This window comes from Malus domestica, chromosome 01, assembly GCF_042453785.1.
Source record: "Malus domestica chromosome 01, GDT2T_hap1".
Taxonomy (NCBI): Eukaryota; Viridiplantae; Streptophyta; class Magnoliopsida; order Rosales; family Rosaceae; genus Malus; species Malus domestica.
In genome coordinates, this window is record NC_091661.1 from 18,183,159 (window position 1) to 18,240,752 (window position 57,594).

At 37.6% G+C, this 57,594-nt stretch overlaps 3 protein-coding genes and 1 long non-coding RNA gene across 5 annotated transcripts; 3 read left to right on the forward strand and 1 right to left on the reverse strand.

Annotated features, from left to right (window-relative positions):
* The first annotated feature begins 10,254 nt into the window (after positions 1–10,254).
* On the forward strand, positions 10,255–10,635 carry LOC139198302 (uncharacterized). Its single transcript, XM_070826810.1, has one exon. The coding sequence runs from the start codon at positions 10,255–10,257 to the stop codon at positions 10,633–10,635; it is 381 nt and encodes a 126-aa protein (XP_070682911.1).
* An 11,036-nt stretch (positions 10,636–21,671) lies between these two features.
* On the forward strand, positions 21,672–36,559 carry LOC139194004 (uncharacterized). The gene is made up of 3 exons (XR_011578662.1): positions 21,672–22,123; positions 35,488–35,554; positions 36,367–36,559. It is a non-coding gene; the product is annotated as an uncharacterized lncRNA (long non-coding RNA).
* Positions 36,560–48,507: 11,948 nt separating this feature from the next.
* On the forward strand, positions 48,508–52,162 carry LOC103411640 (BTB/POZ domain-containing protein POB1-like). The gene is made up of 6 exons (XM_008350304.4): positions 48,508–49,141; positions 49,886–50,011; positions 50,388–50,509; positions 50,605–50,668; positions 50,790–51,069; positions 51,179–52,162. The coding sequence occupies exons 1-6, from the start codon at positions 48,877–48,879 to the stop codon at positions 51,990–51,992; spliced, it is 1,671 nt and encodes a 556-aa protein (XP_008348526.2). The 5' UTR covers positions 48,508–48,876; the 3' UTR covers positions 51,993–52,162.
* Positions 52,163–52,540: 378 nt separating this feature from the next.
* On the reverse strand, positions 52,541–55,366 carry LOC103411489 (protein CURVATURE THYLAKOID 1A, chloroplastic). 2 transcript variants are annotated; one of them, XM_008350148.4, is made up of 5 exons: positions 54,861–55,366; positions 53,487–53,584; positions 53,227–53,334; positions 53,004–53,075; positions 52,541–52,739 (listed from the first exon to the last, which is right to left on the reverse strand). In XM_008350148.4, exons 1-5 carry the CDS (start codon positions 55,000–55,002, stop codon positions 52,674–52,676), a joined length of 486 nt encoding a protein of 161 aa, XP_008348370.1. In that variant the 5' UTR covers positions 55,003–55,366; the 3' UTR covers positions 52,541–52,673. The 2 variants fall into 2 exon arrangements, with proteins under 2 accessions (XP_008348370.1, XP_008348440.1); XM_008350218.4 differs by having other exon boundaries at positions 52,541–52,889; positions 54,861–55,218.
* Positions 55,367–57,594: the final 2,228 nt, after the last annotated feature.

Genomic DNA, 57,594 nt, shown 5'->3' on the forward strand with positions numbered 1-57,594 from the left:
TCATTAACAACATATGTGTGGATACCATGGCCTTGAGATCATTGATGCCTGTGCGTTAGAAGATGACATTTTATGCTGTTGAGCAATCAACCACCAGGAAGTTAGTGGTAATGGTAGCTGTGTAAAGGCCTGTACCAATGGTGAAAGGTAAGTGTATGCTCCCCAAAGGTTGCACGATATCATCGGAGAAGTTTATCAGAGGGGAAATCGAGCGATTGAGCAAATGTTCATCTACATTAAATGCCCTGAAAGCTTCGACAAACATGATATTGACCGAAGCCCCCGTGTCTACCAGGATTCGTTGTACTTCAAAGATGGCTATGTGAGCTTCCACGATCAGTGGGTTGTTGTGAGGGCAGATGATACCTCTTTCTTCCTCAGGGTAGAAACATATTGGATCCCAGTTAGGCTTTTGATGCTTGCCTCCCCTGATGTCTTCCACGTGAAACACTTGGTGGCCAGACCTTAAAGCCCGTTCACTATTTTTCACGACCCTGTTGGAAGATTTAAATATGGGTGTGCCACCACTTATGGAATATATCACATTCACCTAGGTTGCTTAGGAATGAGCTATTCCGCCTCTTCTAGCCACCCAACACTCCGCGTTCTCCTTTCTATAAAACTCTTTTCAAATTAAGCCCACTTCTCTACAAATATCAAATAACCAAGCATCGTTAATTGCTGGAAGAGAAACAAAACTTCAAATCTTGCTTAAAAGAAACAACCAAGAACTAAAAACCCAATAAACCCAAAAAGTTCACAGACATAATCAACCAATCAGATACCAAAGAACCCAAGTGGTACAAATAATAAAATATGAAATTCAAAACTCTAAGCACCTGATGAAGCGAAATATAGAAACAAACTTTCAGACGTATACATACATATATAGTTAGTATATTATTGTAATGCATAGATGCTGACCTGGTAGAGAAGAACCTATAGAGAAGATGACTTTGTGTTGGTATGGAAATTGGAGTCGATTATTGGGTGCTCTGCCTCCAGAGCTTTCAATAGCACATTAGGAATAAAAAAAACAACAATTTCATAGATAAATTCAATTAAATTTCTCTGAGGCATTCAAAGAGTAGACTTAAATTTCCCAATTTTGCATCAGGTTTCCTCCATTTCCTACCATCTTTATATCTTGATTCTGACCCAAGTGATGGAATTTGTTAATTTTGAAGAGATGGAGGATGCACCCCCCCCCAAACCACAAAAAAAAAAAAAAACGAAAGCTAAGAAAATATCTTGCAGTGGGTTGAGAAAAGGGTGATGTAGGGATGATTTGCTTGGGATCAATACACATCCATACCTTGAATACCTAATGGTGAGGTCTCGAGGGATAAGTCAATGGCGAAGGCCGACGTACGGCGATTCAGAAAAACTTGCGGAGAAACGGCCTGGAGACTCTCAGTTGCGAGTGTTGAACCGGAAGTAAATGAGGAAAGAAAAGAAAGAGAAGGAAATGAGGAGAGGAGAAAAAGGGGAAGGGAGAAGGCACCGGAGCAAGGAAGAGATGGAGGAGTTTTATTTTGGAAAATTTTCATTACTGTTGGTTAAAATCGACATAATTTTTTTTTAAATATAAACCGACATAAAATTTTCATTACTGTCGGTTATATCCGATAGAAACAAAATGGTGGCAAAATTCCCTCCCAAAATTTTAAATTCCCTCCAAAATTTTGTTACGATTTTAAAAAATAAAATAATAATTGTTGGGTTTAATAAATAAATAAATAATATGTATTTAAATAGAATACATTTTTAAAAATTAAATAAATAATTGTTTGGTTTAATAGATAATAACCCATGTAAAATATGCAATAAATAAACAAAAGATAATTGTACAATGAAAATGTCATCACACAAACCAAATATTGTCTAATCAATACTTGAAAAACATAAATAAAAATTTAGCACAAATTACTTTTCCCACTTCAATGATTTAACCGTCAAACTTGTTTGTAGATACTATAAGATTGCATATGTAAAAAATCGTAAAAAAAATACATTCAGAGATTAGGTAACAGAACAAAAGTTTTCGACGGTTATAAACGAAAAATCACAATTTAATAGTTATTTTAGCTCCAATTTTGATGATTTTTTTACAACTACACTCCTCGACCTTATAAGAATGCAATGAACGAATTCGATCTTCAATTTAAAATATTTACACTTGTGGATACCACAAATTTTTATTTTATACTTAATGGAAGTATAATTTTAACTCTAAGTGTTTGTTTAATCTACCATTTTGACATGATATGTATTTTACGAAACTTTTTTCAACTATCCAACCGTCAAAATTATTTGTACACACTCTGAGATTGCATACGTAAAAAATCCTAAAAGACAAACATTTAGAGATTAGGTAACGGAACAAAAGTTTTCGACGGTTATAAACGAAAAATCACAATTTAACGGTTATTTTAGCTTCGATTTTAATGATTTTTTACAGCTACACTCATCGACCCTATAAGAATGCAATGAATAAATTTGATCTTCAATTTAAAATATTTACACTAGTGGACACCATAAAATCTTATTTTATACTTAATGGAAGTATAACATTAACTCTTAAGTATTTATTTAATCTACCGTTTTGACGCGATACACATTCTACGAAACTTTTTTCAATGATCTAACCGTCAAACTTGTTTGTACACACTCCAAGATCACATATGTAAAAAATCACAAAAACAAACATTCAGAGATTAAGTAACAAAACAAAAATTTTCGACGGTTATGCCATCAAACTTGTTTGCAGTTACACTCCTCGATCCTATAAGAATGCAATGAATGAATTCGATCTTCAATTTAAAATATTTACATTAGTGGATAATTCTTATTTTATACTTAATGGAAGTATAACATGAACTCTTAAGTGTTTGTTAAATCTATCAATTTGATAGGATATGCATTCTACGAAACTTGTTTCAACAATCCAACTGTCAAATATGTTTGTATATACTCCGAGATAGCATGTGTAAAAAATCATAAAAAAAAAAAACATTCAGAGATTATTTTGGCGACCATCCAAAATTTTGCTTTGTTCGTGTCGGTTATATCCAACCGGGCCATGAGTAAAAAAAAAAAAAATTAAAACATGTGTTTATTTATTTTATTTTAATCAATATAACATTTTAAAATAATAAAATTAGACATGATAGAGTACAACAAATGTTCATGTGTGTTTATGTGCCAGACAATGTGCTTTGTGACGCATTAAAAAAAATTGTTTGAATTTATTTGTATCTTGTTGCTTGCCTGTGAGGGAGCATAATACTTATTACAAAAATGATAACGCTTCAGATTGTAGTCTGTTGTTATTATTCTCTCAGGAAATTTATGGCTCGTGGGAATTGGGTTCATTAGACTTTAGGGTCATGAGTGAAAAAAAAAATATTTAAAATATGTGTTTATTTATTTATTTATTTTTAATCAATATAACATTTTAAAATATTAAAATTTTCATTTCTGTGGGTTATAACTGCCAGAATACTAAAATAATAACCGCCAGAAAGTAAAACAATAAAATAGTCAATTTCTGCCTGTTATAACCGCCACCATTAACTTAAAAACCACCATAATCTGTAAAAAATATTAAAAAAAAAATAAAAAATAGCCGTTACAACCAACATGATTTTTTTGATATCCTCCACTAAATATCCGCAAGGACTTTATGTTGGATATAACCGACATGATATCTAATATCCGCCACTAATTAAATGATGTGTCAGATATAATTTATCCAACAAGATTTTTATAATATCCGCCACCATCATCTGCCAGCTAGAGTTTTTCACGTTCTTATGGATTGATGCAAAGTTATAAAGTAATGGATCATAAAATGTGAGGGATTTGTAGATGACACATTCTAAGCATGGATTAGCGAATGCCTCTTATATATGCATGTGTATTGCTCATGTATGATTATTCTAATCTCTTATATGTTACATTTTGTAGCCATTCCATAATATCTTGATATCAATCTCTTGAAACTTGGAAAACCATCATCCAAACATAGTTAAGAGAACGGTTGGGTACAACAAATTCTACTTTTTTGTTTAGAGTAAAATTGTCATTTCATGTTGAGATAATACAGCAGCTTAGTGGTTGGACGGATCTTCATGAATTTCATATCGTTTGTTTGAAAAAAGAGAGAAAAATGATTCAATTAAATTTCCATTGCTAGTGAATAAAATTTGGTGAAAAATAATTTGTCTCGATAGGATTTTCTTCATCGATATTGCTTTTTTTGGCGGATTAATTGTCTTGTTGCGCCTCAAGTTCAAACTTTCTCTCTATTCTCGAAGTATTTCAGAGGCTTGTATTAAAAAAATGGTGATCATATTCCTTATAGTAAGTTTATGAATTAGATTGTTATTGGAAAAAGAAATTAAAAGAAAATAAAAAGACCATGCGTATTTGTCAATAACCTCACCGTTCTCAATCTTCTGTTTTTTTATACAAATCATATCAAGAGAGGGGAGAGTGGAATGCTTATAATCAACTATCTTACATGTCTCTTGCTTCTAAATGTCTATATTTCTTATTTTTGTACCAAAATTCACTAGTTAACAAAAGAAATTATATGAAAGTACAAAAAAAAATTTCTAAAAAAAAGGGACAATTGGTGGTAAGTCACAGTTATCTACCTCTTCTAAGCTCATAGAGGCTACGAGGAATTTCACCCTGCCCATGCCCAGGGTCAAGCAGACTCACCAACTCGAAGTATCGAACATGGAACCTCCCACATTTTTTTTGGGGAGCCTAGTCTAGTGCACTTACCATTGGGCCACTTGTTGTGGTTTTGAATGCACTAATTTAGCAAAGTCTCATTACATTTTTGCTTTTGGCGTCAGTTTGTATTGGAACGACTCTACAACTTTGTGTTACAAACGTTTAATAATTACCGAGACATTTTGTGATAAAACTCCACACCTGACGAATTGTTAGGCAGTAATTATCAAATTGAGGACATTATCAGTATTATTAAAAGTGAACATTTGACCCCTCTCTCTGATAATTCAATAAAAGCAACATTTTACAAACGTTTAATAATTACTAGCATTTGCCTACACACTTTGTGTGTATGAATACATTTTTTTAGAAAGTGATAAGGAGAGAGGGAGAGAGAGAAAACTTGGGGGGAGTGGGAGGTTTTTGTTTTTTATTTTTTTGATTTTGTTTTATTTTTGATTTTTGATTTTTTAATATTGGAGGTATTTTAACATCACTTGTAGGTGAGGCTTTAATAAAAAACAGTAAAATTTGGACCTATGAAATTATATTATTTCCCATCATTTTTTTGTGTGATAGACTAATTTATATTTTCACATTTTTTTAGTTGACAAAGAGGATTTCATTAATTAGTAGAAATAAGGTGCGTTGGATCATAGCTGTAAAGATCTGTAATCTCTTCATAATTCAAACGTTACATCCACTCCTAGTCTCCTAATTCCATCCTATAGTCAAATTTAACATCTTCATAGATTCTATTGGAATCTGTACTTGTCTGATTTTTGTATCAAAATTCGCTCTCCTTTTCTTCATAGTATCGCACTCAATTGTACTAAATCATATTTTTTTTTAAATTTCTGGACCCCTATACGTGGAAACAGGCACGGCCCAAAAATTATCCTAATTAAGGTGACACCAATGTTCCACTTAATTAAATATTCAACATACCAATTACCACCAGATGATAATCCACGCCACACGAGCAAACTTTTTTCCTTTTCTTTGATGATGCACACAATTGACAATTGGGACACTTCGAACCAACGTTCTTCTATGGGACCTACGAATTGTAGACCCCTTGATTTAAAGATACACACGCACTTAGCTAATATATGATTATATATATATCATCATCACCAATAATAACCCGTTCAAAAAGTTAAGCAAAAAAGATGCTCTCAATCAAGAGTAAGTGATTCTCTCTTTACTATTGCAACGTTTCACCAATTCTTGGACAAGAAAATCCCATTACCAGATTCTTTCATTAAATATTAAATCTCGGAAGATCAGTGGCCTTAATTAACTTCACCCAAAGCCAATGTCCTGGTCTATATAAACACCCCTTGAGGCTTCCCATTCTCATAGCCAAATATCATCACTTCCTACATATGTTTCCTAAGAAGAGTAGTGATATATATTTATATGCATATGTGTAGTAGCTAGCTAGGGCATTAGGGTTTTGGGTTTTGGGTGGGGCCCAAATGGAGCTCCCTCCACTTCAACTCTGAAAGGAGGTGATGGTAGACCACGACTGCTAGTTCATGAATGCCCCTGGATGCGCACGATAATGTTGAGTGTACGCATACTAAGGGTTTGCATGAGATAGGAGACGAGACTACCTTGAACTTTTTGGTATTGGAGTGAAGGGAGCTCCTAATGGTCTTCCTAAAGTTTTTCGTTCTTTCTTATTTCTAAGTTTGTGCGTGCTTGCGTCTTTTATTCTCCCTCCTTTGTCTAAGCATGTAGGTGTGATGGTTAGACTTCAAATATTTTTAGCACTAGACTTGCACTTGCAGTAAGAGCTAGTCTGCCTCTTCTGTTCCTCTCCTCCTCAGACTCATGAAAAATCACGATGGTGGTCCAACCTAATTTCTCTCTATTTATATATCTGGTGAAATCGATGCCCCATTTTGTATTTGCATGACAATGTGCTTAATTATGTTTTTTTTTTATTTTTTATTTTTTATTTTAATTAACATTATTGCTTAGTTGCTTGGTCAATTAGATTACAGAAAGTTGCGATTTAAGGCATTGAGACTTGAATACTCTCGTGACCCTGCAGGTGTGATTTTGGAATTGTTATACATGGCCTGCCATTTTTCATGCTAAATGGGGACTCTGTCGTGGGAACATCCGCTTCTTTCTTGCTTGAGGGCAACTCCACAGGTGTGGATAGCCCGATGGATGGGCAAGGATTTAATACAATTGCCCCCCCCCCCCCCCCCCCGGGCGCGGCTCTAGCCTACGTGGATGATTGGACTGAAGGGGGCCCCGAGAGCCTGAGGTCTGTGTGATGCTTGGCTGACATATTTTAAAATTAATAAAAATTTAAAAATTTAAAAAAATTGATTTAATTTTTCTATAAATATGTTATCATTATCTTCCAACTTACACCACAATTTTATATTTTCTCAAATACTTGGGTTGTAATTTCTTATTTATTGACACGTGATACAACGAGACCGATTAAAAATCCTATCCGAAATTACAAATAATTTTTTTTTATAAAATAAAAATTGCTAATATTTTATTGTCTATTTTCATGGCTATTCAATTTAAAGGTGGAGATGCAAAAGACAATTACTGTTCATTAAAGGTAGTTACTGTTCATTTGAGGAGATTGAATAGGAAATTGCCCTAGGGGGCCTTCCTCATGCTAGAGTTGCTCTGATAGCGGGACCTTCCAATCACCAACATCAACAAAGTACTCCCCGAATCGTGCTGGATAGTCACCGCCATCACACGACTCTCAAACCTAGCCGTGGTGAATCCCGGAGGACAAAGTGAAGGCATTTGATTCTTGCCCCATACTTAAGCTAGGATGTGCCTGATATATAGACGGTTATTATTGGACAAATAGAAAAACTAGATAAAATCATCCTTAAATATAATAAGGCATATATATATATGTGTGTATATATATGTATGTATGTATTTATGTATATATATATATGTATGTATGTATGTATGTATGTATGTGTATATATAATATGGTCCCATTTTATGTACAATTTGAATGTACAAGTTTTCCTTCGAGTGACACTGAATTATTCCCTACTATTCAAATTCTTCATTTGTAATTATACATCGATCTACTAGTTCTCCAATTATTCGGGAAAATTGAAAAGCAAGCTGCATGCAGTTTACAAAGTACAGTAGTGGACTGCAAGTTTTCCTTTAAATGAAAAATAACGTGATGATCAAGATGCCAAATACACAGTTATGGATCTGCTGTCTCCAACTACGTGTCTCTTTTGTGTCTCCTTTATATTTTTTTGACATGTGTTCTCTAACTTAACCAAAACTTAACATTGTTAAATTTTATTATTTTGTGTTGAAAAAAAAAATTAGACCAGTTATATTATCTCTTCCCCCATCTTCTTACCGACGACCAAGGCACCCACCCTTCCGCCATCTTCTCATAGACTCCGGCGTCCCTCCATCTCCTCCTCTTCCTTCGTCTCCCTTTGCTCCTCCATCCTTCTCTATTTTAGCCCAAACAATTGCTCTCTCCAACTAAAATCAATGACACCGACTCCAATTTGAAGGCCTACATACCCGATTATATGAAACTCAAAGTTTATCCTTATCGTTAAAACTCAAAGTTTTCAAATAATTTTCATTAGTTTTCCTAAAAATCAAAACACTTTTTTCTTTTCTTTTCTTTTCGGTATAGCCGATCAAGATATTATATTGTTGAGGAAGAAAAAGCAATCCAGTATAATGAGAACCAAACTGGAAGCGAGAAACAGTAAAAGGTACCGAAGGATCATGCAATACCGAACTACACACAAAGCCATAGTCGTTGAATTATTAATGGCGGTTTCTTCTTCAGTCGACCGCGGTTGGGAATGACGGCAAGTTTTCTTTTTTATTTTTGGCTTAAAGGCATGGGTTGTCACGTCACACTTTAACGGATTCCTAATGAAAAGGTTAACAAAAGTATGAAAGTGTCACAAAATTCAAACTTTAGATTAAAGTGGGATGGAAAAAAATTTAAGTATGAAAGTTAAAATTTCACGATACTTAAGGGTAGTAAAGTGAGAATTATCCAAAAAAACTTTTTAACTTCAAGCATGCTTAAAGAAAAATACCTAGATATAGAAAACATAGAGCTTATAGATTGAAGGTGGATGAATTGAAGGAACGATGTGTGAGATTTTTTTTCTTCTTATTTATGTAATCTAGGTGTTGACAACAAGTTTAGTTTTGATCAAAGTTTAATTTTCAAATAGTATTAACTATAGTTCTTAATTATATTTGGTAGACATATACTTTTCTGAAAATATAAAGCTACCGTAACATTTTTTGTTTAATTATGAAATGGTTTGAATCAGGTTACCATGGCCTCCCATAAGGTTGAAGATGGTAACCTAGCTGTCAAATGCAAATAGATGTCTAATAAATTTTCAACGATACTTGCTCAAATTTCAATGACACAGAGTGAGGAAGAAAATGACATGTTTTCTTCCCATATATTCTTATGAACAGAGGAAAGTCACACGGGGGGCGGGGGGAAGAAGACTGACAAAGAAAATTTGGGAAGGAAAAAAAAAGGAGGAGAAGAGGAAAAAAGTGAACCGTCACAAACTGAGTCATACACAATTTTTTTTTTTTTTTTTAAAGCTTAGATAGAGTTATGCATACTGTGGTTGCATGTATTTTCCTTGGATTGCAGAAAAATCTACCAACCAATCAAACGGTGAGCATGAACTCATATATAGCTCGTAGCTAAACGCAATTCTTTTTTTGGTCTGATGGTTGGCTTCGCACATTTACTCTTTGAATGGAGAATCTTACAAAACGTACAGATGCTTTTATATATCACCACCATCTTTACGGTGCAGCCTTAAATTATAAAGTTTTATACATCAATTAAGTAACTCGTAATATAATTAACATCTATACCTAAACAAACCCCCAATTTATGATTCCGTTAATTCTTTTTCTTTATTAACCCATTTACTCATATTCACATTAACCCATCCCTAAAAAATGAGCTGCCCAAAGTCTATTTAACTCATTTAGAGCACCTCCACCCCTAAAAATTGGGTTAATAAAAAATGAGTTGGGCAAGAGTCTAGTCATTTAGAGCAACTCCACTTCTAAAAATGAGCTGGCCCAAAGTCCATATAATCTACCAAACTAAATGGTAATTGACCAAGTGCATCTTTACTTCTAAAAATTGAGCTAAGCAAGAATCTAGTCAATTCGAATTAAAATATTATTAATTTTTTTTATAGATAATAAAAAATAATTTATTTTTAATTTCGGATAGGATTTTTCACCAATCTTGTCACGCCACGTGTCATTATTCGAAAATACAATTTTTGTGGATAGATTTTCAAGTAGAATTTTAACCAGTTTAAATAAAGTACCCAATTTAATAAATTTTCATTTTATTTTTTCTGTATTTTAAAACAATTTTTAAGAATTTTTATTAAGTTAATTAATCTGGATTGTTGGATTTAAAGAAAAAAAATGAAATCTAACAACCCAAAATTGAACATGTGGAGTGAGCTCGAGGAGTGTGGAGGGGAGAAATTGCAGCAGACATGCCGACAGTTCCAGGTTCAGGGAGGGTGGACAAAGCCTCCATTTCAAACAATTAAAGTCAACTGTGATGGGGCTTGGTATAAGCAAACGGAAAGGGGTGGATTTGGGTGGGTTGCTAGAGATTTTGTGGACATTTTTAAAAGAGCTGGAGGGGTAGGGAATATCTTATGTGAATCTAGTTTGATGGCCAAAATGGAAGCGATGAGGGCGGCTTTGTTGACTTATGTGGAGAGAGGCTTTGGGATAGTTCAAGTAGAAACTGATTCGAAGGTAATGGTGGACATGCTAAATGGTGTTTTACAACCGGAGGCTGTCATGGAAGGTGTTATATGAGACATTCATCATATTAAGCAGCAATTGAGTTCAATTGAATTTCTTTTTACTCCTCGAGCCTGCAATGGGACTGCACATTTGGTGGCAACTTATGTCAAACGTGTGGAGGAATGATTTGAACTGAAATAGTTGTTTAATACTCCTGATTTATGATGTAAATATTTCAATTCATATCAAATAATACTACTATATCTTTGGAAAAAAGAAACCAAAATCTAGCCGTTGAGAGTGCCAGTGTGCCACTGATCTATATCTAAAGCTAGAATCGGCCTTCTCTTTGAAAATAGGTAATAGTTAAATTATCTATTGAATCCCTGAGCCAGATTTTTCTTACCTTTATCAAAAGAAGAAATGTAGAAAGATGCCGTTGTCTGCCATTAACAGTCCCTGTTTCCAAAACCAACCCAATGCATCCAACTTTCTTCAGAAATTAATAAATAGAAAATCTAACTCTCCGATTTTCTTCAGACCCCCCATTAATGTCCATATTTATTTCTCAATCCTATCCTGTGGTCCTCTCTCACCAACTAGGGTTTCTTTCCCATTACTCCCATGAGCCCCCCCCCCCCCCCCCACATCTCTATTTAAAGTCCCTTTAGACCACAATCCCTCTTCATAAGTAGAACTAGGGTTTCTCTTCACGACTAGGGTTTGTCTTTTAGTTTGTAGATCTGTAGAAGTGAGTAAATGGGAGCTCCCTTTGATTCAAAAGCAGGAGGGAGAGAGGGTCTTACACTGCTGCTGGTTCATGGATACCTCTGGGGTGCGCACGGTAAGGAAACTGCGCAGTTTAAGGGTTTGCATGACCCAGGAGATGTGAATTCCTTCTCCTCTCCTTTCTTGGATTGAAGGGAGCTCCGATACTATTTGCCTGTCCTGTCTCTCTCATTTTATTTCAATTTATTCGTTAATTTTATGAAACTATAATTATATGTATGTATGTATAAATATTGCTGACCTGTAGTGTTTTTTGCGAAGGTTTTTGTGACTTCAGGGTTCGTAAGAAATTTAGCCTGAAATACGTTGAAGGGCATGCATATGCAGATCCGGACGGAGCACCATATTATTTAGTTTCTCTTTTGCTTGTGTAAATCTACGAAATCCAAATGTTTTTTGTTATCCAAATTTGCCAGGGAATGTTCAGGGAGTTTTTACAGACTGCGTAACTCTGTAAACTAATTAAATAAAAATTAATTATGTATTAACAACAACACCGTATCCATCGTTCTGGTTCTGGATCTGATCCTAGATGGCCGTAGACAATACTTGTAAACTGTGTATTTTGGTCTGATTATTTTATGTATTAATATATAAACACATTCAATGAATTAATCTTCTAATATAACAAATACTTTCTCTGGAAATCTCATCTTTCTTTTCCGATTACAATGTTGAACATGGCGTTGGCGCTTTCTTTTTTTTCTTTTTTATAAAATGAATATTGGATTTCGCTGCAGGTGCCATATTTGAATGTATAGCTAAATATATAAGATTGTCACATCCGCCTTGATGATTTGGTCAATCGCCATTGTCTGCCTGACTCGATAAAAATAATGTTCATCATCTCATTCATCACGGGTATATTGTATACTTCATGTAACCTGATACACGTTTTTTGATCGGATTATTCAATCCAAACAAAAGGATGACTTTCTCATACTCCAAACTCCAATTTTTGTTATGTTGTAAATAGCGTAAAAAAATTATTTTAGCTACTCAATTCAACTTTTCATTACTATTTTAACAAGTTTTCATTAACATGCAAAATCAAAAGGTTACTGTTTTTCTCCTCTCTCAGATGACTCTTATAATTTTTTTAATATCTAAGAGCATATCCTAAACTCCGCCTATGTAAGTTTATCTTACATTGCCAGTCTCAAGCCCGGGTAAAGGAGGAGGGGGAGGGCGTTAGGTAGTCGACAGCCGGCACTCCACAGTTACGTCGAATCCTTATGAAAATGAATTCAGAACGAAATCGCGCTAAAGCTAGGGTGTCACCCGTAAGTGGCGCGTTGTGTGGCCCGAGCACAGTGATAAGTGAGCAAGGGTTGCTGTATCTCCATAGGCACCCGGATGCAGTGTTAAATGAGCAAGGGGGCCATAGAAACTTCTTTTCGAACGACTCCACTCAAAGTTGTTTGGGAGCATATGCACCTATCAACTTTACACGGGACACACAAAAGAAGTACTTTGATTCCATTGGACGGGGGAGGGTGAAGAAGTTAGGACAGAAAGGTAGAGTTCAGGAGAGTAGAATGCGTTTAGGAACGTGGAATATAGGAACCTTAACGGGAAAATCTATGGAAGTAGTGGAAGTTATGGTGAAGAGAAGGATAAATATTATGTGCCTACAAGAAACTAAGTGGGTTGGTCTTAAGGCAAAGGATCTAGAAAACTCAGGGTTTAAACTTTGGTACTCGGGCACAAATAGAATGAAAAACGGTGTTGGCATCATCATGGACAAGACCTTGACACAAGATGTTGTAGATGTCAAGAGGGTAGGAGATAGAATCATGGCAATCAAGATTGTAATAGGACAAGAACTTATCAATGTGATTAGTGCGTACGCACCTCAAGTAGGGTTGGATATGAGTTCGAAGGAGAAATTTTGGGAAGACCTTGGAGACTTGGTGCAAGGAATTGCTCAGACGGAGAAGTTATTTATAGGAGGAGATTTAAATGGACACGTGGGCAGGGAGACAGGCAACTATGGAGGTTTTCATGGTGGCCATGGTTTTGGGGAGAGAAACGAGGATGGGGAAGCTATCTTGGATTTTGCAATGGCATATGATCTCTTCTTAGCCAACACCTTCTTTAAGAAGAGAGAAGAACATGTGATCACCTACAAGAGTGGGTCGTTAAAAACACAAATAGATTTTCTTCTAATGAGGAAAGGGGATCATATAACTTGTACGGATTGCAAAGTTATACCAGGAGAGAGCGTGGCTAATCAACATCGCTTGTTGGTGATGGATGTACATATCAAAAGAGTGAGAAAAAAGAACAAGACTTGGAAGTGCCCAAGGACTAGATGGTGGAATCTAAAAGAAGAAAAACAAGTCATTTTCAAAGAGAAAGTAATCACCCAGTGTGTGTGGGATAGAGAGGGGGAAGCTAGCCAAATGTGGGATTCCATGGCTAGTTGTATCCGAAAAGTAGCAAAAGAGGTATTAGGAGAGTCCAAGGGCTTTGCCCCACACCAAAAGGAATCTTGGTGGTGGAATGAGGAGGTACAAACAAAGGTGAAGGCTAAGAAGGAATGTTGTAAAGCCTTATACAAGGATATGACCGATGAAAATGGTGAAAGGTATAGAAAAGCGAAGCAAGAGGCGAAGAAAGCTGTGAGAGAAGCTAAGTTAGCGGCTTATGATGATATGTATAAGCGACTAGATACCAAAGAAGGAGAGTTGGATATCTATAAACTAGCTAGAGCAAGGGAAAAGAAGACAAGAGACCTAAACCAAGTGAGGTGCATCAAGGATGAGGATGGAAAAGTTCTTGCTACAGAGAACACGGTTAAAGATAGATGGAGAGGTTATTTTCATAATCTTTTCAATGAAGGACATGAAAGGAGTGCTTCTTTAGGGGAGTTGAGTAACTCAGAAGAGTGTAGAAACTACTCTTTTTATCGTCGAATCCGGAAGGAAGAAGTGGTTATAGCTTTGAAGAAGATGAAGCATAGAAAAGCAGTAGGCACAGACGATATACCAATCGAAGTGTGGAAAGTTTTGGGAGAGACAGGTATAACATGGCTCACTGACCTTTTCAATAGGATTTTGAAAACGAAGAAGATGCCAAATGAGTGGCGAACGAGCACTTTGGTGCCTATCTACAAGAATAAGGGCGACGTACAAAATTGCATGAACTATAGGGGTATTAAGCTAATGAGTCATACAATGAAGCTCTGGGAGAGAGTCATTGAGCATAGATTGAGGCAAGAGACACGGGTTTCGGACAACCAATTCGAGTTCATGCCAGGGCGCTCAACCATGGAGGCAATCTATCTCTTACGAAGATTGATGGAAAGATATAGAGATGGGAAAAAGGATTTACACATGGTCTTTATAGATTTGGAAAAAGCGTATGATAGGGTCCCAAGAGACATTCTTTGGAGGATTTTAGAGAAGAAAGGAGTACGAGTAGCATATATCCAAGCTATAAAGGATATGTATGAAGGAGCAAAGACTGCCGTAAGAACTCATGAAGGACAAACCGAAAGCTTTCCCATAACTGTAGGATTACATCAAGGCTCATCCTTAAGTCCTTACCTTTTTGCGTTGGTAATGGATGAGTTAACAGGACATATTCAAGATGATATTCCTTGGTGTATGCTTTTCGCAGACGATATAGTGTTGATAGATGAAACTCAGGAAAGGGTAAATGCAAAGCTTAACCTTTGGAGAGAAGTGTTGGAATCTAAAGGTCTTCGCCTAAGCCGATCAAAGACAGAATATATGGAGTGCAAGTTCAGTGCAAATGGAGGCCAAAACGAGTTAGGGGTGAGGATCGGAGATCAAGAAATACCAAAGAGCGATCGTTTTCGTTACCTAGGATCTATCTTGCAAAAGAACGGAGAATTAGATGGAGATCTCAACCATAGAATACAAGCTGGATGGATGAAGTGGAAGAGTGCATCCGGCGTGTTGTGTGACCGCCGTATGCCACTGAAGCTCAAGGGAAAATTTTATAGGACGGCAATAAGGCCGGCGATGCTGTATGGCACAGAATGTTGGGCGGTGAAGCATCAACAAGTACACAAAATGGGTGTAGCGGAGATGATGATGCTTCGTTGGATGTGTGGGCACACAAGAAAGGATAAGATTAGGAATGAGGATATCCGGGGTAAAGTAGGAGTAGCCGAAATTGAAGGAAAGATGAGAGAAAATCGGTTACGGTGGTTTGGACATGTGCAAAGAAGGCTTACTAACGCTCCGATTAGAAGATGCGACTATGGGACAGAGGTTCAGGGCCGAAGGGGTAGAGGAAGACCTAGGAAAACTTTGGAAGAGACTCTAAGAAAAGACTTAGAGTACTTGGATCTAACGGAGGACATGACATAGGACCGAGCACAATGGCGTTCAAAGATTCATATAGCCGATCCCACTCAGTGACTTGGATTTTTCAAGTCTCCAACCGAGAAGTTTTCCTCACTCGGAAAATTAAGGGAATACTACCTCAACCTACATGCTCCACTCACAAAGCTTCAACATACAAGCTTCAACAAAAGAAAATTCAGAGAACTTAGCGAAGAAGGCTTTGGTGTATTTAACACAATACGTTGAAATGAAGGAAAGCTATTTGTTGATATCCCCGATAAGTCACAAATATGTACATATACATGAGTCAAAATAAACAAACAAGAGGGAGCCTTCACAAAGGTTGCTTAGGAGAAGTCTCAGCAGTCGGTAGAGCCCCAGAAAGAGTAGGCACTGGAGGGGGATCATTTGGAGCCTCAGTACTGGACAGAACCCTAGAAGGAGGAGGCAGCAGAGGTTGATCATTTGGAGCTTCATTACGCGGTTCAGCCCCAGAAGACGAAGGCAATAAATGCCTTTGGAACAAACCCACAAATCTCTGATGATCAAGTAAAACCTGACCATCAGATTCCTTCATCTGGTTAAGCTTCCTCTTCATGTTTGTAGCATAGTCATGTGCGAGCCGGTGCAGCTGTTTATTCTCATGCTTGAGCCCTCTAATCTCCTGTTTGAGACTCATCATTTTAGCCGCCAATGATTCAACTTGGCGGGTTCGAGCAAATAGGCGTTGGGCCATGTTAGACACAGAACCTGCACACTGAACACTGAGAGCCAGAGAATCCTTAACAGCCAACTCATCAGACCGTTTGGAAAGTAGTCTGTTATCTTTGGGAGTGAGAAGGTTCCTGGCCACTACCGCAGCGGTCATATCATTTTTCATCACGGAATCCCCAACGGTAAGAGGACCAGTAGGGGAGACGAAGGATGGACGCCATATGTTGTCTGGAGAAGGCGTGACTGCCTCTTCAACAAGGTTCAAGTCAAAACGACGGTCGGAGGGGCCAGACATTTTCAAAGGTGTTGAAGAGAGAAGAGGTCGGACAAATCAAGATCTTAGAAGTGCAAGAATGGAGCTTCTACTGGTGGAGATTCAAGTGTGCTTTGGAACTTAATGCCAGCCTCTATAAAAATCTGCACTCGACGGAGCTTCAGAAATCGAAGAGGAATTTGCTTTCTCAAAAGCTGGGCTGCTCAGAGACCATGAGACGTTTGCTTTCTCAAAAGTTGGGCTGCTCAAAGACCACGAAGACCGATCTCAGAAATCGAAGAGGCGCTTGTTTTCTCAAAAGCTGAGCTGCTCAGAGACCACGAGGGCAGATCTCAAAAATCGAAAAGGCACCTCCTTTTCCAGCCTTGTCAGCACCTGTCAGCTTTGCGGAAATTATGGGCATTATGTCGAAGATTTCTGGTGAAGTAGAAAGCACATGAATCTTACTGTTCAATCACCCACTTCCCACACGCAACATTAGCTTATGGGTACCACAGATAACTTTGCCAAAGTTCTCTGACAAAGTTGAGACACGTGAAGCTTGCAGCTCCCACTACACCGCTCTGACCAAGAAGGGTAAAAGAATAGCAAAGAAACAGCACTAACAAAGTTTAGACACATAAATTTTGAAGGTCTAGTTACCATATTATTACCCACAAGGGTAAAGGAACAGTACCATTGCTGGATAATTGGAAAGTCCCTGTGTGTCAACCTCTGTGCTTCGTGGCAAGATAGACTAGCAAACATGCCCAACATTTTCTCACATTCGAGAAAACACTCCCAACAAGATTGCTTTCTCCAAAATCGAAGAGGCACCGCCCTCCGAATCTCAAGAGCCAGACTCCCAACATGATTACTTTCTCAAAAATCGAAGAGACACCGCTCTCCGAATCTCGAGAGCCAGACCCCTAGCAGGATTGCTTTCTCAAAAATCGAAAAGGCATCGTTCTCCGAATCTCGAGAGCCAGATTTCCGACAGGATTGCTTGTTCGAAAACCGAAGAGGCACCACTTTCCCAACTTCAAGAGCCGGATCTCCTTGGATAAAGCTTGTCTGTAATCTTTACACGCAACATCAGCTTTCCAGATACCACATACCACTTTTTCAAAGTGCTCTGACAGAGTTAAACATGTGAAGCTAGCAGCTCCCACTACCGTGTTATGACCAAGCAGGGTAAAGGAATAGCATTACTACTTGTTGTTAGGGAGACTCCTATATATGTTGACCTCCATCCCCAACAGATAGGCAGACCTGCAAAAATGCTCAACCCTTCCTCATATCTGAGAGGGCACTCCCAAAGAAGTCTTTCGAAATATTCAGCTTTCTTTCCCCCCGATAATACCTCTGCAAACAAGCTATACTAGAGCAAGAATATCTCATATCATCAGGGTTAAAAGCAAGAGTATCCCATATCATGTTTTTTCCCTGTCTTTTCCTTTGGCCTTGTTCTTACCTGCAAGACAAGGAGAAAGAGAGCAATCAGTCAGCACTTGGAATCAAGCTTCCAGTCAGGAACTGACTGCCTGGAACTCCTTACTTGATTACTTACCTGGCATTGCTCTCGAGTACTCATCTTCAACATCTTATGCTTCCAGGGAAGATACCGCATCTGCATGAGGAACATATAGGGCAAGTGAGAAGGATACAAGGAAGCATGTGGAGACAAGCGTAACAGCACACGTGCCGATACATCCACTACTCTGTCAAAAGCAAAAGTATCCCATATCAGCAGGGTCGAACGTACTATAGATTTGATGGACTTGTTTTGACCCTCAAATTCTTTAGTCGGCCTTATACTCTGGAGGAAACCAGAAAACCCTCAAGCCCAATTCAAGAATAAGCCTGTGGAAAGTTACTTCTTCAAAAGCAAAAGTATCCCATATCATCTCTTCTCATTTTTCTTCTCTTTATCCTTCATGCTGCCTGCAAGATAGGGAGAATGTGAACAATCAGCAGGAACTCGAAATCAAAGTTCTGATCTGGGACTGATTGCTTGGAGCTTTGATTGCTTACCTTGTCTGTCACCTCTTTCAGCAGATCCCCTAGCTCGGCGACTTGGAGGACTCCTACTACATGGTTTGTATCGCGCTTGACCAAGCCTGAAACTACAAGTAAGCTTCAAGTGAAATTGATACATTACCTTGTGCATCTCCACCAGTTAAAGATACCACCCCTGGATGGAGGAAGAGTACTTCCAGAGAAGATGCCACATCTACCTACGAGACAGATAAGGCAAGTCAAGACGATACCACACTCCGGAACTTAGAAGTTTCGTGATTACGAGATCATTCTCCCACAATATTTCCTAATGTCATTTGTACTAAATCATTCACTAGTACTCACTAAAAAAGAGCTTGAACCTATGTACTTGTGTAAACCCTTCACAATTAATAAGAACTCCTCTATTTCGTGGACGTAGCCAATATGGGTGAACCACGTACATCTGGTGTTTGCTTTCCTATCTCTATCCATTTATATACTTATCCACACTAATGACCGGAGCAATCTAGCGACGATCACAAAAAGCGACCGTTTTCGCTACCTAGGATTTATCTTGCAAGAGAACGGAGAATTAGATGGAGATCTCAACCATAGAATACAAGCTGGATGGATGAAGTGTAAGAGTGCATCCGGCGTGTTGTGTGACCGTCGTAGGTCACTGAAGCTCAAGGGAAAATTTTATAGGACGGCAAGAAGGCCAGCGATGTTGTATGGCACAGAATGTTGGGTGATGAAGCATCAACACATACACAAAATGGGTGTAGCGGAGATAAGGATGCTTCGTGGGATGTGTGGGCACACGAGAAAGGATAAGATTGTGAATGAGGATATCCGAGGTAAAGTAGGAGTAGCCGAAGTTGAAGGAAAGATGAGAGAAAATCGGTTACGGTGGTTTGGACATGTGCAAAGAAGGCCTACTGACGCTCCGGTTCGAAGATGTGACTACGGAACAGAGGTTCGGGGCCGAAGGGGTAGAGGAAGACCTAGGAAAACTTTGGAAGAGACCCTAAGAAAAGACTTAGAGTACTTGGATCTAACGGAGGACATGACACAAAACCGAGCGCAATGATGTTCTAGGATTCATATAGCCGACCCCACTTAGTGGGAAAAGGCTTTGTTGTTGTTATTGTTGTTGTTGTAAGAGCATATCCTAAAAATCCACATTAGCAATGACAAAAATAAAAGACAATGTTACTGTTTTTCTATCGATTGCAAATTCTTATGTAGTATGACGTGAAATGGCAGTAAAGATGGTGGCTGCTAAAATTGACAGCAACTTGAAATCCATTTTTAATTGGTTAGTAAATGCTTTTCATGATTTTTATTATTGTTTTTTGCTCTCAAAATATTTATTACAATTATGAAAAGAAAATAACGGAATGAATAATAGTTTAATTTTTACATATCAACTATCAAATGAGAAAAAAACTTTTAAAATATCGAAGTGCCACTTAGGCTTTTAAATGTATTTTTTATATTAAAAATTTGACATCTCATTTGAAGATGATGTAACAATTGAATAGTTGGTCCCTCTAAATTTAAATGAGCGATTGTTCGTTTGGTATAATAAAGGCTTTGTATGGAGATGAATTTTTTGAGTTGGGAGTATTAACCTTTTCACTTAATTTTTTACGTTTGGTCACGGGTATTTTACTAGCATGCAAAATTAAAAGTTTAGTTACTTTTTATTACTAAATTAAGATTTTAATTATACCAACAAAAAATTATGACTTTAATATCATTAAAATTTAGTTTTTAGTGTTAATAGAGTACACTGAGCAAAATGAAAAGCGAAAAAAATTAAAATAAAATAAACATTTCTCTTTTAAGTTTGATTATTTAAAATAGAGTTTTGATGGTTCTTATTCTGATTTTGTGGTCCGGATATATATATATATATATATATATCATCTTTATTTAGATTTTGAGTACCTTGGTTCATGCTTGTGACCGCTGTCCATCCATCTCTAGATGTGTGCCCTTTTGCGACCTTTGAGGTGGTCAATCTACATTTCCCAATTTTTAATAAAGGCTAATTTTTATTCAATTAATTTATCTTCTGAATCTCGAGTCTAAAATGAATTAATTTATAAATATTTTTTTAAACATTTACCTTTTTACATACTCATGTTCAATCTTGTTTATTAATTCTGTTTGATTTATTCCATCTGACAGTCATAATAAAAACAGTTTGAGAAGCTAAAAAAAAGTGTGATATTATTTATTTTTATTTTCTTATGTTAGTGTAAATATGGTGTTATAAGCAGTAATATTATAATTAGTGAAATGTCGTGATTGTTAGAGCATTTGTATTCAATTTATCGCGTTATAAATTCAAATCCTTTCACCCCGTTAAATTACCTCATATTTGGACACAATATTTGATAACATTGGCACAAGAATTAACGTTATAATGTAAGGCTACATTTGTTTGGACTCCTTAGTTAGGATTAGCTAGGATTGGCTTAGTTGCTGTCCTACTTCTTTGTTTGGCGTGGGTAAAGGACTAAGTTAATGAGACTATGTGGGACTCGTCTTCGCTAAGGGCCTTACTACCATTCCTGTGTGAAAGGTTGGTATTAGCAGTCCCGTTGTGAAATCCCATCCTCGGAATTCACTACTTAAAATTATGTATTGTGTATTATTAGTTTCAACGCGTGTATAATTATGGTGTGTAGTTTTTTTTTTTTGATAAGTAAAAGGATGAAAACGCCCTTAATGAACTAAACAGACTTTTCAAGGATGTATTTAATTCGTATATCTTTTATCACTTTTATTTACATATTTGGATAGAGCTCGACCTCACGAGTGCGTAGGAAAAAACCGTTCGCCAAACAGAGTTATAACAAATGAGATATAAGCAAGCAAATATAAGGGCGAAATGGTCATGTGACCATTATCTGGAAGGCTCCAAATTTGTTGGAGCAATGATCTAGGGTGCCACGTGTGTGGCTATGATAGGAAGAAGATAAAAGAAAGGAGGGAAATGAGAGAGAGGGCGGACCAATCAGAAAAAGAAAGCAAGAAGGGGAAATAAGGGAGAGAAAAACCACCCAATTTGGATCTTCCTTTCGACCCGTGGTCCCGACCCGATTTTAGGTAGCAATTTCGTCAATTTTCATCGATTTTTTTGACGAATTCCACTCAGCCGTCACTTGCACACTCCACCTCGACCTCGATTCTCCTATTTCCATAAAAAAAAATATGAGAGTTTTTTACCTTGATTTAGCAAAAAATTGCACCGAGGGCTTCGTGGGTGCACGACGACAATTCCACCATTTCTGAAAGGTTTTCCATCAACCACCACCACCCACAGGCGTCTCTTGAGTCCAAGAACACAGCCCAAACAAGTTTGGGGGCGGCGGAGCTGCAAATTCAACGAATCGAGGAACACCCATTTCTAGGTTTTGACGGATCGAGGATGTTTTCTGGCTTTTCTCAACCGAATTGGACTTCAGCCCAGGTATCAAAGTTGTTCCCCTTATTTTTTTTATACAATTCTGTAAAATTTGGTAATTTTTGGAGTTAGGTGAATTTTCCGTTGAGTCGGGGCAGTTGGCCGCCGTTTACCCGATGACCCACTTGACCTTTCTAGGCTAAATTTGATAACCCGATTCCATATGTGACATCCGATGGATGAAATCCCATCGTTCGGACATAGTTTCGTTAGGGTCGGCTTCTTGATCATTATAACCATTGACAATCCGACCGTTGGATAGTCACCAAACTTTAATGCGTTATAGCATGTAATATTTGAGGACATTAGAAACTGATGGATTAGGAATCCGACTTACAAATTTAAATTTTTAAGTTTGTTAAACTAATTGTTGACCACCACCTAATTCTAGCAATTGGCAGAGATCCGACCATTGGATCATTTCAAAATTTTAAGATATTGTTTTAGAAGATACATGGCTCTTGAAAAATTACAAATCGGAAATCTGTGAGTGGGTATTCTGGATTGAAATACATAGGGTTGCGAGCCCCACCGTTGACTTTTTGTCAACATGTCTCAAATCGTTTTAAATACTAAAATTAGTACTACTAGAGACTGAGTGAATTCTAGTGGGCCTACATTGGTTAGTGAGTGACTTTAATAAACGTGATATGGTTATTACCTTGGTTTAGTATTTAATATCCTTTGTGGATATGACTTGGTTTTATGAATGTGATTTCTATTAAAATGTATTTTTATATTTGGCCATCGGTCTATTGTTATGAATGTCATTTCGTTAAGCCTTTCTAAATTGAGCACTTGATTCATGTTTTGTTTCTTCGAGTCGTTGTTATGTTTCTTGGGCTTTCGTTCGGTTCCGTTGAGTGGTCCATAACTTGGTTCTGCTTGGGTTCCGTTGAGTGGTCCAGTTCCCTGCCCCGTCTAGATTCCGTTAAGTGGTCTGGAATGCCTTATACTCCACGATTCCGTTGAGTGGTCCATAATCGTATCCACTCATACTTCGTTGAGAGGTCCGGAATCCCTTATACTCCACAATTCCATTGAATGGTCCATAATCGTATCCTGGTTTGGATTTCGTTGAGTGGTCTAGAATTGTATCCTGATTTGGATTTCGTTGAGTGGTCTGGAATCCCGCTTGGTATTTTGGTTCCATTAAGTGGTCCGGAACCCGATGTTTTTAGATTTCATTGAATGGTCCGAAATCACATTCTTCAAAGATGTAGGCTTTGGCCGAACTGTGTTGCTCTGGCTTTGCATTTTGGTGTATTGTATGTGTTATTGATTTATGTGATTGTGGAATGGTGTTGGAAAACATATGTGTGTGTGAATGGCAAGATGACAACTATTGTTTGGCTTATGGTTGACATGTTGTGTGGTACTCTATGTTTTCTGCTAGGAAGTGTTTTACAAAAAGTTTAAAGTTTAACAAATGATGAACTACGAATGGATTGATCCCGCCGGAGGGTACGTAGGCAGTCTAACAAAGAAGTTAGATGTAGCCATAAAGTCTATGAAAAATTACTACGCAATTCGAATCTTGAGTTGTGATTTGTCCATATTCCAGAGCCTGGGTATGTTAGATATACGGGTCTTGGTGTTGTCACATGTCAATCTTAGACGTACGTAGGGATCTGGGGGTGACACCCGTATTCATATTTCCATCAATTTCGCCCATTTTAGTGAGAACCTTCTCTATCATGAATATCCACTCTGTGGGGGAGGGCTGCACCATGACCAAGTGTTACAGGATCTTGAGTGCCTTGTCGACGTCATTGTCTTCATCGTTTTTTAGCTTCTGTTGCAGAAGCGATTTTATGGCATAAATGGTTTATGAATTTGAACCCAAGAAGTCGGACAAGGGCTATGAGTTGGTTGTTCTGGCCATCTGTGACATGGTTTGTTGTGGGAGTTACTTGGGAAAAGGGTGCAGTGGTGGTGGAGGAAAGAAGAGCTGTGATTTTGAGGGATTGGGGGGACTCGATCTGGGTTTCAAACGGGATCCAACAAGTTGACGATGAAGTTCGGATTTTGTTTTAGCTTTTGATTTTTTTCTTCCATAAGGATTCGGTCAGGATTTCAAATGAGATTAGAGGACTTGATTTGCCAGCCTTATGGGAGCTTTCCAGCTTCTAGAGTTGGACGGAGAAAAGTAGGAAGAAAAAAAGCGAAAGGGGAGGGAGATAGAAGAGGTTTCTAGAAAAAAAAAAAAGATATAATTAATAAAGTATTAGAAGATAAGGATTAAATAATATAATACTAGAATTTGTTAATTATCATGTTTTTAGTCCGACAATACATCAAACGCTTCATTAAGTTAGTCCATCTTAGTCTATTCCAAGTCAGTCCAACTTGGTCCCTGAAGCTAGTCCAGTTTGAGTTAGTTCTGTGCAACAAACGCACCTTAGTCCAGTCTCTTTAGCATTTGTCAAGCCAAAAACAATCATGAAATCATTCAAATTGTGCCCATGGCATTCGCCTATGTGGCTTTATTATTTCTCCCCCAGGAATTGATGAGGGTAATGTTAGGGAGACCAAAATTTTAAACTAAATTTGCAAACCAAATGACATACTTGTTGATGATTGGATTATTACTTAAGTATTGATTAACTTGCTTATTTCTTACTGGTGTCCCATCATTTGGTTTGCAAATTTAGTTTCCCTAGGATTATCCTTGACGAATTGTCTTACGAAATATTAAACTAGCTCGCATATGTAGAATAGACTAAAAATGAGAAAACCAAACAGCAATGGAACAAGTGAATTAATTAGTTGAAACTGGGCACCATAATATTATATTATATAAGTAGAAAATTTTTAGGTTCGAATTTTGATGAGTTCAATATGAAATGGTATAAGAATCAGTGTGTGATTTAGTTTGAATATAGAGAGAGAGGTGCAGCAATATCAAAGAGAAGAGAGAGATGTGTAATTGTGAGGTGTGTATTATTCCACCCTATTGTGCCTTTATTTATAGTAGTACAACAACAACAACAACAACAAAGCCTTTTCCCACTAAGTGGGGTCGGCTATATGAATCCTAGAACGCCATTGCGCTCGGTTTTGTGTCATGTCCTCCGTTAGATCCAAGTACTCTAAGTCTTTTCTTAGAGTCTCTTCCAAAGTTTTCCTAGGTCTTCCTCTACCCCTTCGGCCCTGAACCTCTGTCCCGTAGTCACATCTTCGAACCGGAGCGTCAGTCGGCCTTCTTTGCACATGTCCAAATCACCGGAGCCGATTTTCTCTCATCTTTCCTACAATTTCGGCTACTCCTACTTTACCTCGGATATCCTCATTCCCAATCTTATCCTTTCTCGTGTGCCCACACATAAGGATTCGACGTGATCATGGAGTGCCGGCTGTCGACTACCTGACGCCCTCCCCCTCCTCCTTTATCCGGGCTTGGGACCGGCCATGTAAGACATAGGTGGAGTTATTTATAGTAGTAGTGAAGGTTAATTCCTTACCATTTAGTATTACAACATTTAATAGGTAATATACTTCTAATAGGAATATGAGAGATATTCCAAGATATACTATGATTTACACAATCACATTCCTAATCTGATAGGATTGCAACATTCCTCATTGAGTGTGTAAATACTCAAGTAAATGGCGCATTAGGTCTTTAGCGATGACGTAAGTATAGTTGATGAAGTCGTTGATACATTGAGCGAATGGGAGTCTTAAATCAATGTAAGAATGCATAAAAAGTAAAACTCACAAAACCTAACTATGGTAAAACCCAAAGTGGGAGAAAAAACCATAGGCTAAGGAGAAAAGTGAGAAGTTGCATTAAGTCAAAACTATACGTCTTTTGGACATAAGTAGAAGAGCTCACAAGGGTATGATCAGCTCAGGATGGGTACCTTGTTAAAACCTAGTTAGGTAGCTAAAACCAGTGGGAAAAAATGCTCCTAATCGTAGGGAAAAAGAGTACATTAAGATCAAGTGAGTATAATTCTGGATACTCCCCCTTAGTTTCACATAACTTCTAAATGAGAACTACAAGCATTGCATATGCATAGTTAGGTATACCAATTCCTCGGACAAGCTTCTGAAAGGTTGACTTCAGCAGCGACGTCGTGTAGAGGTCAGCAAGGTTGTCTGGGATCGGCTTGCATGACTTCAATCTCCTAATGTTTTGCTGATGTAGATGTAGACGCAATATGTCTTGGCATTGACTTCGTTGATGAATCATGGCTTGGTCGGGTTGATACATGCGACATAATCTTCATGGATCGTCGTTGGGACTCAACGATGGATGAAAACATAGCAAGTACTTCAAATATGCTCAACAAGAACTCCAAACCATGTCTCACTTGTGGCGTAGTGAAGTGAGGTGAGTCTTGGAATGATTCGAAGATTTCGCAACTAAGGTCATATCGTGGACCTCTAAGATATTGCGTTATCCCTAACGGTAAAGACATAACCATTTGGGGATTTTTCATTGTGCGGGTTTAATAAGTAACCATCGTTGGCATAACAAACAAGGCAAACATCATTTCGAGGATCAAGGAGGTTGGATCCACTAAGATGCGTTGGGATTTGATTTGCCCAAATTCGTAGTACCTTCATGGTATGTCTTTAATACCAATTCAGAGGTTGCGTGTAGGCGCGTTGTTGCATCTTTACCAATAGATCAACAAGGAAGGAGATGTCCTGTCTAAATACAATGAGCTAAGTACAACGAAGCACAAAGTTGAACTTAGATATGGAATTTCAGACTCCATAACCTCTCCAAGAGTCTCATTTGCATATAACGTATGAACAATCAAAGGTATACTCAAAAGTGACACATTCGGGGTGTAGTTCGACTGGTAGACCAAAATACCGTCAAAACAATGCTTGAACTTCAGGTCAAAGTATAAATGAGTTTTCACAAGATCATTCATCTCAAATTCCATCTTTAGGTGCGAGGCAGTTTTCTCAAGCTCTTTTGGAGTCTTAGTGAGATTCATGTCAACGACATAAACTGTAACTCTAGTAATTCAGAATATGACTTTATAGTTTAACACGCAATGGCATAATTTATCCCTGACTGATCAAATAATCACTTAGATTGGTATACCATATCCGTCGGATTGTATGTGAACACCTCAAACAAGTTAAAAGGGTGTTCCGTGGTTTGGAACTATTTGAACCAGTCCATGTAATTCTTTGGGAACTCACATGTAAATCTTCGTATCTATATCCCCATGGAAAAAACATTAACCACATTTCATAATGCTACTATCAATCACAGGACGTTTGAGAGAAATATTGCACCATAATACGTGCATCATATCACACTATTTCATTCATCTCATAACGTTTCATTTCAATTTTTAACGCAACATGGTTACCTTGGGCAATGTAGGAATGACAGGTCCAAACACACTTTGGTAAGGAATTTAACCTGGATTGTAACTTTAGTTGTCCAATCAGTTCTACGTTGTCACTTAATCAACGAAACATGGTTCAATATCATTGCTTTTCATTTATATCGGTAGATACCATATAAGTGAAAACATCATCAATGGTAATCTTATTTCAATTCCATTTAGCTCATCCAAATTAGTATACTGGACCAAGAACTTCAAGTCTCGGGAGTAATCCAGATTAGTCTCATGAGATGGAAATGATTTGAGACAACGATCAAGTATGGATTCATTGTTGTGCCATGTCTTCCTCGTCTAAGGAAGTGAACCTATGAACCAAATGATTTGTCGTGTTCCATGCCAAGACAAATTGATTGGCTATTTGCCGATGTACCCAACCGTCCAACATGGGCGTCCAAACCATCCAATAGGGGCGGCACATCCTCCAGGGATGTTGACTGGACGTCAGTTAAGTACGTTCATCCTTGCAGGCATGTTTGTAGATGGTATATGATCTCGTCACTTTAGCTAGATTAGAGGAATGCATATGGAGCAACATTCTGAAAATTAGAATTTATCGCACTTGCTTATCACACTTGTGCGGTACAGGGATCAAGATGAGACATAGTGGGAAACGTCCACGCAAATTCGCGCTGTTCTCCAGGAACGTTGACATTCTCATCTCCTCTTAACGACGGGAAGATTGTCTCATTAAAGTGACAACCCGTAAATAAGTGGTAAAGAAATTGCGTGCAAGTGCTCTAAGAAAGCTAGTGTGAAGGAGAATCATAATTGACAAAGATTCACATCCTTCTTTGAGGACCCATGTTGGTACGTTGCGGCAGCGCAACTTGGCACATAGAATGCACACCTAAATGCGTAAATACGAAAATCGTCAGGTTCGTACCCAGTAGCCAACTGTAATGTCATATAAGTTGGGTGGCAATGGGCCTCAAGGAGGACCAACATAGCTGCATACAAGATTGCATAGCCCTAGGCAGAAACCAAAAATTTGGTACGTTTACCAAAATTCGGGCGATCATTTAAATTGCGCTTTATGATCACTAGGTGAGGCTATTTGGGGTGAATCATGGGAATTCGATGTTCAATTATAAACCTAAAATACATGCAATACTTTATCAAAAACTGTCAATATAAACTCTCCAGTATTATCCAGTCTCCTGAATCTTAAGGGATAAGTTGGGTGGTGAGCCCTTAATCAGCCAAGAGGTTTAGCAGTAATGTGTGTGGACAAACATATGACCAGTTTGTCGATTCATCAACCAAAACCATAAGTATTTATATAGTCCGCATTTTGGTTGGATTAGTCCACATATATTCCCTTGAATCCATTGTGAAAAGGGGTGATTTCGTATCTTTCTGAGAAATGATATAGAAAATCAATTTCCCTAATAAGCAGGCTTGGCAAAGTGTGCTTGTTGGTACAAGATCCTTACTTCGGGTAAGGAGATGCATCGTAGCAACATTATTCGACCTAAGTGTCCCAAAATGTCATGCTAAAGAAAGTAAACTGCTCAATCACCCGGCTCCAGGTTGGCCATATGTGGTGTATTCCCAGTTAGGAGACAACTTATTGGTCCCAAATCAAAGCTTCGGGCTCATTTTTTGAGGTGGTACAAAGATATTTCACTCTATTTTCTTCAGTGGTTTCATTTATGATCATTGTCATCTCGAATATCCTTAAAAACTCAACGACATGGAGAATTTAAGGTCCCTTGAATGGTGATGCAGTACCATTCATACAACGAGGAGCGTGCCAATGCTCTTAATCAGGTTGGATAGACTTGAAGTCTTTGTTAGAGATGTGATTTAGGTGTAAAGTCAATATGCGTAGTATGCATGCATCCAGACAACTAACTTTCCCACATTCCTACCTAATCACGTTTTTAATTGAATCAGTCATATGTATTAAGAAACATGATTCAATTAACTCATATTCGAGGACAATATCAATAAGATTATCCATAAGTAAAACATACACCAAACGTGAATCCAAGAATATGGAAAAATGTTCACAAAGTAAACAGTTTACTAAGGGGATTCGGCCAACAAGGTCGTCCATGTCAAAATTCTGCTCTTCCAACGATGTTTGGTGGAGCAAAATTATTTTCACATATTGACTGCCAGAATGGTACTCCTTAACAACATTGGTAGGGGCATGAACAGGTGCATAACCAATGATCTATTCCATCAAGATGAAAGTAGATTATGCAAGGTTAAGGCTTAGGAATATTATCCTTTTATTCTTGAAGTTTTAGGGCTTAGGTGTCAAGGATCACTCTTCGGGCCTGATGCCACACCTTGGCAGGCCCTGATTATACTATATGTTTATGGTAGTAATCAGATCCAAGAATTTGGTAAACTTCTGCTTTCTACACTGCTGCTTCAGGAGCAAGTTAGAAACATGGAAGGACGAAAAAAGTCTTATCTAGTCAAAAGTCGATCGGATTTATAAACTTCAGAATTGTACTCATTCATGGACATAATCATGGTGTGCTTCATGCAATGTCTTTCATGATTAAACGGTCCATAGAAGCGAGCCAAAGAGCCATGGAATCGTCGTTCAAGAGGTACTTCTGTTGGTAATGCTTCGGGCATAAGTCTTCGAATGAAGATCATGGCGGAGGCTTATTCAACTCTTCCTTGCCATTGTTGGCTTCAATGGTTTCTCAGGTTCTTAATAGTCAAGTAGAGATTCACGTCTTGTACCCCACCTAAAGTGGTTTCTCTTATAAACGTCCAAATCAGGAAAATCGAACTTGTGATGGTTCGACAATCCACTAAATTGGATGGAACAAGATTGTGATTGGTGCTATGGGAATGAATTATCCATAAGCATCAATGTTAGAACAGTTGTGTTCTAAGACATGGTTTTCATGAAAAACGTCGGGTTTTCATGGGTGTATTTTTTTTATGAAAACTTCGGGTTTCAAAGTCATTAAATTTGAAACTACAGGTTCAATTTAGTTTATGAACATTTGGTTCATAAAAGAGAGGTTCCTGCAAGAACACATAATGCAATATGCTGATTTAAGTGTAGTGGATTTGAGGTTCTTCAGGAACTCGAGTGTGACAGTTTCGTTACTACCAAAGTATGTCAACGGTTCAAAGTATAAAAATAAATTATTGAATCGTTAATGTCCAAAAGTGATCCTCACGTCAATAATTTTGGATTCATTATCGGATAATGGACTGTAGGTCACTTTTAATTAATTCAATAAATTGGGACCAAACGGGGTCGATTGTAGAAGCAAAATAATATTAGAATAATAGCATAGGTTGAAAATATAGCCCTAAAAATATTTGGGCTAGGTGAGCAAAAGAGCTCGGGAGTGGGCTACAGACCACGGGTCCAATGAAAAAAATAGGCCCAAGGTCCTACGGGAGTGGGAGGAACCCCAGCAGCACCTGGGTTTTTGTTTGGGCCAAAAGTGGGGTAAAGGCACAGGTCAAGGCCAAGTGACAGCTGGCCTGTGGGTTGAGGTGCGGGAGCCCAGCCATGTGGCCAGCGTTATGCGAGAACCAAGCCCAATTATGTGGGATGACACCAGAGCAAGCTTCAAGCCTTGGTGTGCGCAGGACAAGAGCCCAACAAGCATGACAGCTTGTTAGCATGTGCCGAGAGTATATGGTAGGTTCAAAAGGAAAGTTGCAAGCTTCCTTGATGAAGGTGGGTTACGGGCCCAAGTCAAACCAACCAGGCAAAAGTCCTGGGGTGTCCATATGCTCACAGCAAAGCTGCTGCCAAGGTCCATCACAATAGTTTCCTTTTTTTTTCAAAATCCCCTAGGGTTTAGGAAACCCTAAATTTGCTTCTAATTTGATTTTATATACATTGACTCATAATTCCACATAGCAAAAATTGCGTAATGCATGAAACAAATATATATATTGACAAAATATATGAAACATATACCATATATATATATATATATATATATATATCTCGGAAGGTAAATATAAATGTAAGGGGTTCATGCATCATGAGGAATGTTTTCATGCTTCAAGGTCGTTTCAAATATCTTACTTTATTTTAAGTGTACCTGATTGGCAGAAAACAACAAAAGTCTTTGAATTTGTAGGAGATCCTTCTCATAAAGCCGGAATTACATCTCTAATGCGTTGTATCACGTTCAACAAAGAAAAATTAAATTAAATCAATAGCATGTAGATCAATTCAATAAAATAGTAAATTAATCATAAAAAGAATGATTAAAACGTAATACTCCTCTGATTGAAGATCAAACTCTTTAGTGCAGTGTCAAGAGTGTGCTGATAACGTGTTGTAGGCATAATTTATTGAACAATTATGGAGGCCACATAGAGAGAGAAAGGTGTGGCAATAGCAGAAAGAAGAGAAAATGGAGAAAAGAGAAGGAAGCAAGTTTATTAAATTTTCTAGCAAAGTAGATAAACGACTAGCAAAGGCCAAAGAAGTTCAAGCAAAACAAGAGCAACAAGGAAAACAAAGAAAATCCTAAAGGCTACCTAGAAAACTACCCTTCAGCAGCTTAGACATTCCACAACTACTCGGCCGTCACACCTTCAACAGCCGTAACGCTCCCAACAGCGACATCATCCAGCATTTAACCCCCGACTGCTTCAACTTGGGCATCAACCTCTCCGACTACTTCACTAATTGAGGCCTTAAAAGTAAAGGCAAGCGAGCCTTCTGGAGAAATATAGAAGGTTTCGAAGTCTTCCAAGCAAACTCAAAGTCAGACGACCTACCAAAGAGATGATCTACAAAACCCAACTTGTAGAAATCGGCCTTACTCTGAACAAGTGGAGCCTCGAGCCCAACCTTCTCACATTTCAGCTGCTCGTTCTCCTCGAGCAGACTAACATGGACATGTTACAGCTCATCCACTTATTTCTTCAAACTTTCGTTAATCTTTAGCGTATCTGGGAATTCCAACACTTGGGGTTCAAGGCTATCAACGACCTTCTTCAAGTGGATCACTTGGTTATAAGCAGCTATCAACTCTTCATCATTTGCATAAGCAAGGGAACAAAGCTCAGAAACAACACGCTCAAGATCTTGAATTTGAAGTATGTATCATCTGATCTCCTTCTCTGCACTTTCATACTTAACTTGGATTGCATCAAGCCTAGTTTTCAAGTCAACGATCTCTTGGCGAGCGGTCTCAAGTTGCAGAGAAGTGGGGGAAGAGATATTAGACCCCTTCAAAGCGACGAGCTCAGATTCCAACCTTTTGATCTTCTCGGCAGAAGAATAAGTTTCGGCTGTCACAACTTTTGCCACCTCCTTAGCAGCCTTGGTATCCTTTTGGTCAAGGAACATAAACTCAGTTGCCATAATAGCCGTCTTCTGCATCATGGCAAGTAGGGCAGTTTTCGTATACTCAGTTGTATGCTTTGCAAAGGAACTTGGGCAAAGAACCCCTCTAACGCCATCGACAAACTTGGCATAAGCGTCCATGTCTTCAAGTAGATTTGGTTTCAAAAGCGCACAGATCTCAGCAGCCTCTCCAGAAGCAAACTTAGTGGATTTCTTATAGCTACCCACGCAAGCAATCTCTTCCTTCCCAGCAGGAAAATCAGTCTCAACAGCAGGGGAAGTGGGCCTTAGCGCCACTTTAGCAGCAAAGTCCACATTATCGCTCTTCATAATAGTAAGCCTCTCCAAAGGTGAACCAGACTTAGCTCTCAATGGACGTCTTAGTACAGACTTCGGCATTGGGGACACGACATGACCTCTACACTGAGCAATCATATCAGCAATCGTACTAGCCATTCTCGGTATGGCAGACGCCACATGCTTAGATCTATCAGCCTCAAATTTCTTCTTATTGGAAGAAGTCATGTCAATCACATGCCTCTTGGTAGCAGGCAGACCCTCACAAGCAGCGGAGGAAGTCTTCATTTTTTTCTTAACTGGCATCCCTTGAAAATACGAGGAAGATCTATTCTTTTCACATTCATTCATAATAGGCTCCACAATAACGATCAGACGAGCCAATGTATCCGCCTTGATCCTCTTTCGGGAACAGCCTACCTTTCTCTCGACAAATAGGACTAAGCAGCCAACATCATTCACAGTACTCAATAGAGAAGCTCAACCTATACTAGTTTTTCCCTTATTTTTTCTTTCGGACCAGCAGGCAGGAAGCCTGCATACCCAAAATTCCAACAGTCCATGAGGCTTACGACCTCCTCATTTCTCTCAATCGCCGGTCTGGCCCACGACAGGTCCAAAAGCCCAAAAAACATGAGCCATGCGGCTCGCCTAGCACTGCGCCCTAACGCCTCAATCCACGGTCCCATCAGCACAAGTTTCCTTTGGCACTAGCCAAACCGAGCAGCCCAAGCAGTGGTCCCTGCCACAACACCTCCTTAGCCTATGCCGAGCCAACTCCTGGCCCTTGTCAACCGACATGCCGTACCACCCCGACGGCTGCCCCGCGACAACATTATCCAAGGAAAATTAAATTTTTCTTTCCTCAGTGTGGCGTGGAGAAGACGAAGAAAGCAAAAAAATATGGTCCTTTGGACGGGCAAGTGTAGAAGATTGATAGGGGAAGGGGAACAAATATCTTCTAGCTTTCTCTCTCTTGTAGGGTAGAAAAAATTGCTCTCTAAAGTTGATTTAATCATTTACTTAAAGAGACATAAATAGACTTTAGAAGTGATTTATTTCCCTTTCCTAGAATGATCTAATTTCCAATTAAAGAGGGAATCTACATCAAAATAGGAAACAATCCTATGTTTCCTAAAGCAAGAAAATCTTTACACCTGCTGCCCTTTCCTGCGAGCAGCCCAATAGGTGTGGGGGAATTTGTGGAGCAAACAATAATCAAGAAAAATATGGAGGTGACACGTGGATTTTAGGGTAAAAAGGATAAAATTACCCTCAAGGAATACCGGAACTCCTATGCCCAAGCAGTGGACAATTATGACTCAATCAAGGTCAAAAGTGCTCAAAATAGGTAATTATTCAAAACCTATTTCATCCATCCTCATCAAATGTCACAGCCCGTCTCGAAATTTCTTTTATCGTGGATGTGAAATGACAGAATTGTCCTTAATGGTTGCTAAGGTACGTGTGACATGTTTATTTGAATATTTCATACTCTCCTAAGTTCTTAGGAAATTTTAAGTGGATTAAAATTGTATACAATTTGTGTGGTTAGGGACTTAAGAAATTTGAATTTTGATTTGTTTTGGGTGGACCACACACACACACGGGGACAAACACACTCACCCCGTGCTCTCTCTCTCCTCCCTCTCAGTTCACTCTCTCTCTCTCCATCTCGAACTCATATGGACTAGAACCAAACCCCCTCAAAACTTGGAAAATCGACGTCAAAAAGGTGAGTTTCTTCATCCTTGCAACCTCCTGAATCGATTGGTACTAGTTTTAGAACTGGAAACCCTCGAAATCACGTTGAAACCGTAACCCAGTTTAATGTCACTGTTCATGCACACGTGAAATGTTGGTTTTTAGGGAATTCTAAGCCTACAGGGAGCTTAGTGAGGTCCCAAGGAAGCTCGGAGTACTTAGTCTGAAGGTTTTGGACGTCGAGATCGTAGGGTTCGAAGTTGGCCGGTTTTCTTGGATTTTCTCCGGTGAGATTTCATGTGTTTTTTAGCCTTAAATTAGTACATCGTGATTCTTCATGCTTAGGGCTTCATTTTGGTATAAATTGCGTAAAAAATGGTTGAGAATTGACGGAGAATAAGAAGTTTGAAATTTTCCAGAAACCGGCGACTTTTCCGTGGCCGGCAAAACCAGTCCGGTGACTGGAGGTAGGGGACGACACGCGTGGGGGCGCGTAGGTCCGTGTCATTCCTAGCGCGTGAGGGCGCGTGACTGATCCAAAAATTTTTCCAAAAATATCTCGACGTCCGTAACGTCGAGTAGGTCACTGTGGTATATTCATATACCCAATTTGAGCATCGTATGAGAAGTTATTACGTATTGTTGGTTAAGTGTTTTAAATAACATTTTTATAGTTGTTTCACATATAGGTGAGACCTATCCCGAGGACGAGCGCGTTCAAGGGCGTCACGTGGGTTACGACCCTTCAACATACCAGTGAGTGGGCAATTATTTTCTGTTTATACCTATATACTACTGATTTTTCCCAGAAATTGAATATAAATGAAAGTATGTTTTAAAATGTCGTGCATGCATATTATATGAATTAGTATTTGATGCATATATGTGAAATAGTGTTATAGACATACATGTGAGTATCAGGTGAGTTTTATGTTGTTCATATGGTTTATTGATGATGTGAATTGTGTTGAGAGCTCATAACCTGCACCCTTGGTGTTAGTGCTTATATTATTCACCCCGCACCACACGCTCACCTTGGATCCAAGTAGGTGCATGTCGTACAGATCACTAGAGGTGGTTCCGACATGTCGTACAGACCATTAGAGATGGTTCCGACTTGTAGGTGACTTTAGATTATTATACAGCTGTTGATGAAAGAAGCACTAGAGCATATTCTTACACCATTCTTATCGTACAGACTACTTCAGGTAGTTCCGATTTATGTGTAGAGTAGTGTCGTACAGGTCACAGTTGTGACTCCTGTTGGGTTGGATATTGAGCTATAGAATTAACTGTACAGGACAGCTGCAGGGTCTCCGGTTGATTCATTATTTCACCTGTTATATTGATGCATCCTTATCATGTTTTGAATCATAGCATGGCATATTCTTGAAAAGTGTTAAAGACTTGTGATTTGAGTTTTGCTGTGATATATGATTATGTATATACTATTTTTTCTGGGAAAGTATACATGTTTTACAGTGAGGGGTTAAAAGTGTTGTTTAATGAAATATTTTCGAAAAGGTTTGTTTTACTGACCCACTCAATCTTGTTTTGCGCCCCTCCAGGTTCTAGTTAGCAGCGTTGGTGGCTCAGGAGGATTCCCATGGCATTCTGATAGACTACTTTCATGTAGGACTCACCTTCGGGTGTTGTAATTTAGTTATGGTCCTACTTGACTACACTTAGTACTTATGCTCTGAATATGTGTGTTTCACACTTAAACTCACTTTAGCATGTTAGTTGGATATTATTTCTAGTAGTTGGTTTTTATTCCTTCGTATTTTTTTTATCTTTTGCTTCCGCATCGCACTTTTGGTTACGTCACGCTCACGTGATGGCCAGCACGCCTTGATTCTAGGATCGGGGTGTGTCATCAAATCTTATCCACAAGGTAACCCCCAAATCATTCATTTCAAATTATATTAATTAGCTAATTAATTGATTTATTACTCAATTAATTTATTAATTAGCTAACAAATTAAGAATCACACCAAAAAAAACCATCCAAGTGGCCGATCCCATCCTCCCAAAGGGGCTGGCCATACCCCTATAAATACCACTTCATTTTTCCAAAAACCTAAGTTGAATCCTCTTACAAAATTCTCTAAATTCTCCAAACACTTTTCCCTCAAAATTCTAACTTTAGCATTAGAGGTTCTTTGGTCAAAGCTCCCTCCATTCATCGTGGGTGCGTGAGGCTCTTGGCCTTGACCTAAGGTGTTATTTGTTTTGTAGGTGCAATTTTACCCAAGAAGAAGAAGACGGAAATTTGCATCCACACTTATGTTCCCTTGAACCTATTCATTTAACTTAGCATGTCCACCCCAAGACATATATTTTCCTATCTTATGCCAAGACATATGTTTCTCGTTCCTATTCATGCTGCAACTCATCTCACCCTTTTATCCATAAGTTACTAAGAACATTCCACCTTTTTAGCCGTTGGAAATAAGCTATTTCCGCCTCCTATTATCCATAGGTTACTAAGAAGATAACATTCCACCCTTTTATTTGTTGGAAATAAGCTATTTTCCAGCTCCTACTATTATCCATAGTACATAAGGAGGTTCCAATCCATCTATTTACCCGCTAGAAACAAGTAGTTTCTGGCGCGCACATTTACCTAGCAGAAATAAAAGAGAGCATTCACCCTCTATAAAATAAAATTAAAAAAAAAAACAAAAAAAGACAGAGCAAATGTCAAATGAACTTGTCCTACATTCACCCAAAATGAAGCTCATGCCGTCTCATTTAATAAACTTGTGGGTCTCTAGCTTCCACACCCCGAGCTCTTATCTCAAACTTTTTTTGACATTGACTCACCACATAAAAAATCACAGGAAACACTTCAATAACCACCTGGAAGAACTTCGACAGACCGCTGGAAACATTTCCACAGAAAATAGACTTTACACTTTGGAGCTCTTAGAAGGACAACAAAGCATTTTCGAGGACTTTTATTTCCTTCGAGATGTTTTGGGCATGGTTCACACTAACTCGTATATAAGGAACTTAGGGTGCGTTTGTTGCACCTCCTTAAGAGGGACTAGCTTGGATTGTCTTAAGCAAGACGATAATCCCATGTTTGGTAGGTTGTTAGACTAACATAAATGTGACTCACCTCGACTATGAGTCCCACCGCACTTCACTAAAGTTGTCTATCTAACCCCCAAGCTTTCGCTTGCTAAACCAGACACCCAGTCCCTCTGCGCTCCACCTTCTTCTTCTCCAGCACAGTCCCTATAGCTAGGCCGTCACCGTAAGCCTAGGGAAGATGACGACAACGCTGCAGGAAAACTTCGATTGATTTGGCGGTGTGGGTTTAATTTTAAGCACTGACGGTGGCGTCCTCCTAGAGGTCTCAAGCGCTCTGCCAGGAAGATGCACCCGCAAGTTTGTCACTTTCTTCTGCAAGATCGACTGACGTCGATCTTCAAAAACTGAGTGAAATGAATTTGCAAATCCAACAAAGCCTCTGTAAATTAAAAAAAAATGCCTAATCGGATAAATGGTCCCCGTGGTCATAAGTTATTTGGATGATAGCCTCTGTGGTAAAAAAAAATCGGATTTAAACCCATGTGGTCATAGTCTATTAGGATTTAAACCCATGTGGTCTAAGTCTGTTATGATTTATGCCCTTCTGTCATTCCTCCATTAGGTTTAGGTTGGCCAAATCGGATAAATGGTCCCCGTGGTCATAATGAATTCGGAAGATAGCCCCTGTGGTAGAAAAAAATCGAATTTAAACCCTTGTGGTCTAAGTCTATTAGGATTTATGCCTGAAATTAGAGGTCTGTCATTCCTTCGTTAAGCTTACAGGTGGAGCAGAGTTTCTCTGAGTATCTATCAATAAAAAATATCTTACAATAAAAAGAGGGGGGGAGAGAAGATTTTAGTTTATGGTAAAAAAATTCATTCATCTCAGTTATTTCTCAAGAAGAAAAAGACGAAAACAAAGGATCTGTTGAATTTCAAATGGTTAGTTTCACCAATAGGATACGAAGACTTACTTCACATTTACAATTACACAAAAAAAAAAAAACTATTTATCTCAGAGAGGTTTACGTAAAATTATGGGAAAACTCCAACGATTACTGTCTTATTTGTTAAAGAAAAAAATAATATGTTATAAAGAATTTATTAATTGGTTGGATATTCGGGAGTCAAAAACTCGTTAATTTTATAAAGGCATTTTGAATTATTTGATTTATTAGATCTTGAATTTTAATGAATTGTGTGATTTATTAGTTCTATCTCGTTCTGTCGTGTCTCCTCAGAGAAACTCTGCTCCACCTGTAAGCTTAGCGGAGAAATGACAGAACCTCTAGTTTCGGGCATAAATCCTAACAAACTTAGACCACAGGGGTTTAAATCCGAATTGTTTTTACCACAAAGACTATCTTTCAAAAACCTTATGACCACGGGGACCATTTATCCGTTTATCCGATTTTGCAAACCTAAACCTAATGGAGGAATGGTAGAAGGGCATAAATCCTAACAGACTTAGACCACAGGGGTTTAAATCCTAACAGACTGTGACCACAGGGGTTTAAATCCGAATTTTTTTACCACATGGGCTATCATCTGAATACTTTATGACCACGAGGACCATTTATCTGATTAGGCCTTAAAAAAAACGATATGGGATTTTTCTTTGTTTGATTTGAAGAGAAATAAATTAAAAGAAGCGAAGGTTTGAATTGAAGAGAAAGAAAATGAAATGAAGAGAAAGTATGAGTTTGATTTTTCTGAGTTTGGTTTTTAATGGGAGCAATTTGCATATGCGAAGAACAAGAAGCATATGAAAGAAGAGAAGTAGAGAGACAGGGGAGAGCAAGAGAGTCAAATAAAAAATGTGTATAATAATAATAAACTATTAATAAAATGAATTAAAAATGACAAAAAAATACTTGATCTGCAAAAATAATTTAGTTTGACATTGCACCAAATACTTTATTATATTTATACTAATTAGTTCATGTTAAGTCAATCCACCTTAGTTTTTTAAGTAAGTCTAGTTCGAGATAATCCAATGCAACAAACACATTCTTAAATGCTTAAGTCCCCTTCACGATGAAAAAACCAAACAAAGCCTTCGATCCAAAAGGCCCCAACAATAGAAAACATCTTAACTTTCTTAAGGTGTACGGACCCAATACTCAAATAAATGCTCAATACCACGAGTAGTAGATTGTGCCGCCTGAACTTACTATTGGTATCTTTTTCAAGCAAAAAACCGTTTTTGATTTTAAGACCCAGTCAACCCATTATATTTTTTGACAAAACTCACTATATTTTAGAGAAAATCCAAACTAAATGCTTTAGTAATTCAATCTCTATTAAATTTATAATTTGAGAGCTACTAAACTCACCCCATTGTCTTATTTTTCCACCCACATTTTAATAAAATTTTAAAGACATGTATATCCTTTTAAGAAAAAACTTTTAAATCCCTACATGTTTATCTTCCCCACCGCCTCTCCCTTCTCCATTCTCTCTCTTCTCGGCTCCTCCACCAACCGTTACATTCTTTCTTCCCGTCTCTATCTCGGAAACCAGTCTCAAATCATTTGAATCTCTCCCTCTCTTTCAACCTCCCTCTCTCTTCCCCAACCGAAATCTTATGTCACCTACAATCCAAATTGCATCACTGAAATAGCGGAACCTCTCCTCACCCAATATCCCTTTTTACCCTCTTTGTCTATTTATGATTTCTATTTGCTTCCACTGTCAATTTTGTATTTGAATTAATTTTGGAATTAATCAATTTTCAAGCTAGGGTTCTTTTTTATTTGAATAAAACAAGATTGGTTGTATTCGCATCTGACTCCAACAAAATCAATGACTATGTGGCTCTCAAAGTTATAAATTTTTACCCTTTTTAATTTTTCACAAGATAAGTTAATTTCAGGGTTTGTTCAGAGATTTGCAATCTTGATTTTGGTGCAAAGTTTAGTTCTTGGAGGTGTGGTGTTTAAAGGTTATTTTAGTAATAACAATGGGTGGGGAAATAAAATGTTAAGTTTTTAATTTTTTTATGGTGGGTGGGATAATAAGGTGGGTGGAAAAATAGGACGATAGGGTGCGTCTAACACCATTCTATAATTTTAGGGTTGAATGTTATGTTTGGGACGAAAATACCCTTTTAAATATTTAAGGAATAAAATTTTAAAAATCTTGATTAAATGTATTATTTGATCAAATTATACATTTTAATATAGAAAGCTTGCATTGCCGCCATAATACCTAGTGTTTATGTGGAATAAAATGTCTCTTAAAAAACAAAACTCAAATATCATCTATATCACATTTGCGATAAGTATTTGAACTTACATATCCACATTACCTATACATTCAGTATCAAACCCATCCATAATACCTATACATTCAGTATCAAACTCATTCATATTATTATTACCTACACATTTAGTATCAAACCCATCCACATTGCCTACACATTCAGTATCAAACTCATCTACATTATGTACACATTCGGTATCAAACTCATCCATAATGCCTACACATTCAGTATCAAACTCATCCACATTACCAAAAACTTGATTTATGTCATATCTCCTGATCGTTGAACTTTTAAGTATTAGAACTAGACATAGTAAATTAGAAAATGATCCAATATATGGCGTCTTAAACTTCACTTAGAGAGGTAAAACTCTATACGAATGAACTAGACTAATTTCCAATCATGTTCAGTTTCAACAGCCAAACCAATATGCCTTCTAATTCTTGCCTATATTATATTTCGATATGTCACATGCCTTAATTCTTAGATGTCACACATATTAGTGATGGGAATAAGTAGATGGTTGTGGTCTTACAAGCCTATTTAGGTTGGTACCTAACTATTCTCTTAAACCTAATAAATTGTATGTACACATTGCAGTTGGACCGTATCATACAATTTACCAACCAAAAGAATCTAGTAAATGGACATCGCATTTTTACTGCCCAGCAGTTTCTATATCTTCATTGTAGCCTTTAGATTTTATAACATTCAACGGTCTAGATTAAGAGTGATGTGGAGAGTCTTAAAATTAAATGACTTGGATGATAATGTGGATTATAACTAATAAAGAAAACACTAATCTAAAATAAAAATTAATATCTAATAGGATAAAATTGAAAAAACCAATAATCAAACTTTGAACCTAGCGTAAAATTTCAAATCAATCATATGAAAATTGCAGACCTCATCGGCAAAGAGGGAGATGGAGGATACAGTACTTCGAATCAATGGAGTTCTACGTCCTTTTTTGTTTGCACGCTTAAAACTAGGGTTTCTTCCTTTTTAATTTATTTTTAATTACCCTCCATATTTTATGCTTTTTGAATTTTATTTTTATGTTTAATATTAGTTAAAATCCACTTAAGCATCCATGTCATTTAATGAATGAATATGGACCTTTGGATGTTTTGTAATCTAAAGGTTTAAAAGAAGTGTCAAAATGTTTGTCAAAATATTTGTCCCTTGATCTAATCCTATTGCTATACATTTTTATTTATTTATTTTTGTCAAACGATAGATTTTGTTAGGTTAAATATTAAATTAACCACAGATGACCCACTCTGTCATACAAGGGCTTAATTATATATATATTTAGGGAGACAGTAGACTTGGCCAATGATCTGAGAGTAGCCTAATTAAACAGATTGCCGGCCGCCCAATAAACAATGGTAGTTAATTAAGCAGTTGAGGATTTTTTTTTAAACAATATTATTTACGATAAAGGGATGTGGAGTAGCCTAATTATACCGATTATTGGCCGTCTAGTAAATAATAGTAATTAAGCAGTTGATTTGTTTTTTTTTTTTAACAAACGATATTATCTACGATAAGGAGGTGGTGAGTAGGTTAAGCCTCACAATAGACTAGCAATAATGTGGTTCAAATTCACCTTTGGCGAGAATTGAACCTAAGACCTCTCACTTATAAGTAAAAAGAGATACAACTAGACAATAATACTAAGTGACAAACTGTTAAGGATTTATATTGCAATAAAATATGGCTTGCAAATCATACTTTTATCGTTTAAACCGTGTACAAATGATTAACTTTAGATTTTATCCGCATATCAACAGAACTCAGACGTGAAGAACAGCTTAATTCGACCCTTCAACACTCTCACGATACTGTGACTAATTCCACAAAATATGTATGGATGGAGCCTCTCGTTGCCTGCTCAAAAGTCGCAACCGTGGCATGCACGAAGGGCATTTGGGGTGTAACGGAAACTACGTACGTACCATCACTTTTAGTAGTCGTTGTTAGTTTATTACTGTTTAGTGTTTATGATCCAACTGGTGATGGGTGGAAAATTATTAATTTTCGCTCTCTTGTTATAATAATTTGATATTAAATTCGTCATCTATCAAATTTAAATTTAAGAATTTCACTTGTAAGTGAGTAAGAATGCTAATACACTATTATGTTGTAGTACTAAGTGATGACCAAAGTTAAAGATTTGAAGAAAAAGAAAATGAAGTTTTGATCAATTCTTCAATTTTTCTTTTTTAACCAAAAGGCTTTTTAGCCAAAATGGTCCCTGAGATTTACATAATTCATCACTTTAGTAATTGGGATTTGAAATCAATAGAAATGGTCCCTGGGTTTGTCCACTATTAATCATTTTGATCATTCCATAAAAAATTATATTAAATAAGGACCAAAATGATAAAAATACTCTCAATTTAATAAACAATGGGCCAAATGATTTGACAAAATTTTGAGGGTATTTTTGTCATTTTAGCCTTATTTAATATAGATTTTTCAAAGAATGACCAAAATGATTGATGGTGGACAAACTCAATGACTACTTCTATTGATTTCAAATCTCAAAGATCAAAGTGAGGAATTATGCAAATCTTAGGAACCATTTTGACTAAAAAGCCTAACCAAAATAAACAATGTTTTAAAAGAAGTATATATGTTTGATTGTAAGAACTAACGGTTTATTAATATATTGGTTAGAAGAACCACCAAATGTAATACATGCTCGATCTATTATTAAGAGATAGCTCCAATACGTAATTGGTGTGGGATTTTTTTTCCTTTCGGCTAGATTAAAAGAACCAATAAGATTTACGAGGCTCCCATAAAAGCACCCTAACTTCGCAAAACCAATTTATGCTTTTTTGTGGGATTGATTGTCTGATCATTCATTAAATTGATAACATGGTGAGTGACACACCCCAACCTAGATCAAGGCATGCTGGCTGTCACATGGGAGTGACGTAACCATGTACACAGTGTGGAAGCAATAAATATATAAGGGAAATGCAAAGGAATAAAAACCAAACTACTAGTAGAACTAGATAATATAAGGTGTAAGTGCAAGATGAAGTGTGAAATACACAATCAGAGCAGAATAGCCTAAGTGCTGTCAAGCATGACAAGTACTAATTATACAACACCCAAGGGTGATCCTACATTTATAATATTCTGTCAGAACCACCGTCGAAATCCTCGTGATCCACCAAAGCACTTCTACCTAAAACTTGGAGGGGCGCAAAATAGAAAGTGTGAGTGGGCAAAAAACAAAGCTTTTTAAAATCATTTCAATCCTCAAAAGTTCTAACCCCTCGCCTTAAAACCTGTATAATTTCCCAAAAATAATATAAGCTAAATCAGAAATCACGCTTAGGATGAAAATCCATAGAAATATACCATGTCAAAGTATCTCAATGTTATGCCATAAGTAATCCAGGCAAAATATATCAATGTCAAATATCGCATCGACCAAATCCCTCTAACTCAATCTGCACGGCTAAGTATATAGCTCATAACCAATCTCAATCAATCAAATCAAATTCTGCAAACGAGTCAGAACCACCTAAAGTGATCTGTATAACAAGACTAGGTGTAAAATAAATATGCTCTAGTGCTACGATCACGTGAAGAATGTGCGAATGATCGCGAGTCACCTACTAGTTGGAACCATCTAAAGTGGTCAATACGACAAGCATGTGCACCTAACTTGGATCCAAGGTGAGCATATGGTGCGGGAGGTGAACATCACGTAAATGACTGTGCCCTAACTCTGGACGGGAGCATTAACACAGGGGTGCAGGTTTATGAGCTCTCAATACATCACATCATATCTCACATAACTAAAGCAATTTCCTATCTTTGTTATGAACTTACCTGGTACTTACCTGTGCATCCACAGCACCAATCATAAATATATGTACTTTGCATGGCATTTCAAAACGCATACTCATTCAAATTCATTTTTTGGGAAAAATCTCAAGTATATAGGTATACACGGAAAACCAAAAGCCCACTCACTGATATGTCGAAGAGTCGTAGCCCCCGAGCCTCGATTGATGGCTCTCGTCCTCAGGATAGGTCTCACTTATATGCAAAATAACTGAATAAACGTTATTTAAAGCACATATACAAAACTAGGAAATAACTTCTCATACTTTACTCAAATGGGGTATTTGAATATACCACCATAATCTACTCAACCTCAGGAACATCCCCATATTTTTAGAAAAAATTTCCGACCACACGGCCAGATGCGCCCCCACGCGCGGCCAAACCCTAACTGAAACTTAACTGCCGTTAGGAATATTCCGTTAAAACCTTAACAGAACTTAACGCCGTTACCTGACGCCATTAGAATATTCCGTCAAACTTGACGGAATATTCCCTTCTCTTTCCTTGTTTTGTCGGAGTCCGACGCCGATCGTCGCTGCACTCGCCGATTTCTGGGAGATTTTAAAACTTCAATATCTCGCTCATTTTTCCACCAAAACTCATGAAATTTGTACCAAAATGAAGCTTAGGACTAGAAGAACAAAATCTTACCCCTTTCAAGCCTTGAAGTCCACGGGATTTCATCGGAGGAACCTCGATATTCCGTAGACCCGGCAGTTTCTGACACGACATGGTGACGTGACATGAAAACGACACGAAAATAACCGGTTTCGAGTCAACACGATAACTTATCGGATTATTATCGGGTGACCCATTAAGAACCTGTTAATAACGGGTTCTTAACAGGTATACACGCAGGTAACACGTGGGTAACCTGTTTCGATCCGTTAAGAAAAAATTTATTTTGATAATTTTAAAGTTTAATTACTAAAAGATTTATTATAAAATACAATAGTCATATTAATATATACAATATATTATATATTAAATATATATTTTTGTATTATTATTCTATATAAGTTTAAAAAAAAGTTTTAGTCATTATTTATTTTTATTATCAGAGTTTCTTATTATTATTACTAGGATATATTTTACTTAACATGTAGTTGTCCAAAATTAAAATAAACTAATATAGTATTTGTATAAGCAAGAACTAAGAAGAAATACATACAAGTATGAAAAATGTGAAAGAATATATAAACAATCGTGATTCATCATTATTCCTCCAAACCTTCATGAATAATGTTTTTTATTTGAGGGAAAAATTAATAAAATTAATAATAATTATTGTAGAAGTGTAAAAAATGTATAAAAAAAATACAATCACTCATCACAAACTTTACAACTTTTATGAAAGGGTCAACTTCGAAATCCAACACTATAATTCATAAACCTTAAATTTATATTTAACCGTCGATTGCCATTTACGCTTTATTCTTCTTACTGAATTTCATTTTTTAAATTTTCTTTTCTAAAAACATGATCATCTGGCGGATGTAAGAAAATGAACGATTCAGATCTTTGATATCACGTTTCGATATTTACGGTTAACTGAAATATGAGTCGATCTCATATAGTTTGTAGAAACTTTATAAACATCAAGCAATAGTATCGAAACGTGATATCAAAGATCTGAATAAGTATATACTTATTTATGAAAATATACTTAAAAGAAAAATACGTTTTTATGTTTTGGATGTGACAATATGGTATGTATATACTTATTTAGTATTATGTTTTTCATTTGATTATTTATTGGTTTAAAATATATTTTCCTTAACGAGTAACGAGTCGAGTCATATTACCTGTTAATATTATCAAGTCGATTTCGGGTCTGGTCATTGTACCCGTTTATTTTAACGGGTGTTACACGACACGACCCGTTAAGATATCGGGTATGACACAAAAACGACACGAACACGGAAAACACGACACGAATGCGAGGTCTAATATTCCGGCCAAACTTGAAACTTGCCAAACTCAACTTCCCGATGTCTAATTCACTTCGTTTTTCTTCTCCGAGCTTCGCAAATACGTCCTAAAGCTCACTAGCAGCTTGAAACCTCCTAAAAACTTCACATTCACGATCACATAAATAGTGCATTAAAACTGAGATTTCTGGTTCTCGGGAAAACAAGCTCTTCACGTCAAACTAAGGGTATGGATGACCACCTGGACTCACGAGGAACACAAAAGCACCCTCTTCGACGTCGATCCGTGAAGATAGGGTCTGATTTTGGTGATGTTCGTACGAGTGTACGGAAATGGAAGAAAACCGAGAGAGAAGAGAGAGAAATATAGGGTCAACGGGAGAGAGAGATTGTGTGTGTGGTCCTGATTCTCTTACAACCAACCAAAACAATTAATTCTAATTGGGTCCAAAAAGTTAGGAAGAAAATAATTGGTCCACAACGCAACTTAACCCACACAACACCACAAACGTCTAAGGGTATTTTAGGCAATTCACACCATCGAAAGATTTATTTCAAGACGGGCTGTCACAGTAAGTGTGCGACTGTTCTATGGACTAACATGTAAACAATATTTGCACCATATCAACAAAAAAAATATTCATAAAAAATTTAATGAGAGAATAGATATTCGAAGAGACTTGACAAAAAAAGACAATCAAAGAGTCAAAAAGTATAAATTGAGACAATTTAAAAACCTCAATGTGCAATGTAAAAAAATTAAAATCTCATGACTTTTTTTTTTAAATTACCCCTAACATATAGGGTGTAAAATGCAGTTAGCCCATGTATATGTTTTTACTAGTTTTCCTTCCTTGGGTGTTTTATTTGCGTAAAACAACCTTATTTTTACACTAATTTTGCTTAATATGTATTTCTTACCGTGTAGACATCTCAGTAACTGTCCGTATTTTATTTTTATCAATTAATTGTCTGTACTTAAGCTGTCAAATATTTTATTAAACTATTACTCTACTAATTTACAGCTCTTCCTTAACTAATATTCTCTACATATCTGCTGCAGCAAAACTTAACTATATTCTCTTTTATCCTTTTACCCTCTTGAGAACCCCCTTAATATAGTAATTACAATTCATTAGCAAACAAAAAAGTACGTTTATTATCCAAATTACAAACAACAAAGTTACGCACCACAACCTATTCTGCACCACTCGTTATCACGATACAAATCTGTCCATATATTACCAACTCTTTTAACTTCATTCAATGATATGATTTAGTTTACGCATATTCACTCGTTAAGTTTGGTCTTACTAGAATTTTACCCTTGTGAAACGAATCCAAAGAAACCCAATTTGTTATTAAGCATGTATGTAAGAAACAAAGTTTAAAGTGGAATAGTACTCAACAAATAAGGTAGTGAAGGATATGAAAATACCCAAAAATTGGGATAAGCTTTTGAATGAGTAAATATTTTACACATTAGCATATATGGCCACCCTAATTGACCTGTCACAACCCCTAATTACATATGTTTACCTTGCTAATTGCTATTAATTAGCTAAAAAAGGTTAACAAAAACTGCACAATAAAATCCAAGTCAGATGCACCAACCCAAATGGCAGAAATTTCAGTAAACAGTAACAAACAAAACCAAAGCAGCACACAAAAGAAGGTTAAGAGAGAGAGAGAGAGAAACACAGAGAAAGTTTGAAGAGAGAGAAAGAAGAGAGAGAGAAGGGTCGTCTTCCGCTTCAGTTTTATTATCACGAGTCACGACTTTATGACCCTCTCCCTCCTCATCTCCTCCTCATCATTTCTCCTTCATTCCATTTCTCTGCTCCCCCTCTTCCCTTTCACCCACCGCCACCACCCAAACTCCGTCCTACCTTCTCCCAGATTCTGCCACCTCAGACCCTCTTCGGGTCGTCTTCTTCTGTGGGGTTTTAGCTCTTGGGGGTTGAATCATGAAGGAATTGAATACGGATCTATTCGACCCGAGAACTACGCTGATGGAACCCGACTTCTCGCGGGCCGTGACGCCGTCCGCCGACGCTGACGGCGACGATTTCGGCTTCGCCTTTAACGATAGTAACTTCTCCGACCGTCTGCTTCGGATGGAGATCATGGGTGACACACCCGAGTCCAGACCCGATTCCGAGGCCTGCACCAGTATCGCTGATTGGGCCCGTCACCGGAAGCGGAGGAGAGAAGACATCAAGAAGGAAAACAGTATGTTCTCTTTGTATTTTTCAGTTTGAGTTTTGAATTTTGATGGGTTTTGTTTGGTTTCTGAGAAATTAGGGAAAGTTTGAACATTTGGGGTTTTAGGATTTCGAATTGCGGATTACTTTGAAACTGTTTGTTGCTTGTTCAGCTGAAAGGCTTAGTAATATGGTGTTTATTTATCATAGAAGTGAAATTATTATTATGATATTGATATTGGTTATTCCTTAATAATTGTGCTTAAATTTCAAATGCAAATATTTGGGGGCAACTTTTGATTGAGATTATTACTTGAGCGGTAGTAGGCGTACATTGGTTGCTGAGAAAATTGTGGAAATGAAATGGAAGAAGGAGAATTTCATATGAAATTCGGGTGATACTTCGTATATTGTACGCCTCATAAGAAATCAAAGTATTTGACTTTACGGAGCCATATGACTGCATAAGACTTACTTGGTTTGACCTGGGACTTCAATTTTTAATTTATAATTGATTTCTTCAACACTTTTTTGGCCGACATGTATTCAACTCGGCATTTTCATGTATTATTCGATTGTGATTTGTGGACAAGAAGAAGGCATAATTTCCGTTTCCCAGTTGGTTTGTTTTTCCCTTTGATTGTTTGGGATTGTGGTTTCTGTTATCTGGATATTCTTCATCACCTGCATGATTCTCACTTCCCATGCATTGTGTTTATGCACATGATGTGGTGTTATGGCAGTGTTGGTTAAAGTTTTAAATTTTGTTTAGTTCTGGATCTCGCTGAATGCCCCGAGGAGCAAATCTTGAATGACAACCAGCCTGATATGGATGATTGTGAGGGCTGTGAAAATCAAGATGAGGAAGCAGTTGCAATGGTTGAAGAATCACCTTCAGGTAACCAAATGTTTCTTAAGTGAAGTTTGTAAAGCACATAAGAATACGGGCTTAATTGAGTAGGATCTCCCATATGCACATTTCTCTGTGTCCTTAAGCTCTAAAGAAAGTCGTATGAATAAAATAATAATGGCTTCGACATAATTCTTTTGTATCTATTGCATCTCTAAGGATTCTGAGCGAGAATGCGTAAATTTATGAGAATAATATTATCTGAGGTGAAACCCTGATACTATCGAATGAGCGCTTATAATTTCATTATGTCATATCCTTGTCTTGCTGTGAGTCATGTTTGCGGCCATATTAAGAGATCTGCTTTGTAATTCTAGTGGTGTCATGTTTTAAGCGTTCTAAGCTTGAATGAATATTCTTATAGGGGATGAAGCTGCAAACAGCAATGATTCAGATTGGGGAATGGATTGTTCTACAGTTGTGAGAGTTAAAACATTGCACATTAGCTCTCCAATTTTGGCAGCCAAGAGTCCATTTTTCTATAAGGTAATTGTCCTTTGGTTTTATCTGTTCCTGTTTATTTGCTCGTTATCGTCAGTGGATGGTTTTTCTCATTGCCCTCCTTTTGTATTATTATGCAGCTCTTTTCAAATGGGATGAGGGAGTCTGAACAGCGACACGTAACCTTGCGAATCAGTGCGTCCGGTAAGAACAAATATTAGAAGCTTACTGTCCCCGAAATGTTTCCTTCCATGGAAACTACTACTTTACGAGTTGATCGTGAAGAAGTTACCTGACATGTGTCGTTTTGTTTCCCTGAGTGCAGAAGAAGCTGCTGTCATGGAGCTCCTAAATTTTATGTACAGCAATACCTTATCCACCACCACAGCTCCTGCTCTACTAGATGTGTTGATGGCTGCTGACAAATTTGAGGTTGCTTCATGCATGAGGTATTGCAGTCGGCTACTGAGGAATATGCCCATGACACCTGAATCTGCATTGCTTTACCTAGAGCTTCCTTCAAGTGTCTTAATGGCTGAAGCAGTCCTGGCATTGACTGATGCAGCAAAGCAGTACCTCGCTGTCCGTTACAAGGACATAAGCAAGTAAATTTCTGTGTGACTCGTATTTGAACTTGATCTGACTAAGTTCTTGTTCATTAAAGTTGTTTGAAATTTAGGAGATATATTTTTGACAGTTGGTTCTTTCAACCAGGTTTTTCGAAGAGGTGATGGCCTTACCCCTAGCTGGAATAGAGGCAATTATATCCAGTGATGAACTCCAGGTTGCATCAGAGGATGCTGTATATGACTTTGTGTTGAAATGGTGTAGGACTCACTACCCTAAGTTGGAGGAAAGGCGAGATATCTTGGGTGCTCGTCTTGCACGCTACATTCGCTTCCCATACATGACTTGTCGAAAGCTGAAAAAGGTCTTAACCTGTAATGATTTTGACCATGAAGCTGCATCCAAGCTTGTCCTTGAGGCCCTTTTCTTCAAGGCTGAGGCTCCACACAGGCAGCGAATTCTTGCAGCAGAGGAGTCTGGTACTTTGAATCGTCGGTTTGTGGAGCGGGCATACAAGTATCGCCCTGTTAAGGTGGTAGAATTTGATCTTCCGAGACAGCAGTGTGTGGTGTACCTGGACTTGAAGCGGGAAGAGTGTGCAAATTTATTCCCATCCGGACGGGTTTATTCTCAGGCATTTCACTTGGGCGGGCAAGGGTTCTTCCTCTCTGCGCATTGCAACATGGACCAGCAGAGTTCTTTCCATTGTTTTGGCCTGTTTTTGGGGATGCAGGAAAAAGGGTCAGTGAGTTTTGCAGTGGACTACGAATTTGCGGCGAGATCAAAGCCAACTGAGGAATTCATTAGCAAATACAAAGGCAACTACACATTTACCGGGGGCAAGGCAGTTGGCTACCGTAACTTATTCGCCATACCATGGACTTCCTTCATGGCCGATGATAGTCCTTTCTTCATAAACGGCGTCCTCCATCTTAGAGCGGAGCTTACCATCAAACAGTGACTTATCTGTCAAGCTGATTGTCGAAGCACAAGTTTTATTTTCGTTTTGCTTTTATGTGTTTGCTTTTTACCATCCTTGTCCTAACTTGGACAAGGCATTGTAATAACTAGCCACCATTTAGCGCTCTCCTGTTGGGGGCTTAAACATGATCACAACTATTTATTTCTCCATCCTCTATTAATCGTGATTATCATGTATTTAAGGTATCCAAATTAGGCGAAGTCCAAAAGTAATCCAAATTATGGTATGGTGGCGCTTTAGTGGTTGTGTGGGGATGTGTGGGGATGATAATTCAAACCGTTAAACTCGATAACCATGGATAACTGCTAGCATGGAACAAATTTGGGATGAAAATTTGGTTATATTTAAGATATGGGAAAAAACTGGGAATATTATTCGGTTATGGTTCTAGATATCGTTATAGGGGTCCTCGATTCGTATCTAACCCCAATAAAATACATATGGTTTCGGATATGATTTTGGAAATATTATTCGGTTATGGTTTCGGATATGGTTAAAAGTGTAAGAGCCGATTCCGATGGACCAACTGACATAAAATTGCCAAATCTTATTCCAAAGATGAAGCTGAAGGACGGGAGTACATTAACATAACTACAACAATAGTTCAAATAAAAACCTATTTTAGATTACAGGATACAAATGCCACCGCGTCATACGGATCTATTCAGTCCCGGCAATCTTCTTCTTCAGTGCCTCAATGTCTGTAGCTAGTTCTTTTCTGCTGGACTGAGGGTGATACCAAACACAAATTGCACTTGTTAGAATTATCGAGTGCGCAGATACAGGAAGCAAATATGGTGTTATAGCCATTAAAATCATTGATGGATGGACGGGGGCAGTGCGTGAATGACGTGATCATCCAGTGTATACGAGATCCTATTAAGGGGGCGAATATGAAACGGAAAACAGATCTTATTTCTTGTAAAGGAATGCATCGTGCTTGAAGAAAACAGCGATAACTCAACTTTAAGTCAGGAATTTTAGACTCACCTTGAAGAGTAGGTAACGGTAGACAAACCATCCTGTGTATCCTAGCCCTACCAACTCCAGGACCTTTGGAAGCTGAAAGTCAATTCAGAGTGGTTCAATTAATTTCTAAAGAGGACATAATTCAACGACACGGACAAAGTTGTAACTTGAAAAATAGATTCATCACTTTCCATTTCAAAACTGAAAAACCTAGAGGTATGTGGTTTCCGAAGAAATCACTTACAAGTGGCACTGAATTGACGGCACCAACAACTATTGAGGACAACCACACTGCGACTATCGCCCCACCTCCATATACAAGTACTGTAGACTTGTTTTCAACTGCATCCCACTGGGAAGGAGAACATACAGGAAATTGTTTTTAAACCAACTATTGGATTCACTTCAGCAAGCAAAGTCGTAACAAAATAGCAGTAAGCAGAAGAAACATAGACATGATTGTCATAAGATTCAACACAAAGGGGAACAAAAAGCTTTTCATACCTTCGCCTTCAAGTCTGATATAAGTTCATCAGTGTCGACGGATGTGGATGTCTCTTCTGAAGATGAAGCTCTGACCTGAAGAGAAAGCCTCCGGGACCCTTTGAAAGAAAAACAATCTTTGCTTAAGCTTATAGTTAATACATTCTTAACGGTTTATATAAAGAGACAAATTAAAAAATAAGAAATCAAACTCAGTTTCCAATAGACAGTGAAACCAATTAAGTAATAGAAAAACTAAGGATAACAATGGTCTGCTCTTAAGCTTATGCAATGATTTTTATCTTTCAAACGTTCTGCCAAACCAAAAAGAGAAAAATTCACACCCCAAAAGTCTTTTAAATATCATCTTCGTTTGCGTGTCTTGGATTGCATATATGTGCTCCAGAGTTGGAGCAAATTTTGAGCAATATATGAGATTGGCCAATTCCTACTCTACTCTATGACTGTTGCCTTTTCACAGAATGGCGTACCTGAGTTGAGTCCCACCACCTATATCAACAACTCTCAAAGAAACCTGACATGTCAACTTGGCTGTGACCGTGTTATTTGCCTACACAGTTTGAGCACTAAGGTTCCCTTCTCTTACCAATTAACCGATCAAGGCTATGAAAGGTTTTGAAGTGGAATTGGAGCATGGAAGCAAAAAACAGCGCTTTTAAGTTCATTTACTTGGAATGCAGTCAATGCACCAAATTAGCTATAAGCCTAAATGCTTAGATACATAAATACCTGTTAAAATCCAAAAACTCTGACACTCGTCATTCCCACCCGTAAAATTTACTGAGACTAGTTCCAAATGAAACTAAAGTCGGAATCTTGGAGCCCCATTCTAAGGTAAGAAGTTACTACCGCAATGATCCAACTTAACCAACTAAGATACATCCATTCCTTCTCGTAACTTGCATACCTTAATTTCCCGTCTATGACGTATATTAGCACAGGAATGCAGTACAGTAATCTTCGTCTCAATCAACACCCGACTTTCAAAATATCAAAACAGCAAGGTTCAAAACCTCTGCTTTAAGAACCAGAACCTTACCTTTCCTCTACATCTATTAGCTTGAGAAATGCAGGAAAACAACAGAACAAAATTCTTCGTTCATGAATTACTTCAATTCACAAAACCATTAACAACTAAACGCAGGGAAAATACTTGATATACACAAGTCAACTGCAACTGGCAGATAATTCCATTGAGATCCACATAACAACTTAACCAAAATAAATAAAAAAGCACAAAAAAATTTCCCTCCCACCCACATTTTCTCAGCAACCCAAAAAAGCAAGTAAAAGAACACACATAAAAACCACAAAAAAAACAACATAATTTGTTAAGAAATAAACTTAAAAATACAAGCTTGAGAAGTAGCTCACCTGAGAAGGATTTAAGAGGGAAGGAAGAAGGGGAGGAGAGGCGAGGAGGGAGGTAAGGCAAAGCGGAGCAGCGGGTGGGTTTGATGGGAAAGCGTGGTATGAAGACGGTGGTGGCCGCCATGGATGAGGCTGTCGCTGCCATTAGAATTGAGTCGTATCGTCAGCTGCTTGACTTGGTAGCCTTGGTTGATTGCTTCGGTTGCTTGCAATGGTTTTGTTTCTCTCGAAGTGTTGGGTGTTGGTTGGTTCGTTATCTCTGAGGGTTGTATTACTTCCTCAGTTCATTGGGAGAGCCTGACACGTGGCAGATTAAACCATTTTGATTGGTTGGTTCCCTATCTGAAATCCACGTTTGAGGTCTCTTTTTGTCAAAGCTCAAAACAAAATAATCTCTCTTTTGCTTGAATTGCCTTATTTTCTTGTCATTGAAATGAAAGAGCAAATATGCTAAATTTTGAGATTCTTGGATGCCACAAGTTGTGTGCAACTATATGTTTGTCTCTCTTTTCACCTAATTAGTTATATTGTTTAGGCAAAACCGAGATAATATATAAGTCCAATTTAAAAGGGTTTGACATGTGAGCCATTTGGATATTAACTACTTCGACCAGGAGGACTCATAAACCTATTAGATCATGAATTTGTAAGTTTATATATGACATTGCAATGTTTTAAATTTGAGGTATGAAGTTGTAATTGCACCCAAATTTAAGGGTGCAAACTATAATTTACCCTAATCATAAAGGATATTTTGAATTTGCCAAGATACACATACTTGAAAGATAGTCTAAATACTAAAGAGGTTAGGTCATGGTTAATGTTATATAAATGTTTTTAAGTAGAAGGATAGTGAGTTCAGAGGACGAAAAATATGACTCCGTTTAATCATACTAGTTCACTCTAGAAAGTCGAACTATTATTCAATTCAATTGAAATAATTAAGTTAAATCTTGTGTTAAAAAAAGATTTGTATAAGAGAACGTAGAAATGCTCATCTAGACGCCTAGGTTGTGAACATGCCCATACAATGTATCTCCAGTATAATGACGATACCCTATTTATATACTATCAACATGGTAGGGATACGCTATTAATATACTATCTATCCAGGTCCTACACAAACCATTTACACAATTCAAGTGCTCGGGTGAGCGAAGCTTTAAGAGAAATGAAAACTAACGAAAAGTCCAAAAAAACTTCCTTTATAATGAAATGCCCTCTTTAAAGATATAGTGAATAGTACCAGTGAAAAGTATAAATGTGGTTTTTCGTTATAAATGAACAGTACCGGAAATGTTTTGTTAAAACTCCCTTAAGAGAATGTTGAATATGTGTGAGAGAAAGAAGAGTAGTGTGTTCTATAGAGCATAACAAAAGTACATATTTAAGTTATAAATCTGAACAAGAGCCATTAGATCCCGTTTGGTGTAATGATCTAACGATTCTTATTAAATCTGTAACTTAAGTGTTCAGTAGAAAAATCTCTTGGAGTGTCAACTATTTGCTCCAAATGAATTTTAAGCCCGTATTCCACATAACACATCTTGGGTTCGATTCCTGGCACTGGTGAATCAAACAATGGTGGCCAGAAGGAGGCTGAAATATCTCTGTAAGTTTTTCCAACCCCCAAAAAAGTATACTGCCATGGCAAGTCACCAGCTAATCCATTTTTAAAAAGAAAGAAAAAATAAAAAACTATTTGCTCCAAATGATCGTATAAGTTTTTGTTTCTATAAGACCAACCCAATTCAGGAAAGTATGGGCTTCTTTGAGAGGCTTGGGCTGTTAATGAACCACTACACAGACCCAATTGAGTCAGTGACCCACCTTTTAAATATGTCTTAACTACAAAACAGAAGCAACAATTTTAAATCATATTCAAGGAAGGCCAATGATTCACTTAGTATTATAGTCTAATGATATTTATCTTCATTTGAACCACATTATTGGTAGCTCATTGTGAGGCTCGCCTACCTCCTCCACCTTAGTGTAAATTACTAACTCATTGTGAGACTTAGTCTACCTCCACTTTCAGATAATATTGTTGTTAAAAAAAAAAAAAAAAATAGGACGACCAAATTATGATTAATGACCTCGTTGAAAAAAAATAAAATTAATGAAAAAGATTGCATTGCTGGCAGTGACCACTTTTTCTCCAAGAAAATAGTATAATTGCATGTTTTTGTTTGTCACTATGAATTTAATAATTAGATTTGTTTATGCTCAAAATTGGATCATTGCTTAGCCAGTAACTCTTACTCGAATGATTTTTTTTTAATACGTTATTATTTACACTAAAAAGAAAGAAGAGTGGGTTAACACACCTCGAAATATTTACTTGGACTCTAAATCGAGCTGTGATGGCCAACACCAGGAGGGTGATGAAGCCATAAAGTGTACTGATGTAGAAAATGTGAGTAAATTTAAACCTAAAAGTGTCTAAATGCACGAGTGCGCTTGTGAACGGGAATGAACTCATTTCGCACGTGATGTCAAAGTATAAGTAAAGTACAGTAAAAGTAGAATGAGAATTGTACCACCAAAGGTTATCTCGAATACCAAGATTTACCAAGAATCCTCGTTGACACGAAAGGTCTGCTACTAAAACTTGAAGGGGCAAAAAACAAAGGTGAGTGAGCCTAAAAATAAAGCTTTGTAAAACCTTTTCAAAACATAATAACCATTCGCTGTAAAACAAATATAATTTCCTATAGCATAATACGTATAGTATGAA

Excerpts from the sequence above, each read along its gene's own strand:
- LOC103411640 (XM_008350304.4), top strand. The coding sequence starts at position 48,877 with ATGAAGGAATTGAATACGGATCTATTCGACCCGAGAACTACGCTGATG. Across the intron at positions 50,669-50,789 it reads CTTGCGAATCAGTGCGTCCG|AAGAAGCTGCTGTCATGGAG; the intron begins GTAAGAACAAAT and ends CCCTGAGTGCAG. Across the intron at positions 51,070-51,178 it reads CGTTACAAGGACATAAGCAA|GTTTTTCGAAGAGGTGATGG; the intron begins GTAAATTTCTGT and ends TCTTTCAACCAG.
- LOC103411489 (XM_008350148.4), bottom strand. The coding sequence starts at position 55,002 with ATGGCAGCGACAGCCTCATCCATGGCGGCCACCACCGTCTTCATACCA. Across the intron at positions 53,076-53,226 it reads CCGTCAATTCAGTGCCACTT|CTTCCAAAGGTCCTGGAGTT; the intron begins GTAAGTGATTTC and ends ATTGACTTTCAG. Across the intron at positions 52,740-53,003 it reads ACCGTTACCTACTCTTCAAG|TCCAGCAGAAAAGAACTAGC; the intron begins GTGAGTCTAAAA and ends TATCACCCTCAG.
- LOC139198302 (XM_070826810.1), top strand. The coding sequence starts at position 10,255 with ATGTGGAGTGAGCTCGAGGAGTGTGGAGGGGAGAAATTGCAGCAGACA.